Here is a 70,916-nt window from a genome sequence, read left to right as displayed (position 1 = left end):
CATTTTTAACAGCAGGAGATTTTGATCTGCTCTGTATTGTAAACAGAAACTCATCCTTCAGTCAGAAAGCCTGGAAAAACATGAATATAAAATACAATTCTTCTCAACACATTTTTGCTGTAGCTGGATAAAAACTACTATATTCAGTAATGTTAGTTGTCAATATCCATTCATCCATTTTCTATCTGCGGTTGGGTCATTTTCGTGCCAAAGCAAGGCGAGTCTCACGTGTTTGGGGCTGTGCTGCGTCTCTCTTTGCATTCCGGCCCACTACATTGCCTCACCCCCGACTTCATCTGAAAATTTGCGCTCAGCGTAAAAACGGGTGCGTCGTCATTTTCGTGCTGGGGTTTAGATCTCCCGTCGCCCTTACTCGTGATTAAGACTCCAATATACTTGAACTCCTCCACTTGGGGACCATGGTCTCAGATTTGGAGGTGCTGATTTTCACCCCAAACGTTTCACACTCGGCTGCAAACCACTCCAGTGAGGGTTGGCGCTCACGGCTTGAAGCAGAGATGCAATACTGAGATCACCAAACCGGACGCCCTCAACACCTCAGTGCGCCCAGAAACTTTGTCCATCAAAGGTGTGAATGGAATCGGTGACAAAGGGTAGCTTTGGCAGAGTCCAGGGGCTCTCCCTTAGAAATAGGGTGAGAAGCTCGGTCATCCGGGAGAGACTCGGAGTAGAGCCGCTGCTCCTCCACATTGAGAGGAGCCATATGAGGTGGCTCAGGCATCTCACCAGGATGCCTCCTGGACGCCTCGCGGGGGAGGTGTTCCGGGCATGTCCCACCGGCAGTAGGCCCCGTGGACGACCCAGGACGCGCTGGAGAGACTACGTCTCTCAGTTGGCCTGGGAACGTTTTGGGATCCCCTGGGATGAGCTGGACGAAGTGGTTCGGGAGAGGGAAGTCTGGGAGTCCCTCCTAAAGCTGCTGCCCCCGCAACCCGACCCCGGATATGCAGAAGAAGATGGATGGATATTTGGATCATTACTGAGTAGTAGAAATTGTAAGGGCACTGTCGGCAAAAAGTTGTTTTTCTCACTGATGGAAATGACTGTCTTAATTTGCCTAATGTCTTCCATCCACCCATTTAATCGGCTATAATGAACAGATGTTTCACATACACATGACATTATAGAGATATATTTCCTGCATGAATGAGTCGAACAGGGGTCAAGCGAATCAGCCCTATACAAGAAATGATGAGCACACATCTGCAACTGCATTCATTCTTGAATTGCACAAAAGTATTTGAAAATATAACACATGAAGACAGAGGACGGGCAAACACCACATGCCATGATGATTGCTATAAGATGAAGTACTTGAGGCCCTGGAGATAGAACAATACAACATTGTAAAAAAACAACAATAAAGAAAAAAACAACAACAACAACGAAAAAAACAAAGATGAAAAAGAAATCTGTCTAATTTTCTTCCATGCATGGCAAGGCACCCTTGCAATACTTCTCTTGCTGCTAAAACGAAAATGTCCAGCAGAGGGAAGTAGAGATTTTTTTTTTTTGAGTGTAGTACAATTAAAGTCAGCAATCACAGTCTCTTGTGTATGTGAGTGACTGGATGCAGGAAAAACAAGTCACGTGCATAGACTATTTTTTTCATAACTGCGACCAGTTAAAGCCGCCCCCTTCCAAAAAAAAAACCCACCTGTAATCACATTTATTAAAATGTGGATTAAAATGTGAATTATTTTTTACAAGTTGGGCAAACAACCTTTGTTTAGGTGGATAACTCAATGGACCCATATTGCTCATCACACATACATAGCTGAAAAGTTTTTGCAGGCCAACCAGCATTTAAATGGCACTGTCTGGATACCTATTGGTCCTAAAGCGGTCAGTTCAAAAAGTGAAATGGAATCTCACTTTGCAGACTCATTTCATAGAATTGGCTGGAAACGATATGGCTTCATTCTTTCAGGAATAACAAGAGACACATTCCAGTCGGCATTGCTGTGTGTGTATATATCATTGTGCGGTCTACGCAGTCCAAGGTTGACACACGTGTGATAGAAATCTAGTAACGTGTTTAATGAACATCCTGGCCAGATATGTTATTTTTTATTATTATTTAAATTTAAATAAAAAATAATGACGGTATTAATGACATACATATGTGAAATATCCTTTAAGGGTGGCATCTCACCCCACTCTCCCCCAAGTCATTGTCTGCAGCTGATGAGGGCAAGGTCAGTCTTGTTAGTCCCACAGTTTGCACTCATGCATGCATAGTCATTCTTCATCTATCTGTGATGTGAGGTAAGCGACTCCCTCTCTCTGGCCTCTGTCAAGACTGATCCATAGTCAACAGCCTCGAGGATTGCGGTCAGAGTTGAATAACAGATCACAGGGGCTCACAGGGGCTTGTTGTGGACCAACACATACAAACGCTGGACAACCCCTTTTCAGGCATCAGTAAGTCACGTCTTGTCAGTTAGTCGATAAAGCCTGTAAAACTCAAGTCTCCTGTGTTGTAGCGCCTTGCTGCCTTTGTTTGAAACCGTTGTCAGGGCAGAGGTATGTATGGCACGATGGGGTTGCCGCTAAAGGTTCCTGGAGCACATGAATGAGAGGATGGACGTGGGCAAGGGCAGAAAAGTAAAGGAAGTACACTCATCATTGCATTAAAGCAGGCAGGACACATGAGTTGAAGAAAAGGGGAGACTGAGGGAGGGTACTGGGCAGGGTGCTGTAATAGAGTCTTTGTTGTAGTTGGTGTGACTCACAAAGCCTTGGCTGGGGAAAAAGAGCTTAGTTACCGTTACCAAACACAGAGAGAGAGGAGGAAAATATTTGTGTGCACGGCAGGTGTTGCATTTGTCCAATCGTGATATTTCAACTTCAGCTTCACATTATGGCTCCTGAGGTTTGACATCTTCATCATTCATGATGAACAACCCCAAATATTTAACTTTTCAGACTTTGGATGTTTCATGTTATACTGTTATACTGCACACACTTGTGTACTTATACTTAGGCATCTTTGCTTTTTTTTTTCAAACAGTTTTGGGACATGCTACAAAGTAAAGTTATGAAATTGCAAGATAGCTGAATTACCTAAAATGGCTTTGTTGGTGTTGTAGGAGGTTTTATTCTTAAAATTATATCTAATCAATGGTGGGCCGTCAGAGCCAGCAAGGCCTTCTCTGCTGGCCTAACATAACCAGAAATCATGAACATAATGATAATGCTGCTCTTTGGAAGACTATAATCTAAAACACTGGATGTACAATTCTGCATGGAAGGGTGAACGAGTTTTGTGATGAAGCTGAGTGCGCCAAGGGCAGATTCAGTCAGATTTATGAAGAAACGCTGAGCATCTCAGGTGGTCCAAGCGTGTGCAGAGGCCAGGGCGCAGCGCAAGGCGACCTCTGCACACACCACCAACAATTCCACAACAACATTCTGGACAACATTCTTTGACAGATACGCAATCGACTTCAAGACCACGAAAAAATATTGTTTCTCTACCTTCTCGACCCTCAGCACTTCCAGATATACTGTTGTTGATTTTTAAAATGCGCCAAATAATAGCCCAATTGAGTGATGCTGTGCCTAGTAGTGCTTAAGTGTGTTTCTAACTACTCTCCAGTCCTGGTTTTATAAATGCTTGTAAAATGAATGGTACTTATTGACTAAGTTGGACATCACTGAAGGCCTAAGTCACGCATAAATGATCATTGAAACTATTACTGGGGTAAATGTGTCTAAAACAAGCATTTCTAAAATGTTAATTGTAAATGTATTTTACTTAAAGGGGTTGTTAGCCAAACAAGAAACCAACATGCCTGAGAAAAGACAACAAATCAAAGATGGACGGCTTGATTTACGTAAGCGGTCTCGATCATTTGTTGCACGCTTGCTGGCAAATTCAAAGCAGCCTTTGCTATTAACCTGTTACTTTGTTATCCAGGAGAAGCAACTTGTAGTGGTGTCAGTATGAATTCATAGTTGTTGTGAGGTCATAAGGTGTGCTCCAAATTAGTGTAACTGGTGGTGGAACACAAGCTTTTGGTTTGTGATATGAAACATCACCAATTATATTTTAATTACAGTGCATGACTCACCACACACTAAAGGCAACTCCAACAATGGAGATGTTAAACACCTGATGGTGTGTATTGTACTCCATTAGTCTGTGCTGCGCTTGTGTGTGCACGTGTGCGTGACTTCAGCTTATGCAGTAAGCAGGATATCCTGTCCTCCCTGCTGCTATTGTAGTTGGGCCAGACACTACCCCCAAAACCATTTCCCCTCAGTTAAATGTCCCTTTTTCTTTATCATACACTCATACCCACAACCCACACAGACATACATGGTAACTTGCACACACATGCACACAAACAGCCCCATGCCAGCCTTAACACAATGGGACCCAGTCCAGCACCACCCTATCAGCTGGCTAAAAATAACATTTTAGGTCAGTAATGACATGAAAATTGTGGAACAATGAGATTTCATAGGTTTGATCAGGATAATCACTACAAAACAGTACTATTCGTGAAAAAGACATTTTACAGCTTCTGCAATAGTTGGAGCATTTTCCAAAAAGTACACATGGTAACATGGTAACAAATACTAAATGTTGTTGTTGTTGGATGGCATGTTCTTAAACAGGGAAACACACATTTATACAATATGCACAATGACAAATTGTGACATTTTGACAAAACCCATCCTAATTAACTAACCCCCTCCAAATGACACATTCATTATTATTCTGCTTGTATGTCTAATTACGAGTTCAATGATAATGAAAAATATGCTGCATTTTATATGTACAATAGCACAATGGAACAAACCCACCGACAGAAAGCAGAGGCAGGGTAAGGATTTACCCCATGTTACACACCAGCAGTGTTGGGAAAGTTCATTTTCTTCACAAACTAGTTCAAAGTTCAGTTCACAAATTTTAAAATGAACTTGTTCAGTTTATAGTTCATAATTGACATTTTTTATCGTTCCAAAAATGAAACGTTCATAGTTTTTTTCCTCCCCCCCAATCAAAAACGAAGGTCACCACGAGCTGCTACCCTCTGGCATATGGGCATTTTCTCATTGTTTTCACCCATTCCATTCACACTAGTATCCAGGTGCTGTCGCAGTTTTAACTACAAGAGAAAAAAAAAATTCTCATTTATTCCTATGTAAAAAAATGTTGAAATGTGCTAATTGGCGCTTTCAAGTGAGCTTGCAAGATGTTTTTGCCTCCAGCTAAGCTGAGCCCCATAAATGATGTTTCCAAAACTTTGCAGGTGTCTATAGTCCACAGGGCAAACGCTGGATGGGTTCGCTTGCATGCTTCATCTTCTTGGGTGCTAATTGGAGAGATCATAGATATACAACAACTCGTATTTGTGTTTCGGTCGGTTCATTACAACCCATATAACTGGCGATTTTGACGTGGATTGGGTTGTTGGAACAGAATAGAATAGAGTAGAACAGAATAGAATAGAATAGAATACGATACAATACAACAGAATACTATATAATATTTAATAATCTATATAGTGCACTAAATCAAATCACAAGGTAATATACAGTACGAGAAATGTACATTTTGTATAAAGACACCAAGACAATAATAACAACAAAGTCAGTCTTATGTTAGGTCGACAGCCAAAAAATAAATATGCGTCTTCAACTGAGTTTTAAAAAGAAGAGATCATTCCAGAAGCAACAGAAAAAAGAATATCTGCGATTACTTGTGTGTGCTGAACCGCAGTATATGAGTCCACTGTAACTAGTCAACCCATTGAAGTACAGTAAGGCTGTATGTTGTGCTTTGTGATTTCACACCACTGCCAGTCGTGGGCAATAAAAGTGTTTGTGCGCACTTAAACAGCTTAGCAAGGAGCACCAACCCTCCCACTACGCTTCCTCCTCCTTCTCCCCCCTGCGGCCTGACCGAGGTGCTATTGTCTGGCTTCCTGTGGTGGCCGTGGAAGCTTGGCTCTGCTCGCGGGCACGCGCACGCGCACCAGGGGCGAGCAAGCGAGCGAGGCAATCACTGCAGACGCCACAATCAGAAAACACGCACGACTGAAAAGATCCCTGGAAAAGAAGCTCGCCTAGGTGTCAAACAAATACAAGAATTTCACCTCACACGGAAGGTCCAAACTCGTCAAGTGTTGGAGACTCGGCAAGTGCAGCGAGAAGACCGCAGTGTGGAGTTTAAATGTTGACAGCTGCTACACATTACATAGCTACGAGTGAGGAAAGCTGTCACCATCACTTCATCACAGTGAGTCTGCACTCGATTGTGTTTGTACTCGTATCACTGGGAGTGTGGTTCATGTTAACACTCCAGACCTCCTTTATTGTTGCGTCACTGCTGGAGCCCGTGATGATCGATTTGCTTCAGTCTTTGAAAAAAATACAATCGACTTAAAATCAGCATTTTAACTTTATTTCTCTCCACAATTATTATGAAGAATAGGTTCGTCGTTTATTTGCCACTCTTAAGTATTTGTCTGAGGATTTATAGGAATAAAGTTCATATATGTATATATCGGTGCTATCTAAATTGAAGTTGGAAATCCCAACATTTTATAAAATCATTGTTACAGTTGCAGCTGTTCCATTTATTCATCATTCATTTGCTTTGCACAGATATGTAAGTTGAGATGAATGAGTGTGAAAGGTTCTTTGTTTATATGTGACTTGCGATTTACTAAGGTGTACTCAGCCTCAATTGGGATAGGCTGCAGTTCACCTGCGACCCCAATGAGGACAAGCAAGTTAGCAAATGCCTGGAAGAGACTGCTTTCCAATCCATCACACTATCTCATAACAACCCCCGAACATCATGCAAGTATTCTTCCACAATGGACATGCTCTAAATTCTATATATCAGGCAACTTAAATGCTGGAGTGGAACGGGCAGTAATCTTTCATCAGTTCTACTGATCTTTGACAAGAAAAAATGCCATTTCAGATATGGACAAATTACGTGCAAAAATATGTGCTCTTCATTTATTTCCTTTCCCATGTATAAAAGTGGATCCACTGTCCTAACCCAACAAGTTAAAGTCCCAATGATCGTCACACACACATCTGGGTGTGGTGAAATTTGTCCTCTGCATTTAACCCATCCCCGTGTGAACAACAAACGTTTGAAGCAGACATAAGATAAGATATTCCTTTATACGCTTCCACATGGGGAAATTATTGCAATAGTTATTGCAGTTTTTATCACAGTAGATTAGTTTATTTACATTTCAAAAACCAGAAGCCATTCATTTACAAATGCGATTGCACTTTAGTTTAAATGTTTAAATGTTCAGATATTAAGATGTGATAGACAGTTTTTGCATGATTTGAATAAGGCAAAATAACATGCTTTTTCTCTCGAATATTTTGTTATAATCATTTGTTTCAGATGTACTGTAATTATTCTCTGTATAAAAATTTAATTTGATGTTCAAAAAGTTTTTTTTCAAACTTGAGTCTTGAAAAAGAGGGGGTCGTCTTATAATCAGGGTCATCTTATATTCGGGCCAATACGGTATCTATATGTATGTCAAATAGTAAAATATGATTTACGCCATTTTTTAACAGAGTGATGATCATCTTTTTCCATCATGGTCTTGCCTTGAGAAAAAAACGGAAGCATTTTGAACCATTGTTTTGGTGAAAAATGAAAACTAAAAAAAACCTCTCTCTGAATGAGCCACTGTAGACGAACGTTTTGGGACACAAAGCAATATTTGATTGTATTTTCAATCCTCGTCGTCGTGTATGTCCTAATGATTCCATTCTTTAGAAAATGACATGATTTTCCTGAGTTTGCATAGCAAGCTCTCCAGGCTGTTGTTAAAGTCAGTAGCGTTGATAACTGTCGGTGATTGAATACAAGAACTCTGGCTCCTCCTACCCATAAAAACTCCCTTTGGCTGAAATGCAAACCTGATTGGATTTAGATCCTAATTTAACAGATCTCAAGCAATTTCAGCCCTCCTATATTGATACCTCATGATTGTTATTTTTTTAACACTGCTCTCACATCATCATGAGACACAGACAAAAAGATTCTTCGATTTGGACTGGAATTTTCTATATCTCACAGGTCACTTAATACTCAAAACACATACACTGGGAATACTACAAGAATGCGCCGCAATGTCTGGTGCTTCCCAAATACCTGCCCAGCAGTCCTCTATTGGGATTTGTCACTGGTTAGCTCTTACAGTATGTCCATAACTTTTTTAATTGTGTTAATGTTAATTTTGTGAGAAAATTTTATGGTTAACAATACACATTTAAAGCAAACGTTTGTTGTGGTGTATTTATTCTTTATGTTGTCTCTAGCCTAGTAATTTAAAAGTTAAAAAAAAATGTTTGGTGAGGTACTCTGCTATAATTATAGAAGAAAACGTCAACCCTAACAATAAAATCGCCAGCAGGAATAGTAGTAAATCTCTTACTATATTATTGACTACTAACAGTCATTGAAATTTGCCTATCAATTCTTCTAAATTCATTTTAAACAGTGCTCTGCTCTACAGTAGTCTAAATTTTTTGTGGTGTTCAATTCATTTGAGCTTTAATTTTTTTTTTTAATATGTATCAACTGCAAGGTGTTTTTATATTACCGTCTGACTGGAGGCTAAAGTTTGAGTCCTGGATTCCCCCTGATTTAATTGGATATGCTCTTTTAAAACGATACAGTAGAGTAGACCAAAGTAGAACAAATTGAATAAAGCAAGCCTTTAATTGTCTCATGATCAAGAAATTAACTTTACAGAAGCGAGTGGATAGCAGCAAAACACCAAACCAAAAAACAATGTACCATAATGTCTGGACTATAAGTCTCTACTTTTTGCACAAGCTTTGAACTCTGCGTTTTATAGTTTGTTGTGGCTTATCTATGGATTTTTCATAATTTTTATGATACTGTAAAATGATTTGTTTGGTAATACATGTAATAAAAATAAGGACATTTCATTTAAAACACCTGTAGTCTAGTGCGGTTTATATATGAACAAAACTAAATTTTCCTCTAATTTTAGCTGGTGCTGTTTATATCGAGGTGCAGTTTATGATCCCAAAATTACGGTAAAACGTTGGGGAATATGATGTACTGTAAATAGTGGCCGTTTAGCGGCAGCTATAGATCACAGTGATAACTGTTGCAAAGTCGTTGTTCCCCAAGAAGACATTCTTGTATTAATCATTGTGTGCCAGTTCAAGCCAGCCATGAGAGTGAGGGAAGGCAACAGCTGGATGTTCAAGCTGAAGTCAAGCTCTAGAGATCAGCAGATCCCAGAGGCCTCTTTCTGTCACCATTACCGTCCAAGGGGCTCTGCTTGCAAGTGCAGCTGTTCGTGACCCTGTGCATGAAACCAAACACACATGGAGCCTGTAATCTTTTGGCCAACATAAGCCACAGCATGCTGAGCTATCCATCTGTAGCGCTCTCATGCGTAGCGGCCATCAAACCACCGCTGCCACGGTTCCTTGAGGACTGGTACATGTTAGTGTTTGCCTGCTTGAATGTAGGTTCTATGAGAGTGTATTTGGTTCAGATGGGTACAGGGTAGGCATTGTGAACATCAACTTTCTGAAAGGCGTGTCAAAACGCCGTAAATATGTCACTGCAGCTGGCACAAGGCACTGCCAATTAAGTGCGGTGTTTTCTTTGGGGGGTCTGTTCAGTGAGTCACATCCAAACTCACTTGAGTTTTCTACACGCAATAGATAGGCCTCTTTTCTGTCTCCTACTTAATGGTCTAAAATTGGTATTTATGTAATAGATCTGGACTTAGAGATATCTGCAGATATTGGATGGATGCAAAGCTCTTAAAACAGCACCTCCTTTAAAGCAGGAGAATGAAGCAGCCTTACAGTATCGTTTCTTAAAGCCTGGCCTGCCTGCCCGCAACTTTCAGATTATAGTCAAGTGTTTGTTTCTTATTTGTGTCATGTGCCTCTACTCGAAAACACCAAAGGAGCTGTGATGATATGTTGAGCAAGCGGCATTTCCTTTCTAAAGCACAAAGAGATTGTGTTAGGTAGGATTACAAGTAGATCTTCTATTTTGGGTTGAACCGAGTCACTAAATGATGATGATAGCATCAACTGTTCATTCTGAGGTTTTGTGTTGTTAGGGCAGAAGCAGCATTATGGTTTGTACGGTTTAGCTGGTGGTGAGGTTAGTGTGTTTAATAGGTGTGGGTAGTAGGTTTATTTTAACTGCATGAATTTAGTTAACTGAAACTAGATCCATCAAGTTAAGTCATGTGTGATTTTCCAAATTTCCAAACAGAATGATGGAAATACTTTTTAGTCCGGGACTATATGCTACTAGTTATTGAGGGGTTGGGGGATAAGGGTGGACATCCTGACATACCAGCGAGTACAGGTAGAACTTCAATAAGACTGTGTTAAACATGCAAAAAACCATGTTCACATGGTTGTGGTCTGAGCCTCTATTGTTTGAATTCGAAACCAGTAGAAGCTCAACTTTAAGCCTCTCTGCGTGTACTTGTATGGTTGTGAGTGGATTTAGATTGAGCAGAGTGTGCACATGAGTGGATGTAATAGTTTGAGTGTTTAACCTTTGTCCTCTCATAGCTGCTTCCCTTCTTCAATTCTGATGATAAAGAACGCACACGCACAAAGAGAAAGCAGGCACAAATGTAGCCGGGTAACTGCTCGGACGACATCTTCAGGTTTTACTTTGTGGTGAAAAGTCAGATGCTTCTTGGTGACAACTTCTTCCTCTTCTCTCCACAGGAGTACTGAGCATCCTCAGCACCTCCATTATTGTGTCCATGATGGCTTGGAGAAAACTTGACTGGGGAATATCCCGCTGACACCTGGACTCCACACATATTATCGCCCTTTCCTCCTTAAGACAATATTGTGGTGCGAGTTTGTTCCTCGGAGCCTTCTCCACCCTCACCATGGCGAGTTTGGTGCTCAATGAGACTGGGATGGAGGACTGCGGCATTGACGACTCCTTCAAGTACAACTTGTATTCGGTGGTCTACAGTGTGGTCTTTGTCTTGGGCCTCATCACCAACTGTGCTGCGCTCTTTGTCTTCTGCTTCCGCATGAAAATGCAGAATGAGACGACCATGTTTATGACTAATTTAGCATTATCTGATTTAGTATTTGTTTTTACGTTGCCATTTAAGGTCTTCTACAATGTTAACCGCCACTGGCCATTTGGAGACGGACTGTGTAAGGTTTCGGGAACAGCCTTCATCACTAACATCTATGGCAGCATGCTCTTCCTCACCTGCATCAGCGTTGACCGTTTTTTGGCAATCGTCTACCCTTTTCACTCCCGCTCCATCCGCACGCGCAAGAACGCCGCAATGGTGTGTGCAGCTGTGTGGCTGACCATTGTGGGAGGAGGAATATCAGTCACCTTCTTCTCTACCATCAACAGCACAAACAGAGCCACAACCTGTTTTGAAGGCTTCTCCAAGAGTACGTGGAGGACCTACCTTTCCAAAATCACCATCTTTATTGAGGTAGAGCTCTCACAGCAAACACTTAATGATTGAATACAGTGTGTTTAACTTCTTCGCGCCTAGACAAATTAGCACCTACTTGTAAATTAGAAAGGGAACAATACAGTTTTCAAAATTTTAGGCCGATTCAAATCTGAAAAATGTTGCGTGCATTTGTATTCAGTCCCCCTGCGTCAAGACTTTGCAGTAGGGCACGACCGCTAAGAAAGTTTTGAGGCCGATGCCAATGCTGATATTTGACAGAAAATGAAACTTTCAGATTAATCAGCCGATTAATTCTAAGAATACATAACGAATATATTAACCTATTTTATTATCACTTTAAAAACGTACTATGTATAACATTTGACTCTTACAATACTTTGCCCTCCAACATTTGTTTAATTCTCAAAGAGAAATTGAGGGACAAAAACCTGCAAAAAAAAAAAGCTAGACACTGAAGTTTTTTCCCGTTCTTTCCCAAAAAAGCTCAAGCTTAGTCACGTTGGATGGGGAGCGTCTGGGAACAGAAATTCTTAAGTCTTGCCACAGATGCTTCAATGGAATTTAGGTCTGGACTTTGTCTGGGCCATTGTAACACATAATCTAAACCATTCCATTGTCGGGCGGTATCCTAAAAATAACCTAATATGATAAAAACAAAATTTTTGGATAGCACGTATAAATGTGTAGTTGTGTTTTCAACTTTGTTACTACAACTATTTACAAGTAATAGTAGGCTGTAATGTTTTTGTTGTAATATAACTGCATGGAATAATCTTTTATTAGTCATGTGACAGCCCATGGCTATATATATTTTAAAGACACCCCGACACTATTGGGTCGGGGTGGGGCATCCACAGTGCCTGTGATCACACACAATAAATGTATTATGTGAACATTGATGTTCGGATTAATAATATTTTGAGGGGGCATTTTACTAGTTGAGAGGAGGTGTACACTTGACGGAAGGGTCCTAATAAGAACATTTCAGTTGTACCTTCTAATATTTAGCAAATTGGTGGCCCGGACCTTTAATACACATGCAGGTTATTCCTTGCTTAACTGAGATTTTGTAGTATGCTGAAACAACGCATGATGATGGTTTGAACTCAACACAAGTTTTGTGACTTGATGGAAACAATTTGGCCCAGATATTATTAGCAAATTGAATTCATTTCCTTTGTGGATGTTCACATTTTCAATTTGAGAGGTTCTGTTGTAATGTGACTTTTTTTGTTTCAGAGCTGTAGGCGTGTATCATCCACTATCATAGATATTTCAACAACACATCAATGTGGCCGTAAAATGTAAAGACCATAGAGAAAAAGGGTGAAGATACAAATATATTCCTACAGCCTGTAAACCACACACGTTTACTGCAGATTTTTACACAGTTATGGTCTAGATCAAACCCTAATATATGACCGGGCTGGAGAGTCGCGTGAAACAAAACCGTGGCCTCTTTCCCGAGAATGGTAAACATATTTATTTTTTTGGCTTACAGTCCACAATTTTATTTCTATGTTTCTAAGTGTGAAGACTTATTCCTGCCCTTTATGTACCTTCCAAAAACTAAACTACAAACAAACAAAAAAAGCACTCACATGCTTCTTGTCTTTCTAGATTGTGGGATTCCTACTTCCCCTCCTGGCCAACTTGGTTTGTTCCTCGCTAGTTCTAAGAACACTACGTCGTCCAGTGACGGTTGGCCATGGCTCTGACAGCAAGAGACGCGTCTTGAGGATGATTCTGGTCCATCTTGGGATTTTTATCTTCTGCTTTGTCCCATATAACTCTATTCTCTTTCTGTATGCTCTGGTGAGGACCCAGGCCTTAGCTAACTGTTCCGTGGAGCGTTTTGCACGAACTTTGTACCCCATCACTCTGTGTCTGGCCAGTCTCAATTGCTGCCTAGACCCTGTGGTCTACTACTTCACTTCTGAGAGTTTTCAAAAAAGTTTGACCTTGGGCAGCAAAGGATCCGGCTCTCGACCCGGGAGTATTCCCCGTAGCGACTCAGAGACACAGGACCCGGAAAACGCTCTCCCAAGAGACACGCACACTTTGACGAGGAATGGGAAAGACACTAAAGTATCAGAGAGTGAGTTTTGACAAGATAAAGAAAAGATAAACAAGGATAAGGTATGAGAGAACCTGGATTTCAAAAGTAAAGTATCGACTGTTTGGTCCTTGAAGTGGCAAATGCATAACTCGGCAGATTAGTTCTGCTGTAAATCCTAAACTATGGTCTGGGCTTTGCTGATTAATCCACCACTTGGGAGCAGAGGAATGTACTATGTGTTTATTACAAGTTAACATGAAGAAGAAGCGACACCAGGACAGCAGTTATAGTCCTTGGGATGACACAATGACACTTGAACCTCAAATAACTCAGACATTAACACACACACTATGCACTGGATTTTCAAATCTGATATTAATGACTTTTATAACTCACTGAGCCCATATCTTGTATTGTTTAAAATCTCGGATATCAGTGTTATGACCCAGTTTAGACAGTTTAGTTATTATTATACAGTTAATCTGGAGAGAGAAAAAAATGTGTCGAGTTAGGTTTGGGGCTATTAAATGAAAATAAATGTTTTGAATTGGTCTCATTGCTGCATTTATTTTTCCGGTCCCCTGCCTCTTAGTTTGTTAGTTTGGTCCACCCTAGTACGGACTGGACTCTAACAGCATGGTAAGATGTTTGAACTCACATAGCAGTTTGTCCGACTGTGTTTTCAGCATGCAGCCAGTGTGTTCTTGTCGTAGGTTCAAGAGGCGGTTTGGATCCATTTGAGGACTCTGGCCTGCATGTGTGCTGTGTCACAGGCCAAATGCTTATTATGGCCAAAGCAATGGTCCATTGTTCACTTCTGAATGAAGTCTCTCTGTCCTAATCTGGCCTGAGACTGTAGATCTGCTCAAAGTCTCACAGCAATGTGTACACACTCCAAAGTACGGCTAAACAGCGTTGACTAAATAATCACCTAAAAGCACAAGTAATAGGGTACAAAACGCATGAGTCAGCACATTTTGCAGATTGAGGGCTATTGCTGAAGCAGCACAGGTTGCAACAGGTAATGATCATACTAGGATTTTATACTTGTCTGTCCAAAATTAATTGAAGTGGCAAGCTTGCCAGTACACAGAGGTGTTAACCTCCTTGAGAGGGAGAAGAAGTGGTTGTTTTGAATGCTTTATTGAATGGCCAACTGTTGGCATAGTGACAGTTGGCAAGCCAACTTTCATTTTATTAGGAGATACACAGTCTTACAACATGTCACGTGTTTGAACAGATACTGGGGTCTGAAAGTGGTCAATATGTCACTGGCCTGAATCCAGCCAATGTCATACAACAGGGATTTCGAGCAAAGTGTCTCCCAAAAGAAAATCATCCTTGGGAAAAGTATCCAATTCAACTTCATTGGTTTTAAAATGACTTGAATTGTTTACTCCAAATAATGTTTGTATCACACCAGCAACTTCTAGTGATAGAAAGCACACAATCCATCCACTAGACAGCAAAGGGTACAATTAACCTGTGGACCTGTTGTCTTTAATCAAAAACAATAATAGCTTTGTGTTCAACTAATGACACCCAGACTCACGTTTGTGAGTAAATTGAAGCAACATTCTTATAATTATTTCATCTCTTATTTTTGTTTGGTATTGTATCACTGATATTTTTTAATGTAAAATAAGTGGCTTGGCTCATGAATGATTGGGGAGCTATACTTTAGGATGTGCACACAAGCTGCATGGTTCTGCTTTGAATTCTAGTGTGAGCAGGTTGATAATGATGATATTGCAAAGAACTACTGTGTTTTGGACAGCTGCATTTTGTCTGTTTCCCTTTCTATGCTTTTTTGTCATGAAAATCACTAGAGACGACTGGCTTGTTGGTATCCATAGCAGCTTTCATTGCTACTATTCCTATTGCATAATTCCCACCCAGACGACGGGAGCCCAAATTTATTGCTGCTACAGTTTGACTGCAATTGCCAGTGAGCCACTTATTTTGTTCTCGAAGGCAGCTGGGATTTGTATATTATCAGAAAACTACATTGTCTTACATGAGGACCTATAGCACCACCTATCCTGCTATAAGATGCCAATTTGCAACTGCAGTGGGACAGGTCCTGAAGGCAGGTTGATCAAATCCAGAGCTGCAGAGACACAGTTTTCACCAAGGGGGAAATCAAAATCAGGTCATTTTTGGCAAAATGATGCCTGTGACCACACGTTATGGTGCAAGATACGGATTTGTCTATTAGTTAGTGGCAGAAAACTCATATTAAATATCAACTAACAAACATTTATTGAGAGGCAGAATTGCCCCGCCCCTCCTCCAGTTCTTACCCACTGTGCTCTAATGCCAATAGTACTGTGTCAGTTGTAAGTGGCATTAAAGCATGAGCTAACCACTTCCCCTTCTTGTATCACAATCAAGAGAGCAAATGTTCACCACAGAATGGCAAACATTGAAACAAACTGTATGGCCACGTGACAGGTTTTTACAGCTGCAAGAAGATTGAAATCTATACAATACCACCGTCTGTCAGTCTACTGTTTGCGTGTGAAGCCATAACTACTGTATGGAGCACATGTTGGCGTTGGCGGTCACACCTTGGTTTGATTTGCTTTTTTTACACACATAGAGAGACAAGACAATGCACCAGGTACTGTTGCTGTGTTGTTGCTGTTTTTTTTCCATTTCTTTCTTCCAGGTATTTTACACTACTGCACATTTGAGGTCATGTATACTGGCCACTGTATAGTGATCACAACTGCTTAGTTATCATAATACTGTTGGACTTTAATAACAATTCATTGTATTATTTCCTATTGATATTTGATGTGCGATTGTTGACATACAGACAAAACTGTGATGACTTGTAAGTCAATTCAATCGTTTCAGTGCAATATTAGCCAGGTAGTTTTAAGCAAGCTTGACTGGGAAACTGTATAAAATGGGTATATGACAGTGGAGCAGTATACATTAAAATAAAATCACCATCTTTCATCAATTGCAAACTTCCTCCTTGGGTGTAAAGCGGAAGGGAGGTGTCTCCGATCGATGACAGGAGGAAGGGTGACACTGACTTGGTGTTTCCTGCTTTAATGATTGTTATTAAAGCGTATGATTTATCACATTTTATATTAGTGTTCTTGGTATCAAATATGATTGCTGGATAAATTTGACAATTTCAAGGGCATGCTAATTGTGCTCCGCAGCATAAGACTGTATTTATTCAATGCGTGTTTGTTTCTTCTTTGATTTAGGAAGAATGGCACACCTGAGACAAAAATCAAACTTATACAGGATGTTCTCAGTCTGAATCCAATTCTTGTTGAATAGCTCTGTTGGTCCGGAAAGGTACAATACAGCGCTGAGCTTTTTGTTTGACAATGGCCAAGAGCAGAATCAGGATGCAGAAAAGTAGCAAAAAAGTCCTTCACGTTGATTATATTCGGTCACACGCAAAGGTGGGGGCCAGTTTGTTTTCCATAATCATTCCTTGGCGTCTCGTCCCTGTTCCTTAGTGTCTCATCCCGTCCTTGACAACCCATGTGGTTGTCCTTTCACCTCGTTCTTCTCTCTGTTCCTTGGTTTGTTTTCGCCAGATGACACCAGTCCCTGCAGATATGATACTCACACCCTTTCCCCATTGGTTCTTCCCAACATCAGCTCTTTTTATCATTTTGTACCAGTTCTGGCGGACTATTATATTTTGTCACGAATGTTCTTGCTATCCTTATCATCTTTCATGCCTAAGTTCCTTTTCTCTTTTTTTTTTTTGCAAACTTAGTTATTTTCTCTCCCCAGCTTGAAAATGCCGCATGTCATTCATTGTTAATTGTACAAAAACTCAGGCAGTACAAAAACATTAACTACGTAGTTCAAGATAACATCAGGCAGTGGTTATAACATCAATCGAAGCTATTGAGCCATATGTATTGTTTACGAATGTTTAGAAGTTATTCAAATACATTCCCAAAAAATGTCTAATTGGAGAAGTTGTCCAAGTGATTTCTATATTAGAATATATACTTGTGCATTTCAATCAGTGTGTGTGTGTGAATGTAACCTATTTTCCACAGGGTTTAACCTCCGATTTAAGGCAAGAAGTGTCAAATTAAGATTTTATTTATTTATGTGACAGTGGAGATGACGCTGATTACATCCCAATCAGGGCACGGGTCCCTAGGAAAGGCATCATGTGGCGACAACATGACTGAATGGGAAGAGCTCATGGACAAGCTGTACACATATTTCTACCTGTTGCTCTTCATCCCAGGGCTGCTGCTAAACACCACGGCTCTGTGGGTCCTCTGCAGACACATTCGGTACACACAAGCACACGTTCACACACAAAGTACAAGTTGGAAAATACACTTCTCTTGAGTTTGTTATTTGCATGACAGGAAGAAGACCAAGACTGTCATCTTCATGATAAATCTGGCCTTGGCAGATTTGATTCACATCCTCTCTCTGCCCCTAAGGATTTATTATTATTTAACACACACGTGGCCCTTTGGACACAGTATTTGCCTGTTCTGCTTTTACCTTAAGTATCTCAACATGTATGCAGCCATCGGATTCTTGGTAAGTAGCAACTGTGTTGTACGTACTCAGTGTCTACCCGCCCCGCATTGTTACATAACTGTGACACAAGTAGAGAACGACTTGCTCACAAACAGTTTTAGAAATAAGCAAATAACTTTCGAGATTTACAGTAATTTCTAGAGTAATGTTAATCAACTGCTGATAGCCTTTCAAAAGCTTTTTATTTTGTACTCATGAATACTACGCTCTCCTGATTTGCTAATTCAGGGGTGTCAAACTAATTTTTTTCACGGGCCGCATTGAAGTCATAGCTTCTTTCGGAGGGCCATTATGACTGTCAACCCAAATAAATGTATGAGCACCTCATATTATATACAGTAAAAGCTAGTAATGACCCGAATTTGATGCACAATTTGTCTTCGCGGGCCACATAAAATGATGTGGCGGGCCGTATGTGACCCCCGGGCCTTGAGTTTGACACCTGTGTGCTAATTGATTGATACCTACTACTCTGCAGGGTTGGGAAAAAATAATAAAACTCGGTTAAGTCGGCTACAGGTCAAGGCAGAAGCTCTGCCTTGATATTCCTGACATATTCTTGCATGGCTGTTATCCGCATCCAACTGTGAACTATATTCCCCATGAATGCGTCAGTCTATTAGCACTCTCTACTGGTGTAAAGTTGTTACGGCAGCCAAACTGGGGACAGGAGGGTGGGGTTAATCACCGTCACGTTACAATGCGGTATTTATAATCTCCGCTCATAAACTCAAGATTCATCCGAATGATCATTTGTATTTTATTCGCTTTTTCAAAGAAAGGTTAAAGTTCTCTGAATTACGGTAATGCGGAAATACCTACCTTGCGCTGAAGCAGGTTACTTTGTCAGTATAGTCTCCCTTCCAAGCACTCTCACCCGCACGCATCGCATACATATCTGGTTTATATCCACATACAAAAGAGATCAATTTATTTGAGAGTATTAATATGTAACGCAAAAAAAACAAAACTAACATTCATCTTTCAATACATAATCACTACAACACAACACAGCACAACAACTACAAACCTTTACGGTACGTATAATAATAATGTTTCCGGGGCATTTCTTAAATCAAGATAGAACCTTAAATTAATTCCACCGTACTCACCACATATGCTATTTCTGCCTGTCTATGGATGCTACCTTGTCCCTTCATACTGTATTATCATACTCTGAAAGCGCTCCCTCCCCCCCAGAAGAACCATCAATTTCAATAGTATGAGTGTCACAATGCTTGTACTTGAGGTTCTGAAGGCATTGTACAGAATAAAATGATCTTGGCAACACAAAAACTGAAATCTGATTGGACAAAAATAATCCCACTGTCACGGTCGGAGTGTGGAAATGGAGCAGGGCGACCAAGTGCAGCTTGGACCAGGGTTTATTGGAGGAACTCAAACTAACAGACTCGGTAAACTGACATGACATACTAACAAACTAACAACAGGACTGACCGAACAAGACGTGGAACAAAAAGACAGGGTGACATTACCGTGACCGCAACAAACATTAATGCTCCGACAGGGAGTAACACACAGACAGGACTGAAATACGCGACAGGTAACAAGAGGCAGGTGAACATGATCACACCAATCATGGGCACACAGGAAGGGAGGGGCGAGCACACAGACACACGGACATGAGCACACCGATATGATCGGGGATGAGTCGTGAAACCCACAACCGACAAGAAGCTGAGCAGCTAAATCACACGCTGTGAAAAGAAAAGAAAAGACTGTGTACCCTTAAAAAAAACTCAGTCAAATGTCAAATTTATGTTCCCCTTTAAAGCTGCCTTCTTTTAGTAGTTTCTGTGTCTCTTTTTTCTCAGGTGTGCATCAGTGTACAGAGGTGCTTCTTCCTGCTTGACCCCTTCTCTACTCGAAGGTGGAGGAGCCGCTATGACCTTGTGATCAGTATATTGGTGTGGGTGCTTGTTGCTGTGGCCTGCTCCCCATTCATCCTCATGCGCACCAATAGCAGCAGCACATCTCCCTCAACTCTCTCATTAAACAAGACCTCATTTGTGAATGTCACCTTCAGTCAGCAGTCCAAAACTTACACAGGGCTCAACGTGACATCTTTGAGCGCCGGCCTCGGTGGGTTCAAGAATGTGACTCAGATCGGCTGTTTTAAAGACTTGCCCATACGCGATGTGTCCCTCTCTCTGGCTGTCACCTTAATGGTGTTGGCTGAGGTGTTTGGTTTCATGATTCCTCTATCTTGCATCAGCTATAGCTCCATCCGCATCAGCCGCTCTCTCTATCAGAAAAAGAACGACGTTTCGAGCAACTCGACTCCTGGTCCCTCGATGCGGAGTCGACTCTGCGTGTTCACCTGCGCAGATAGGAACCATGAGAAGCCGCAGGCCAATGGGGAGAAGCGGCGTGCCCTGCGAATGGTGCTGATTTGCTCCTTTGTCTTCTTGCTGTGCTTTGCCCCGTACCACATCAACTTTTTGCTTTATCTGATGGTGCAGCAGGACTTAGTGTCTGCGTGTGCCACCAGGGTGGCCGTGCTCCAGTTCCACCCTGTGTCCCTATGCATCGCCAACCTGAGCTGCTGCCTTAACCCGCTGCTCTACTACTTCCTAACAGCTGAATTCAGGTTGCATCTCAGTAAGCGTACCTCCTCTTTCGCTTCCTCTTCGGTCAACTCTCAGCATCCTGTGGTGCACAGATTGTTGAGCTCTGGGAGTGGCTCTTCCAAATGAGAGTAAAACTAAAACATCTTTTGAGGGTTAGCAAATACACAGTACTTTATTCTATATGGATATAGACAGGATATCGATTCTGTTGAATTGACAAAAATCACCATCAAGTCGAACTGACCCAAACATTCTCCGACCTTATTTCCAGAGAACGTTCTCCCAGCCAAAGAATTACAAGACATGATTACACATTACAAGCAGATGTTTGAGATGTTTTATCCGTTTATCAGTCATTACCTGAATGGAAATGTATAGCACATACAGTAAGTAGTAATGTCTTTTTTTGATCTGCAAATAAAAGCTCTTGCTTACCTACAATTTCAGGACAAAACATGGTTACATAATCCAATGATTGTGTGTGTGTGTGTGTGTGTGTGTGTGTGTGTGTGTGTGTGTGTGTGTGTGTGTGTGTGTGTGTGTGTGTGTGTGTGTGTGTGTGTGTGTGTGTGTGTGTGTGTGTGTGTGTGTGTGTGTGTGTGTGTGTGTGTGTGTGTGTGTGTGTGTGTGTGTGTGTGTGTGTGTGTGTGTGTGTGTGTGTGTGTGTGTGTGTTGGGCATTGGCCCCTCACCGGTTTAATAGTTTACCGTGGTTTTAAAAAGTTAAGGTTTCAATTATGTTCAAACTGTTAGTGCAGTTCAGTGGGATCTAAATGAGCAGTCTCTATGAAGTTGATGGATTTTTTGGGGGGCCATAGATATTTTGACACTGCACAGACCACTTTTATATCATTTGAAACAAAAAAGTCATTTATGGTGGTTAAAATATTCGAAACTGTTCTTGCTCGGTTGCTGGGATCACTGCACACTGCAAGCATAATGATGTTCAATAATATCACTCTTAGTAAACGTTCATTTTTTGATGCTGCTCTTAACGTGAATCTCATTTCATTTTCCAGGTGGCCATAATGCTGTGTGCCGTCAGTATACAGTACTGGATTGTATCGTCCGATTGATCTAAATCTTACTTCCTGTCAAGTTGGAGACAGTTGGCAGCAGCTGTTCAAAACCATAAACCACTTCTTTTTTTTTTTTATCAAACAGCCTTTCAGTACTCACAATCTGATACAAGGTGGGACAAATTGTGCATGTATTTCTGACTTCACCAGAAATGGCCTCCTCTGCAACTTAAATTTCAGCAAGTTAGATGGTTTCTCCATCCATCCATCCATCTTCTTCCGCTTATCCGGGGTCGGGTCGCGGGGGCAGCAGCTTCAGGAGGGACTCCCAGACTTCCCTCTCCCCAGCCACTTCATCTAGCTCATCCCGGGGGATCCCAAGGCGTTCCCAGGCCAGCCGAGAGACATAGTCTCTCCAGCGCGTCCTGGGTCGTCCCCGGGGTCTCCTACCGGTGGGACATGCCCGGAACACCTCCCCAGGGAGGCGTCCAGGAGGCATCCTGATGAGATGCCCGAGCCACCTCATCTGGCTCCTCTCAACGTGGAGGAGTAGCGACTCTACTCCGAGTCTCTCCCGGATGACCGAACTTCTCACCCTATCTCTAAGGGAGAGCCCGGACATCCTGCGGAGAAAACTCATTTCGGCCGCTTGTATCCGGGATCTCGTTCTTTCGGTCACGACCCATAGCTCGTGACCATAGGTGAGGGTAGGAGCGTAAATCGACCGGTAAATTGAGAGCTTTGCCTTTTGGCTCAGCTCTCTCTTTACCACGACGGACCGGTACAGAGTCCGCATTACTGCCGAAGCTGCACCGATCCGCCTGTCGATCTCGCGCTCCATCCTCCCCTCACTCGTGAACAAGACCCCAAGATACTTAAACTCCTCCACTTGGGGCAGGATCTCATCCCCGATCCGGAGAGGGCATTCCACCTTTTTCCGATCGAGGACCATGGACTCGGATTTGGAGGTGCTGACCCTCATCCCGACCGCTTCACACTCGGCTGCGAACCGCTCCAGTGAGAGCTGGAGATCACGGCCTGAAGAAGCCAACAGCACAACGTCGTCTGCAAAAAGCAGAGACGCGATGCTGAGGTCCCCAAACCGGACACCCTCAACGCCTCGGCTGCGCCTAGAAATTCTGTCCATAAAAATTATGAACAGAATCGGTGACAAAGGGCAGCCTTGGCGGAGTCCAACCCTCACCGGGAACGAATCCGACTTACTGCCGGAAATGCGGACCAAACTCTGGCAACGGTGATACAGGGACCGAACCGCCCTTATCAGTTGGCTCGGTACCCCGTACTCCCGAAGCACCCCCCACAGAACCTCCCGAGGGACACGGTCGAACGCCTTCTCCAAGTCCACAAAACACATGTGGACTGGTTGGGCGAACTCCCATGCACCCTCGAGGATCCTGCTGAGGGTGAAGAGCTGGTCCACTGTTCCACGGCCAGGACGAAAGCCACACTGTTCCTCCTGAATCCGAGGTTCGACCTCCCGACGGACCCTCCTCTCCAGCACCCCTGAATAGACCTTCCCAGGGAGGCTGAGGAGTGTAATTCCCCTGTAATTGGAACACACCCTCCGGTCCCCCTTCTTAAAGAGGGGAACCACCACCCCAGTCTGCCAATCCAGAGGCACTGTCCCCGATGTCCACGCGATGCTGTAGAGACGTGTCAGCCATGACAGCCCCACAACATCCAGAGCCCTTAAGAAATCCGGGCGGATCTCATCCACCCCCGGGGCCTTGCCACCGAGGAGTTTTTTAACTACCTCAGTGACTTCAACCCCAGAGATTGGAGAGTCCGCCTCAGAGTCCCCAGGCCCTGCTTCCACAATGGAAGGCGTGTCGGTGGAATTGAGGAGGTCTTCGAAGTATTCTCCCCACCGACACACGACGTCCCGAGTCGAGGTCAGCAGCACGCCATCTCCACTGTAAACAGTGTTGACGTTGCACTGCTTTCCCCTCCTGAGACGCCGGATGGTGGACCAGAATTTCCTCGAAGCCGTCCGGAAGTCATTCTCCATGGCCTCGCCAAACTCCTCCCACGCCCGGGTTTTTGCCTCAGCAACCGCCGAAGCCGCGTTCCGCTTGGCCACCCGGTACCTGTCAGCTGCCTCCGGAGTCCCGCAGGCCAAAACGGCCCGATAGGACTCCTTCTTCAGCTTGACGGCATCCCTTACCGCCGGTGTCCACCAGCGGGTTCGGGGATTGCCGCCACGACAGGCACCAATGACCTTACGGCCACAGCTCCGGTCGGCCGCCTCAACAATGGAGGCGCGGAACAAGGTCCACTCGGACTCAATGTCCCCCGCCTCCCCCGGGACGTGGGAAAAGCTCTGCCGGAGGTGGGAGTTGAAGCTCTTCCTGACAGGGGATTCCGCCAGACGTTCCCAGCAGACCCGCACAGAACGTTTGGGTCTGCCAGGTCGGACCGGCATCTTCCCCCACCATCGGAGCCAACCCACCACCAGGTGGTGATCAGTTGACAGCTCCGCCCCTCTCTTCGCCCGAGTGTCCAAAACATGCGGCCGCAAATCCGATGACACGACTACAAAGTCGATCATCGAACTGCGGCCTAGGGTGTCCTGGTGCCAAGTGCACACATGGACACCCTTATGTTTGAACATGGTGTTCATTATAGAAAATCCGTGTCGAGCACAGAAGTCCAATAATAGAACACCGCTCGGGTTCAGATCGGGGGGGGCCGTTCCTCCCAATCACGCCCTTCCAGGTCTCACTGTCATTGCCCACGTGAGCATTGAAGTCACCCAGTAGAACGATGGAGTCCCCAGAAGGAGCGCTCTCCAGCACTTCCTCCAGGGACTCCAAAAAGGGTGGGTACTCTGAGCTGCCGTTTGGTGCATAGACACAAACAACAGTCAGGACCCGTCCCCCCACCCGAAGGCGGAGGGAGGCTACCCTCTCGTTCACCGGGGTGAACCCCAATGTGCAGGCGCCCAGCCGGGGGGCAATAAGTATACCCACACCTGCTCGACGCCTCTCACCGTGGGCAACTCCAGAGTGGAAGAGAGTCCAGCCCCTCTCGAGAGGGCTTGTACCGGAACCCAAACTGTGCGTGGAGGCAAGTCCGACTATATCTAGTCGGAACTTTTCTGCCTCGCACACCAGCTCGGGCTCCTTTCCAGCCAGAGAGGTGACATTCCATGTCCCAAGAGCCAGCTTCTGCAGCCGGGGATCAGACCGCCAAGGTCCCTGCCTTTGGCCGCCGCCCAGCTTGCAATGCACCCGACCCCTTTGGCCCCTCCCACAGGTGGTGAGCCCATGGGAAGGGGGACCCACGTTTCCTTTTCGGGCTGAGCCCGGCCGGGCCCCATGGGCGAAGGCCCGGCCACCAGACGCTCGCCTTCGAGCCCCGCCTCCAGGCCTGGCTCCAGAGGGGGGCCCCGGTGACCCGCGTCCGGGCGAGGGAAAACGTGATCCATTAATTTTTTTCTTCATAAGGGGCTGATGAGCCGTGCTTTGTCTGGCCCCTCACCTAGGACCCGTTTGCCATGGGTGACCCTACCAGGGGCATAAAGCCCCAGACAACATGGCTCCTAGGATCATAGGGGCACGCAAACCCCTCCACCACGATAAGGTGACGACTCACGGAGGGGTAGATGGTTTCTATTTAAAAAAAAAAAAAGAAACATGTAAAAAAACAATCATGCAATTGTGACCATAATGTCAGCTCACCTTCAATTTCCATTTCCCCAGGTTTTACAATTGAAAATATACTGTATTTTGAAAAATGTGACCTTGAACAGTCAATGCGTTATACATTTTTGTAAACCACATCCCCCTTACGCGCAGGAAGCTCTGTGTGGGCCAAAAGCCTCTGAGGGGACAGACAAAGGCAGAGACACATAAAGAGAACATTGTTAGACCATAGCAACAGGAATTCGTGATACCTGAACAAAAACAAGTTTCGGAACAAAGTACCAAAATAGACTCAAACATCGAAAGTGAATTACAGCATGAAGAAAGGAGGGGACGACTGATGATTTGACCTGTTTCCTCTCTTTGTGATGTAACATACGGCTTCAAGACAGAGGTGAGTTATTGTAAATGGTTTAATCTGAAGACGACTACTGAAGAAAAAGTGTGACAGCTGCAAGGATGCGAGGCGTGTGACGCAGTCCGTCATAGGGAATGCTTTGTTATTCCAACGTGAGGAATGTGAGTTATGTGGAGTGGCTGTGCATGTGTGTGTGTGTGTGTGTGCGTGTGCGTGTGTGTGTGAGAGAGAGTGTGTGTGTGTGTGTGTGTGTGTGTGTGTGTGTGTGTGTGTGTGTGTGTGTGTGTGTGTGTGTGTGTGTGTGTGTGTGTGTGTGTGTGTGAGAGAGTGTGTGAGTGTATGCCACTCTTGCTGTCGGTGTTGTAATAGTCATCGAAGACAGTGTCTCTACTTGACTCTACGTGACTGATACGTTAGGACAAATGGATGCCGTGTACATTTATTCTACCGACAGAAAAATGATTGACTATTTGCCAGGTTGGACTCAGTATTGTATGTAGTTCTAATATCAAGATCTTGGTATCCACTTGGTTAGATAGCTTTTGGCTTCACACTTATAAAGATTTTGGCAGGTGTTTATTTGTTTTGACCTGGTATTCAAAATCTTTGAGGTACAGAATTTATGTAACTGCAGAATGTTGATCAGAAGACCGAAAGCATCGAACCTAAAGCAAAAGCAGAGGGTGAGGGTCCCGTGGGAAACAGTTAATCTCTTAATGGAGAATATGTAAGTCAGCTTTTCCTTACAAGAAGTTTGTATGCAAAGTAAAGCGCTGTAAATAGTGACAATTGGGCATATTAACCGAGTTACCAAAAATTAACCAATTGAAATCACAGGAAAAAATGTAAAGTTACTATTACAAAGAAATAAATAGAACATTTCCGTGTCTTCGACTTAAATGTGGTCTGTGTTTTGCTGGAAACCACGTTCTTTTTTCCGAAGAGCATCACTCTGGGAATTACCCCATATTCAAATAACTTGGGCAGGTGCTGTGACATTTGGGTTGCTGAATAATACTCCAGTTAGAATGAGAACATCCCCAACATTGCAGTAGGCCAACATCACATCACAGACAAAGAGAAAGGAGGAAAGAAGGACAAAAATGGAGAAAAGAGACATCGCAGCAGGTAGCCAGCCGCTCACGGCAGCGCCATAATAAAAAAAATCGGACTTTCTAAATATAGCTGTTTGTTTGTTTATTGGAATATACGTATGAACAAAAATATTCCAATAGGAAATGCAACATGTTCATGTGTCCTTGGAGTCTTTACCAAGTTACAATAATTAAAAGTACCAACGATCAACTCATGTGCCTCTGAGCAGGTATAGCTTGTAGTTTAAGATTACAAATGTATCTTTTTGTGACCCCAGTCCGAGGGCCTTCCTGACAAGCCCCAATACTTACCTTACGTGCAGGTTTTTGATGCAAAGTCTTACTCGTGACAGGCTAGTCAGTCAACCACACATCTGAATATGTTTGCCTACTCTACTAGTTTCACGAATGCTTTTGACTGAGACGTTTGTCACAGGCTTGTGTGTGAACATGCAACTTGTGCAGCATCAACGTCCCTGTGGCTTTGCAGATGTTGTAAATAACCACCGCAGTGTCTGTTATCTGATATGTTTTGCACATAGACTGGGACAGGGGTGAATGCGCCTGTGTGTTTTCTGTGAACAAGTAAGTTTCGCGTTCTCATCAACAGGCTGTCTTCGGTGCAACACGAGTATTAGAGGCTGGCGGACTGACGCATACTGCAAGCTTTAAAGCTATTATATGTGCGGTAAGTACAAATACAAATGCTGATGTACATGTTTTGCTTCAACAATGTGGGAGGTAGAAATGGCGCGATCATAGTTAAACCCAAGTGAAGCTGATTCACTTTTCTCTTACCTATCGGGATTGCCCTGCGTTGCATTTAGAACTCTGACATTTAGTTAAAATAAGAAACGTGTTTTTGTTTTTTGTCTGGGGTACTTCTGAAGACCTGATGGCTACAAGTATGAGCTCGTCCTGACCATGGCATCCATGGACACCCCCATCAGTGGACAATGGCCTCATGCCTGATACAAGCTCAGAACTGATCCACAGTGCAAACGTGTCTGGTATAAAAAAAATGATAATAATGAATGGCAGTTGCCAAAACTCAGGGGAGTTGCGGATGTATCAGCACCATCTTTATGCAGTGGTGTATAGTGTCATCCTTGTGCCGGGGTTGCTCGGGAACATCCTGGCATTATGGGTGTTCAGGCTCTACATCCGAGAAACTAAAAAGGCGGTGGTGTTCATGATGAATCTGGCTGTGGCTGACCTGATGCAGGTAAAGTCCTTTTAATTGTTTCTCTATGTTTGAGCCCACGTCTACCTCACAGTTAGGAGGGTACGGGTTCGATTCCACCTCCGGCCCTCCCTGTGTGGAGTTTGCATGTTCTCCCTGTGCCCGCGTGGGTTTTCTCGGGGCACTCCGGTTTCCTCCCACATCCCAAAAACATGATTGGTAGGCCGATTGAGCACTCCAAATTGCCCGTAGGTGTGAGTGCGAATGATTGTTTGTCTCTGTGTGCCCTGCGATCGTAAAATTGTCTATAATTACCTGTGGAAATCTTCAAAAAATGCTTATGCGCACCAGGATTTGTCATGCATAACAGAGCACATATTTCAAAACTTCATCAGTTCTCCCAAAAGTATAACTACAAACAATAACACCTTTTTGAGCTTCACCCATCAATCGTCTACCCATTTTCTATCTCTTGCATATGAGACATGATCATTCTAATGTCTGCTACCTCTTTTGTCAGGTTCTTTCCCTGCCTCTGAGGATCTACTATTACCTCAACGACAACTGGCCATTTGGTCGTACGCTCTGTATGATCTGTTTCTATCTGAAGTACGTCAACATGTACGCTTCCATATACTTTCTGGTGTGTGTGAGCATGCGCCGCTGTGAACTCATTATGCGGCCGCTAAGGTACAACACCTCCAGGCAAAAGGTGGACCTGGTCGTATGCATCCTGGGGTGGCTCTTGGTTTGCCTGTGCTGTCTGCCCTTCCTTCTGCTGAGAAACCCTGATGATGGCCTTGTGACCTCAGGCATGGTGTGTTTCTCAGAGCTGCCCATGCATATGGTCAGCACCTCAGCAGCCTGGGTTATCTTGATAATAGGCGAACTTCTCGGTTTCATCATCCCTTTCACCGTGGTCCTCACCTGCACCTGCCTGACTGCAGGGAGCCTTCGGATGAGGACTACCGGGACCATTCCTGACCAGGGTGAGAAGCGGAGAGCTTTGAGGATGGTGCTAAGCTGCACCATTGTCTTCTTAGTGTGCTTTGCGCCTTATCACATCACTATGCCCTTGGACTTCTTGGCAAAGGCCAACTCATTGAGCAGTTGCACCCTGAAGGACCTGATCCTGATATGTCACCCTGTCACACTTTGCTTGGCTAGCCTAAACTGCAGCCTGGATCCCATCATGTATTACTTCACAACAAAGGAATTCTGGAGGCGACTGAGCAAGCCAGATATACCAGAGCGAGGGATTTTAAGCAGGTGAATGTCCCAAGTGGAGGACTTGGTGTTAATGACTTTTTTTGAAGGACCAGTAATTGAAACCACTAATCCTCATGATGTTTGCACTTTGAGATGAAAATAGAGCTGTAAATTACAAACCAAGTGCGTATTCTGACCCTATTTCATGCATATTTTCCAACTCCATGCTGTATAAGCTTGACTGCTTACTCAATACAAGCATATCAAGTGATGTGTATTTGTGATATGAGGGATGGTGAGGCCTCAGCAGATCAATACCTGATATCAGTGTGCATAATTATTAGGCAGCTTGTTTTCCTCAGGCAAAATGGGGCAAAAAAAACATTTACTAAGTGACTGAAAAGTCTGTAAAAGTTTTTTCAGAGGTATGCAGTATTCTTGAAATTGCTAAGATATTGGGGTGTGACCATAGAACCATCAAATGTTTTATTGCAAATAGTCAACAATGTTGCAAGAAACGTGTTAAGGAAAAAAATGATGCAAATTAACTGCCAAAGAGTTAATAAGACTGAAATGTGAAGCTATCCAGGAACCCATTATCCTTCAGTGCTACCATATTCCGGAAATTCACTCTACCTGGAGTGCTCAGAGGTACCAAGCGTTTAGTGCTCAGAGACAGGGCCAAGGTACGGAAGGCTGTCCACCACTGAACAAGACACACATGTTGAAATGTAAGGAAATATCAGAAGACAGACTTTTCAAAGATCTTATAATGAGACGAGAGTGACTCTTAACGGACCAGCTGGACACATGGCTGGATCAGTAACGGCCACAGAGCTCCACAAAATGTGGACTTGAAATTAACATAAATTAAAGTAAAACAAAAAAGAATTCAAAATAACCAACTGCTAGTTTTTAGAAGACACTATCTTCAAGCAGTGGTACAGTAAAAAATGTGCATGTTTCAAGAAGATTTTTATGCAGGAAAATAACAGCTTGATGATTGTTGAGGCACAAAACGTTAATCGTCAACAGATCAAGAAGCTGACAGACTCCATGGATGGAAGTCTTATATCTGTTATTAAAAAGAGTGGCTAGACCGGTCACTGTTTTATTTATTTTTTTAAATGTTAATTTGTAAATTTTGAGTTGTTTATTATTCTCACTTTAACAAATGAAAGTGAGTTGGGAAATTTTCTATTTTTACTTTAATTGCGTAATAATTCTGCACATTAATAGTTGCCTAATAATTGGCACACTGACATTTTACCAAGAAAGCCAGAATCTCACTTTTACTGTATGCATATTAAAGTTTAAAGTTAATTAACATTTTGGTTGACCGAGCAGTAGTTGTACAAAAACAAAATGAATCCTCAAAAGTACAATTTGCCCAATAATTCTGCACACAGTGTATAACTAATGATTGTTAAGAGGGCAATGAAATGGTTAGTCACTTTCCAAAACGCTTCTTTTATTTGGAAAATGATGACGAGAAAACACATGAAACGAAAGTTAAATTCAGCTTTAATCACCAAACAAAGTGAGATCTGTTAAATGGCTGTACACGTGGCTCAATAATCATATATTGTTTGGGGGGGAAAAAAAAAAAAAAAAAAAAAAAAAAGGCCAAACATTTCAAATACCCTTCACGTTTGAGTGTCTTTCTGGACAGACATCCTGTAAGATTGCCATTAGTAGTCGGGGACCACTAGGGCACTTATAAAAAAGCACATTTATATCTTCAAGAAATTCAAAATAAATGTGATTTTTGAAAAACTGGACCATACCCAAGGATTTCTTTCCATAATTTTACAACATAAATGAGATTATAATTCAGATTATTACCAGAACAAAATATATGTTGTGACATTGGGGTCTTTAAAACACAAATGAGGTTAAACACACAGGTCATGTATGAACCTACACTGTTCTCAGGTATGTTATCATGAAATAAACATTCTACGACAGCAGTCCAGCAGAGACATCAGGGACGTGCCTTCTGGATTTGTGCTTCTATGTAAAGACACTGGAACATGTCCAAGGTAATGTGTGCTATCATACTACTACATGACAAAACCCACAATGGTATACTTTACATCTCATAAGTATACGAGTAGCTTTACAATTGTGTGCGACAGTAGGCTAATTAACACATACAGGTCTCCTGTAATACAGATGTTGAAATACAGAAGAATAACAACAAGGAGTTTGAAGGCAGCTACAGAAACTAAAAACAGGAAACAAATAGTTTGTAAATCCTCAGTTAACTGGAGGACGCAGGTCTGTTGTTTTTTTTTTTTTTTTTGCACAAGACGGTGGGTTAATAGTTGAAATCTAAGACCATTAAAGGTTTAAGGGAATGTAGCAGAGGAGACTAAAACACATCACTGAGGGTTAAAGCAAAGAACGCAAACCAATTCTGGAGATGCACTTAAATACAACTGTTAACGTTTCAGCTGAAGCCTGTTCCCTTTGTCACCTCCTCCCACCATCTCTCTGCCTCCGTCGCTCAGGTTATCACTATCACACTCGGACAACGCTCCCATCAAGCCTTGCAGATCCGAGTCTCAGTTACGAACCTGTTTTCAAAATGATGAAAGGTGAAGCACTCCTCTGCTGAGCGCTTCTGGATGCCTCCACCTGGAAGACATGACCAAGTTAATGCCTTTTTATTTCTCGTGTCACCTCCAGACGAAGTTTAGCCATGCTAACATACAGTAGATCTTCCTTCACAGAGCTGGTACCCTACAGAACTTTGTTTCCCTAACAATTCGTACAAATTTCCGTATACATTACATTATTGTCAAAAATATTACCATGGGTGACGCTTAGATAGTTGTAAACAATTTAATCCACTCACAAGATATTCCAACTTCCTTGCTCCTAATTCTCCAAGTTTGCTGCTCATTTTCTTTTGTCTTGATCCTGTTTGCTAAAATAACCTAACTGTGCTGTACACCTCCCACACTGTTTTTATTTCACCACACGGTGTGTGTGTGCGTGTGTGCCTATAGCCTCTTTCATGCTGCATGGCAAAAAAATGAAAGCCGTTTGCCCCAAGAGAGAACACCTCGTCACGTTTAGGATGCTGCTTATGACCGTTGGATATTATTTAATACAATTCCTCAATAATGGACAATACTATTATGACTCTTCTACAATCAGCAAAAGAGCATGAATAAATATAAAACTGCTGAAAGTAGAAGCAACCTTGTCAAAAAAACAAACATGCTTTCTTAACGCTGAAGAAAAAAAAGATTACGTTCAGACCTGGGAGGCTGGCACGACGCTCCATTTTGTAGGTTTCTTTGCCAGCGCACAGTCTGCGGATGTAGGAGCCCAGAGGCTTGATGTCCTCAATGCGCTCGGTCACCACTAGGTCCTCTTGCACCAGGTAGCTACGGTACGAGCCGGACTGGGACAGAATCACAGGAATTTGGTTTAATTGCATCCCACACGATTTAATTAACAGCATTACACCACTTTTCTTTTAAATAAAACTACAAATGCCCTTACAGTAACTGAAGGCAAACAAATTGGCACTACGAGTGGACAAATTATTAAATTGTAATTTTTTTCAAGTCTCAGATATAATTTTGAATTGAACAAATCTATTTTTGGTACCGTTTGAAATGTGCAATACATGTTACAAGTAAATATTTGTCCAATATGTAGCTTACTAGAGAAGAACTATTAATCAGAGAAATTATCCTTAGAAGATATTTTTATTCTTGTTTGTAAAAAAATAAACAAAAAACAATAATTCAATAACATTAAAAACAAATACAACTTACACACACGATTTGACTTTTTTGAATATACTACACAATTATTATTCTAAATCCCTGGATTAGCCCAGGATTTTTTTTTATTATTATGGGGCAGTCAATGGAGTTTACTACCATTTTGTGTTTCCCATCAAACTCACCATCAGCTGTGAGAAGAGGTCAATGAGATCTTGAGGAGGCAGCACCACCGAAGTGTTTAGGGGAATCACAAAGCAAGTCTTCAGAGTCAAGTCCAGATATGCTGTAAGCTTCTGCTCGCACAAAAGCACAGGCATGTATCAGATGGATATCAAAATCCAGCTCAGGCACCTTCCCTGCATGACTTGTATCCCTCGCTCACCCTGTTGAAGTCATGGAGGATGTAAGCGGGGTCTCCGGGCCTGAAACGGGGAGGTGGGACGCTGATGACAGCCATGCTGTCAGTAATCTCCACTTCTTCCTCCACCCGGGGGAGATAGTAAGGCTGCCCCTCTGCATCGCCAACGGTTGACATGTCGCTGAACTGCATGGCGCCATGATACAGCCTCTAAACGACACAGGCAAGAGCAAACTTCATCTCTAAAGGGAAGAAATGGGCTGCAGCAGGATTTTGACTTGACTTTTAAGCCCACATTATCCAAGTGGAAGAGCAGCAGGGAATTGTTTTGCTGCACATTAAAAACATGATTGCAAAAACCCGCTCCTGTGACGAGCACAGAAGCAGGACAGGTTTCCCGTTTGGCTAGGTTGTACGAGCATTACCCGGCTGTACACGTTTACGTATGTTTATAGCGTTTTCACACAAAATGCTTTACAGAACATACGACAGAAAATAATAGGCAGTTTGAGTTTTATCCACACTTAAATTGATCCTCATCTTTTTTTCCATGCTGCACACATTTGAGCATCAAGTTAAATCCTTTTATAAGTAATAACTGGAACAATATATAAAGCCCAGAAATAGTTAAATAAACATTAAATACAGACGGTGGAAAGACATAAAACTGTAAATAAAGTAACAACACAGAAGTAATATTGTCTTTAAGGCTTAAATAATACTGACTGAAGACCATAAATAGGAAATATTCATTAATTTGAAACGTCATACTATATCATAAATATACAGGTCCACTGGTGGTTTAGGCAGGCTCGCTCCATCGTTGCACAGGCCACCAACCAAAAAGGCTCGTAAATAAATAAAACTTTATTTTTGAGATGTCACGATTTTAATCTAGAAAATGTACTACTTTACTCTCAAATATGTAAAACTTTTTTTTAGTAAAATTGTCTCTTAACTGCCTTCATAATAAGCAACCAGGGGGAGCCAAAACACAATTAACTGAGCAGAGGCTTTTTATGCAAGTCTGTTTCTTATCCTTTAATGAGCCAAGGCACACAATTTACATTGGCAAATAACATTACATTGTACACTAAACAAAAACAACAATAAAAATAAATGCACTAAAATAATAAACGGGTGGATGCCTGCGAATTTAAGTGTAAATTATGAAGATAGATAGATAGATAGATAGATAGATAGATAGATAGATAGATAGATAGATAGATAGATAGATAGATAGATTTACCTTAGGAGTGAAATAGCGATATAGGCATGCACCCCCGACGATGAGTCCACTGAGGATAAAGGCAATGCCCAGCAGAGTGACCAAACAACGACCTGTGGAGCCAGCGATGCCCACCGGAGCAGTAGCGAGCTCGGGGTCCTACACACACGAAAACACACGCACACACACACACACACACACACACACGTACACACAAAAACGTACACACGCACGCACACACACACACACAAACGGAAAAGATGCACGTAGGTTATTCATCGTACACGCACACGTGAATCAGAAAACACTGCCCTCTATTCGTCATAGAATTCGGCGTCATCTTCACGGAACGGGTGCAAATGTGTTTGCAACCAACTACTGTTTGCACAGGGTGGAAATGCAACGGAGCGAGTACGTACAGGCCTGCTAACAGTTACTTCTACGCACATACTGTCGCTCACCTTCACAACGGGCTCCTTGACGAGAGCTTTCTGCGCCAGAGCCGGGTTGAAAGCGATCTTCACCATCGCGCCACAAACACGTTGTATTCCAAAAAGAAGAAGTAAATATGCGTTGCTATCGGTGCCGGACTGTTGGGCTGGAGTGTTAATTCTCGCAAGCTCAGTTCTGTGACGCACTTTGCAGCCTCAGCCTAATATGCAGCACTTCCGGTGGCCGTGGGAGGCTCGCTGGGATTAAAAATGGCAGCTTCTGATTCTCTTTCATTTCACAATGAATAATGAACGTACATACGAGCACTCTGCTGCTAATTAGAACAATATTCGTCATACTGATAGCTGAACAACAAAGTGTTACCAGTCGCCACGCCCGTTGCGTTTTATGTATATTAATATGATTTTTTTATGTTTTTGTTGTATTTGGCGCCTCCTCGTGGTTTCCAGTGAAAACGTTTAACCCACAAAATGACAACAATGTACAAGACACTCGCAGTGTTTCTCAATTGACATAAGACGCAGATTTTTCATTAGAAGACTCGCGCGTCGAAAGGAATAATTACAGAGAACAGCAGAAAGCTTGTCTGCAATGCATGTGAAGCTCCTGGATGTTTACGTGGATATGTCATTGAGCAAAATATTTCTTTCAATCAATTTGTTCAACCAAGTTGTGTTTATAACTTAACCGAAACTTCAGTTACTCTGCTGTTAGCCAAAGTCATGTCATTTGCATCGATGTTCATCAGTTAATAATTAAATGTGTCTATGTATCATGGAGAGCACAGGTGTGAAACTCAAGGCTCGGGTGCCAGATACGGCCCGCCACATCATTTTATGTGGCCTGCGAAGACAAATTGTGCATCAAATTCATTACTAGAATTGCAAATCGTCTTCACTTTTAATAATATCTTCTTTTTTTTTAATATTTGACCAGTTTTTACTCGTCTGATTTGAAAACGAGTTATTTGTCAGTTTGTTTTGTAGCTTTTACTGTATATAATATGAGGTTCTCTTACATTTATTTGGGTTGACAGTTATAATGGCCCTCCGAAAGAAGCCATGACTACAATGCGGCCCGCGAAAAAAATGAGTTTGACACTCCTGTATGTCGAGAGAGGGAGAGGGACACAATGCCCCCTGTTTGCATACACTTCTGTGTACATATTTTGGAGTTTTTCTTTCGTGGTTAATGTTGTGGAAATACCTGTGTATGTGTAACATATTAAAAACAGTTAAAATAATTTATTATGTATTGTATTGGTGAAAAAGCTGTTTGCTTAATGTGAAATATGTAAGAAAAAAAATTCAATGCATAAATGTAAAATATTCTACTCAGCTACACTATAAATAACTTCCAATTTCATTCTAAATTCATTTTCAACATTAAAATGGCAGAAATTATGCCAGTATTTTATTCTTATTTTATAATGCACCCAGGATATCAGTATATTATGGAAAGATAACAGTGGGTGGTGTGGGAATTCTACATGGCCTCTACTGTTATTTATTTTAACAGTAACCTACTGTATTCGGGATTGCAATACGTGCCAGTAGAATAACTGTCAATCTGCTATTAAAAATTAGGATTAATAATAATAATGATGATGATGAGATATATATGACGCCCACTTTTCTTTAACACTCTCAAAGTGCCCACAAAGAATACATCCGGCCACCATCAAACATTCACATCCAGCCATAGTAAAACCATTTGAATTGTACTGGAGGCAAGATGGGTGAAGAGGACACAATGACATATGACTCGGCAGAGTAGATCAGAATTTTCCGTTACTGGACAATCTGCTGACTGGCGACTAGGCCACGATGTTCTTGAAAATGGGTGCACAAAGTATTAATTATTATAATATTAAATAAAAAAAAACGTGATAATCGTATTGACAATTTTCTGCTTCATTTGTTCTACTGCCAGTCTGCATTAATTTCTACGCATTCATAAAATGTATGATAAAAGTATCAAGATGCTGATAAAACAAAAACTTATCAAATTGATTTTTCTGCTTCATTGTGTCTTTCCTTTTCATAACAGAGGATAGTTGCTCGACTGTGATTGGAGTTTTTTTCCCTCTGAGCATGCATTTTTACTTTTAATCCCACTATTTCTTGTTGCAGCCACTAAAACAAACAAACAAAGAAAAAAAAAAAGAAAAAAACAAACAAACAATCACACAAATATTCTTCTTATATAGAATAAAATATAAAACTGAAATTCATACTGTAAATACACATACATCCATTTAGGGTGACACAGTATCCATACATTGTGTTGTTTACTACTTTCTACAACTACGATTTATCCATTCTGTTTAAATAAAGCAGCAATGTACGCAACAGCAACAAACAAAAAAAGAGTTAATTGTGCACTTTAATGAATTTAAACAACTACTTCGTGAGCATAATACTCCCTATTCATCTCTGGGACTACGCCACTCTGTAAACTGACCTGGCAAAAGTGCTGTCTCCTGACCACGACTTGTCAGTATTCTTGCTGCCCAAAGAAACAGCTTTCACTGCACTGTGTGGAACCACTGGCTCGAGTCATGGCACTACAGTATGTATATGTCTGACACATACTCAATTCCCTAGTCTGTGGTGGTCCTCTGCTTACACTCTCTGGGCTTAGTTAGGCTTGTACGTATGAATAAATAAACACTTATTGCTCCACCGACGCTCTAATTCCTTGCAAAAGTGTGGCATCTCTCCAGTTCTTATATAAAATGCAACCATCAGAATCTCCCACAAACACACGCACTCCACCAGGCTATGATATTTCCTCTGTTAAACAGACAGATTGGACCGGTAATCACCACTGAAAGGTACATAAACAGACCAGCTGATTTCTGTACCCAAGTCCTTCTCCTCTTAGCCCTTACCACTTTCGCCAATAATCCTAAATGGTCCCGAAGCCTTGTTTATGGGCTCGTCTTACGCTGTGTTTGATCTGAGAACTTGCCCACACATGTATTCATGGACACACTCGCACGCACTCACACACACACACACACACACACACACACACACACACACACACACACACACACACACACACACACACACACACACACACACACACACCGCAAGACAAAGCTCCAACATTAACCGTAATAGTAAAACATAAAAAAAACGTTAAAAAAATTAAAATGGCCTACAAGGTAATCTGTGTTTTGTGTTCTGATTAATGTTTCGTTTGTGGAATACGAATTAAACAGGCAAACGCCACCTGTATTTATCCATCTCAATTATCGGCCTTTTTGCCACTTGCTGTCGATTGAAAAGGAAATCGCAGTTGCCAGTCTCAGGTCACAACCAATCATGGCTCACCGGTTTTCTGAGCTGATGATGTCATTTTCAGCCGACAGCAAGCGAGGTATAAAAATGTGTGAGTTTTGCTCCTCAATTTATATTCCACAAATGCAATATTAATCAGAATGCCGTGATTAGATTAGTGAGGGCACATACAACATATTATTGGAGAGACAATTTGTGGGTTGATGTCCACTTTAAGTTTGTGGGCGGTACCAAAGATTTCACTGCTATGGTTTCCATGATTAAGATGTTTAAAATATATACGTGTACGTACACAAGGGTTAAATTAGTTCCCTCAAAATCACGGAGTCCATGGTTGAGATGTCCTTGTTATTGACCTCAACTAACAGGATATTTGAATTGATAGATTTTTAACATTAACAATTATCGGCCAACCCGTTTCTCAAGCAGCTTGGGTGGGGTCAAATCGCTCAATAGATCAAATCAAATTTGTTTATTTTGGTGAGAGCAGAGAGGGATTGAAATCAAAATCAGACCAACTATCTTTATGCATGTGTCCTCTTACAATTTAATTAAAATCAGACCGACTATCTTTCTGTGTGTATCCTCTTACAATTTAATCCTGATGGCTTGTCAGCACCCCACACAACAGAGGAAGGCAAGAGGAAAAGGTGCTTGAATTGATGAGAAAATGGAAGAAGGATGGAAGGGAGTGACACAGAGAAGTGACAAGACCAGACATTGACTGGTGCTTGAAGAAGTTGTGGCTAATTAACAACAGATTACACTCCCCATCAATCTAACCTGACATTTTAGGTAGATTTTTATCCTCTTCAGACCAAACCCAAAACATTTACATTTTTGTGCACACAATGCAGTGGACATCATAATTGTGTACAGAATGCTAACATTTCCCTGCGACATATAGGAAATGTCCACTAAAAACAATCAAATGCACATCATACAGACATCTGGTTTTGCATGTGTATGCAGCAGCACACACAAAAGCTCCATGCATGCTTGGTCAGCAAACCACAAAACTCTGCTGCTGTGTGTGAAAAAAGATTATATTGCCCATGACATCACTCACCACCCAAACAAACACACGCACGCTCACACACACACATCCAGCATCTGTTTTATTATTAGACGTGAGCCTGAATGTGTCAGATGAAAACACGAGAACATACTAAAAGATTAGCATGGGCCAAATTGTTCAGTACTGCTTTCTGCTTAATAAAATGGCTGACATTTCTTCATGTGGAACCACTATAAGGTCCATGTGTTTTTTTGGAGGAGATGCTGTGGTTGCTGAGAGCAGGAGACTCGGAGGGGGAACGGATCTTTGTCCACATGTGGTGCCGAATAGTGATGCTCCTTCAAAGACAAACCTCCCTGTATCACACTTACATGATCCATACCGCACATACGGAGTCTGGGTTGTCACATATGGCTCTCAGACAAGGGTGACAAATGAGTCTTTCCTGTAAGGATCGGCTTCTAAAGCTACCTTCACTCTTGAATAGCCCTGCATGTCTTCTACTTTAAGTTTTATCCTCAATGCTTGACACCCCTCAGGGAAACGTAATAGTCCCACATTGAAGGAGTACTGGTGCTGGTGGTCGGGAGGGCAGGATGTCAGCACGCAGATCAGGATTCAGTTACAGCGGCTTTCTGGATGTTTGTGTGAAGTCGTTCCTAAATTAGTCTCAAATGAGTGAATAGCCAGCACACGTGGCGCATCACAAAAAGTCAAGATACGGCTATGAGCTAGTTGAGACTCAGGAAATGAGCAAATCCGTAAAGGAAACATGTTGACCTGTCCAGTTTAATGCAATCAAGTAAGGGAAGAGTCGAACTTCTAAAAATTTGCCATGTCACATGGCGACAAATGAGTTAATTACATGATAATACAGTACATGTAAAGAAGATTTAATTGTTTGTTGGCTATGTATGTATGTATGTATGTATTGACTGGGTGGATGGATGGATGGATGGATGGATGGATGGATGGATGGATGGATGGATGGATGGATGGATGGATGGATGGATGGATGGTGGACGGACGGACGGACATACGTATGTCTGTATGTATATAATAATAATATAAATAATAATAATATAAAAATAATAGTATAATAGAATAATAATAATTATTAAGTTGACCACTATCAGCAATCAGTGGTTGTATTAGTATTGTTTCAAATATTACTATTAAAAGACCACACAACATATACTATCACATGACACACGTGGCCGAAAACAACTTCAAAAAGAATTTCCTTGATAAAGCATTCCAATGCATGTGTGACTACATTTATGTGACATCTTTACCACCACAGTTATTTCTCACCAGGTCAAAATTCACTATTTTACAAAAAAGGACAAATATGATGCGATGAAAGAAAGTGATAGCCTGCTTGTGCATGCAGTATGTGTACACATGTGCTTGCTTGATTGTCTGTGAGGACTTTCCTGCCTTTCAGAAGTCTAAGACCTGGTCAGGATGTAGTTATGGAGCGCTAATTTGCAAGCAGTTTGATTACAGACCTTCTATGGACCCCCACAGACACACCGACACACAGTCAACAGTCACACGGACAGACACACACTCACTCTCTCGTTCTCTCTCTCTCTCTCTCTCTCTCTCTCTCTCTCTCTCTCTCTCTCTCTCTCTCTCTCTCTCTCTCTCTCTCTCTCTCTCTCTCTCTCTCTCTCTCTCGCTCTCTCTCTCTCCAGTCATTAATCTATCAGGTGCCATTAGTGGTCGGAGGATGGCCTGATTGGATCCAGAAGGAGACAAAATGATGTCACATAAACGCAGTTTACTGCCAGAGTGCTCATGTGTCGCTCTTTTCATTCCCATCTTCAATTCTTCGATTCCTCATTTTCATCTGCAGACAGGCAAAATTTTATGAAATGTGATTAATGGAGGGGCCTAAGCCTCAACAGAAAGGTTTACCAGTTTATTTCATGTCTTTACTCCAAAATAACAGAACATAAACACGACCAGCCTTCTTTGCAGGATATGTTATTGTTTAGCATGACAGTAATCCATTATTGTGAGCAGTGTTTCCAGACTGACAGTGACTCTCTTTATTAACACTGAAAGAGAGGTTCATTATCTAAATAAAGGCGGGAGCCACTAATACATAAATCATTTTTTAAAGTCCTGATAGAGTGAAAACCACAAGGCATTCAGTCATCATGGATACAAACCACATGTGGGCAGGCAAGCTGTATATGCGCATGCATGCCTGTGTGTGTGTGTGTGTGTGCGTGTGTGTGCGTGTGTGTGTGTGTGTGTGTGCGTGTGTGTGTGTGTCAGAGTATTAAAGAGTTTCTATTCCACTGTGCTTTGGCAAAAAGGGCAACAACTGTGCTTTTGATTGAAATAGCATGCTTTTGTTCAAATTTACGTTTCTTTAATCTTTAATTTAAAGTTTCTCCTCAAGGGCTATCGAGAATCAGAAGTACTTTAAGCTATATGCGACGAGAATGTGGACACAAATAAATTCAAATGTATCTCCTTGTCTGCTGAAGGCCTGCGCTCTGGAGCTGGGTGACCCGCTACAGCGCATCTTCAACCTGAGTCTGAAAATGGGTGTGGAAGACATTGTGCATTGTCCGTGTCACAAAGAAACCACGACCCCAGAGCTGAATGACTTCATGCCAGTTGCGCTGACTGTGATGAAGACTTTGGAGCGATTGCTATTTCACCACCTCAGGCCTCAGGTACGACTTGCTCTCGACCCTCTACAATTTGCGTATCAGGAGAAGGTGGGGGTGGACGATGCTGTTGCCTACATGCTGCATCGCTCTCTTGCTCACCTGGACAAGGGCTAAGGTACTGTAAGGATTACGTTCCTGGAATTCTCCAGCACCTTTAACACCATTCAGTCTAATATACGTCAATAAATAGATACTTTATTGATCCCGGGGGGAAATTCAGGAGCCAGCAGTTAGATACAGAAGCACACAGATTGAGATCGATCGATCAATCGGTCGGTCGTTCCGTCCGTCCGTCTGTCTCAGAGACTCCAAAAAAAGCTGTCATCGAACCCCACACACTGCGTAGAAGTTCAATTGGTTTATTCCGTATCCCTCGACGTGCAGGTTTCTCAGACTGCTCATTTTATTTATCTCGCTGAAATCTATGCATACTGTAATGATCTATTTGAATGTTCGATTTACATCATTTTACCCTTAATAAGGCACTCATCAAAATACCTTTGAATGAAAAAAATCTTAGAGAAGACCTTTTAAATTCTTTTAAAATATAATAACAATTTTACTGATTGAATGCAAAAAAAAATCACTTTTCTATTGCCATAATTTTAAGTCACCAGATATGGTTCCTTGAAAACTGATACTGCTCGCTCAAAAACTCTTTGAAAATTCTTTCTATATGGTTGGTATTTCCCAATTCCCTTTCTATGCTTAGTCCACACCATCTAAATTGTAACCCAGACTTTCCACTTTTTGACAGTTCAACCTTTCGTTAGGGGTCACTCTTACTTGCACAACACCCATTCCAGCTCAGACTCAGCTCAGAGTGTCCCAGTATCAAACAAATCATACCCTATAATCCCATTTTAGAGAGACCCAGCAATGAAAGTTTTGATTAGGGCCTGCTGGAAGTATTCAGAGGGCAGCCCCTGCCCCTCCCAGCCCTTCACCTCAGACAGTGGCCCCTTCTAAGCAGCTCATCTCACCTCGGGTCTGCTTTGCTCCCAGCTATGATTGACATGAGAATTACAGTGTATGGTGATGATGATAATAAGTGTGCTAACCGGGGCCAGGCCTGCGTCTTGCTGCCAAAAGCCAATCCAAGCAGTCCAGGCCTGAAAGACAACCGCTGTGACCATTTGAAGAGTCAAATAAAAATGACAAGCTAACTGTCGAAGAACTGCTGATTTTTCACATGTTGTTTTGAAAGAGTTTGTGGCTCCGCTGGCTTTCTATTCTCCTAAATTTTCACTTCTCCACCCAGCCACATGGAGATATATGAAACCCATCATTTATCAGAGCAATCTAAAAATAATTTCCCTCCACTGCGGTGATGCTACAATAAAAAAAAGTGTGCCGAATTATTGCCCTCAGTGGTAGAAAAACATACCAAGACGTATGTGACAGTACGTTCGACAACAACTTCCTACCACACACAAAAACAATGGATTTCCTCCTAAATTATCACTATGTCTGCGAAGCGTGCATGAAAAATAGCTCTTCCAAATCCTGCTTCAGTCTGCTAACAGTGTGTTTACATTACGGTGGCAGCCTTGTTGGGAATTACTACTTCACCCAAACATCATAGATTGTACTACCTTTACATTATGATATTAGAAAATTACACTCTAACACTGTGAATTGCTTTTCCACCCACTCACTTTCATCTGGAAGGAAGTCCTGCTAGTTACACACATTCCCAGGGATCTATTCCTAACTTGCCAAAGCCGTGTGGATCCTTGTGCCCTTTTGCATTAGAGTCCGGGTTGACAAAACAGACCGTCTTAGCCTTCACCAGCGGGAGCCGAAAACAAGGAGCCTCTCGAGTGAGATGCCGAGTCTGACTTTCATTACCAATTACGTTTGTTTTCATTTCTTTGAACCACAATCGTTTACCACATAGTTAGTGCCATGCAGTCAGAAAGGGGAAAAGAGAGAGAAAAGCCATTTTCTTCAAAAATAATTAGCAATCCAAACAAAAGAGAAAAACATGCAGCCAGGATTAGGATGAGAAACTGTTGCGGACGGACGCTGATCTCCATGTGTCTAAATAGGGTGAGGGGAGGGTGAGCAAGGCCAAAGAAAAGGCTTAGGAAAAAGAGACAAAAGAGGGTTATGATAATTCACAACACACTTGCGGTGAGAGAAGCGCCTGCGCCTTGGCAAAGAGGTTCTTCTCCTCTTTTCCTCTTACCCTCGTCACTCCTTATTCCTTCAGCCAAGGAGAGGCAGACACACACAACCAGTAAAAGGCTGGTTGCCCTGGCATATGAGCCATTAAATCTCCCCAAAGTGTGGGAAAGGGAAAGGTAGTACAAGGCTAGCCGAACGCTGCCAGCCCACAGGCCTGTTGTTGGAGCACAGAGGTTGTACATTAAAGTATACATCACAAGCTCAGTCTCTAGAGAGGATGACTACTGCAATTCTTGGTCATTCTCCCAAAATTAAACTAAACCATAAATCTGAAGAGTCTTCAAAGAGCTCAAAAGTAAAAACAGTGTAGTCCTATTAAAAGACTATGGCAGGCATTTAATATTTCCATTTGGTTGAAAGACTAAAAAAAAGTGATTGCTCAATTGAAGTAACGGAAACCTTGTGATTTTTTTTCATGGCTCACTGGATATTGAATGATACGCTATGCTGCGGTTCTAAAACATTTGTCATGTTGACAAGAACTCATATTTATTGCCAAAGATCCAGCAACAATAAAATTATGAAAACACTGGGATGCACACCACTTACATTAATCAGCTAAAACAAATAATACATTGTTTTTTTAGGCAAGCACATGTCAAAGCAGGTGCGACTCTAACTGGAAGGCCAGTTTAGCCAATCAAAAAACAGAATACAATAATTTCCCGAGACAATGGGGAATCAAGGAAAAGAAAAAAACTGCAATTGTAATGCATGCAACATTTTAATATAAAGTATGCAAACTATCAAACACTTTGGAGTCATGTGGTTACTTGCGTCCAGATTCCCTCACTTCAGGATGCATGGGCCAACATTTTCACCAACACACTCCGAAATATACGAAAACGTCAACAAAGCAGGACGTTTTTTATATTTAGTGCCTGCTGATTTCTTTATAATTACGCAGCAGTCAAGAAGATTTTTCTTCAAGTAAGAGGTTAATAGGCCTGAGCATTTGACAATTTTTCACAGAAAATCAAGGGTCAATGAACCACTGTGTGCACCAAATGACAACAGCTTACACTAACTCCCCCATTACTGTAGTACTGCTGCATTGTGTCAAGAAATTGTGCAGACAGCTGGATCAGCAAGGAAGGGATAGGAGGGAGCTTATGAGTTACAGATGGGACATTACACACATGCATGCAACTGATGAAATGCCAAGGTCAGAAGAATTTGTCACCCTAATCAGTCATGTAGCAAGCTTTTACTGCATGCATTCTCCTCTTGATTTCATCATTCTTCCAAATCTACTCTGGAGGTTTTGGCATACTGTCTCAAAATGACCGAGTGCCAGAGTGAATAACAAACACTGAATATGTTGGCTGAAAGAACAGCTGTTGAAAACAATGAGAACAGCATATTAAGTGTGCACCAGATGAGTTCGAAGTGATGAATTGATTGATTGCATCTGAACGCATAAACATACGCATGCACACACGCACACGCACATGCACACAGACACACACACGTATATATATATATATATATATATATAATTATTATATCTATATATTATGTTTTTTTTTTTTACTTGGGCATAGTTCACGTGTTCAAAAAGGAGTAGGAGAAAATCAGAAACTTTATGTTCAACACAGACACATGTGTCATTATTGCCACAATATACTAAGTGTACATGCACACTCAAACACTCTGCATATTTCACAGCTGACGGCTGCTGGAAGTTTGACATTTGGCAACGAGCGGGCATCCGCTCCGGCAGCCCATGCCCAGAATAACCCTCACACTCGCCGACACACAAACACATACTAACAGCTCAGCATCAGGACCTAAGTTAAAACAAACCATCAGGAGGTCCCGTCACATCCACTCAGCACTTAGCAACAGACAGACACGCCTGTTTATACACTCACATTCACGCTTTATTTTGGTGTGCATGTGCTCGCTAAAAGTGGAGAAAGATGCCTGCTGTGGGTGCCAGTTTGCTTGTGATTACTGCTGGGCACCAGCTCACAAGCAGAGACACGCAAGTGCATTATAGCCAAGTGAATCAAGTAAATTCATTCTCGTAACAACACTTATTTATTGACTGTGTTTGCATAAATGTCAAAGCAAACCGTATAGACAAAAAAGACACCCGCAATTTTGTGACAAATTTAACTTTTGATACTTTTTTACACCTTTATAGTTGGATCTTATCCTGAACTGACTCTTCAGAACAGCCCATTGAGACTGCTAAAATATGAATGTTGAGAGCTCACTGGAAATGGAATAATCTACAAACTGGAAATAAAACCAATTGTATTAAACCACTTTGGGTGGTCAACCAGTTAGTACGTCCACCTCACTGTGTAGAGGTCATGAATCATGGTAGGTCGATTGACCACTCCAAATTGTCCGTCGGTGTGATTCTGAGAATGAATGGTTGTTCATCTATGTGTGCCCTGTGATTGGCTGGCAACCAGTTCAGGATGGATGGATGGATGGATGGATGGATGGATGGATGGATGGATGGATGGATGGATGGATGGATGGATGGATGGATGGATGGATGGATGGATGGATGGATGGGTCGGATGGATGGATGGGTCGGATGGATAGATGGGTCGGATGGATGGATGGATGGATCTGACTCACATTCAGCTGTCCTTCTATGGTGTGCACAAAACTAACAGAGTTTGGGTTGCATGGGCGAACGTGAGCGCCCTGACCTCAAACCATTCAAAGACCAGCGATCTTTCCAACATCAATGACGTTTGACTCCACAATTGTGGTTGTTCAGGGAAAACTGAAAATTCCCAAAGACATACCCTAAAACAGTGGTCCCCAACCTTTTTAGCACCACGGACCGGATTGCTGTCAGACAATATTTTGACGGATCGGTGTTTGATGACGTCACAATTTTTGCAGAGAAGAATTCTCAAAACGATTCTAGAAAATCTGAATCAAATGTCGAAAGCATCAATAAATCTAATAATCACAGACTGCACATTGTTTCTTTGCAAAAATCGTCCGTGTCTGAACTACAATCCTATTTCCGCAAAACAACAATCACAACCACAATCCTAAACGTCATCGTACTGTCTTTCCAGCAAATCATATAGCAGAAGAACAACAGAAGTGCGTTACCACAAACGCCACCATCCCAACACACCCGTTCCATAGGGAAATTCTGTATGCAAACACTACAGTATAATATAATAATAAACGCAACTCCACTGTGTATTTTATGCGACTTTACTTGCAGCATCCTCATAACATCGTGCCAACAACATAACATGAGTAACATATTGTACACATCACCGAGGTGTAAAATAATGCAAGTTATTTATTCTTTCTTGATCCGGTACCGGTCCGTAGCCCGGCGGTTGAGGGACCACTGCCCTAAAATATTGCAAATCACAGCAAAGCATCAAGAAGTCACTAAACACCACTTACGAGGTAGAAATAATTCATTTGCTCATGACATAAAATTCAATGTAATAAATTACTTGTGTAACTCCTTTAATTTATATCAGGGCACACGTGTTTAACACACTAACCATTCTGGCATATTGATTTACACAGTGTGTAAAACTGATGAGTTACTACTCATCGGTTTGACGATGCAAAACAAATAGTGAGCCGATTGCTCTTTAAGTCACTTCAGCAGTAATGGCAATCTGAGGCCCGTGTTAAATTAGATTTGAGTCTCATGCTTCCCCACTTTGTTGTGCTTAATAAGAGGAAACATGTGCCCCCAAGCATCCCTGAATGCGACAAATTCAGATTGGTGCTGAATCGAGAATCATAAAAAACCCACAATAATCTTCCTGTCTGTGATAAATGCCTGCCATCATTCAACTGACACTACATAATCTCACAATGGCCCATTTAGATGACAATATCTCCCCAAAATATGAGCTACAGGCAATTTGTCGTATAGGCTCTTTGTTCATGAAGGGCATGTGCAAAGTTATTTCTACTTGCACGTTTCCCGTATAGACCGCAGGTTTATTGGGATGCACTTTGAAAGCAAATGACAAAGTTGAGAGAATAAACATAAATCCAAGCTGCGGTCCGAAACAGGGTTATGATGACAGAGAACATGTGATTTCTGTTGGTCATAGTTCTCCATTTCCCGGCTGTTGTCAGAGATTTCCATCACTAACCAAACCAACCGTGCTGTAAACACAGCGCTCATTTGTTTTCTCCTCAGAGCAATTATATCTTGTGATTTAAAACATTTTAAATAGTGCCCGCGCCGACTTTTATTTGTGTAAAGCGGATCTATTTCATGTCGAGCAGTAATGTAATAATCCCGAGCTGTCATTACGGCCCAGTTTCCCTAGTGCGCCAAACTTCATCTGATCTCCGCATTTATGAGAACCAGACTGGCGCACAAAATCACCGGTCGCCGCCAAAGAGGGGGAAAAAATGAATCCGAACTTTACACGACAAAAACGAGCACAAGAGACGACTTGGAAGAAAGTTTTCAAATTAATATATAGGAAATGTTTGCTTCAAAAGAAATGGGCGGGGATATTTCACCTTCCAGATGTTCTGAATAAACAGACGAAAATATTTGTACCTCTAATTAACCATTAGTGCACCGAAATGGTTTCTTTATTTATGCATATGCGCCTTAAAAGCAACGGGAAAACATTAAATATGATTTGGCAAAATAAAATACATCGGGAAAATTAATTCAATGAAACGCACTCATGACTGCGGCGTCTGCGCACGCCTTTACAGAAGAGAATAACTGGTTTGATTTGAAGCGATGTATATAGAATTTAAATTCGCCTTCAATTACAGTATTATTCAAGAAAAAAAAAACACTTATTCAACGTGAGAATAAATTAAACATTAGCCCATTTGGTGATTGTTGGACTTTGGAAAAATTTCCCAAATGTAATCGCATGATAATATTCATATGATGCCTATGATTCGTGATTTTCCATTTATCTTAATTGAGAAGACTGAATAATCATTTGAAACGCAGTAGGAGGAACGCGCGCTGGATCTCCCCTCCCTCTCTCCTCTGTGACGCACGAAGGGAGAGGAAAAGGATACCTCTGAAACGAATGAAGTGGTGAAGGGGATAATGTAGTGAGCAAGGGGAGGCGTGTCAACAATCAGGGACTCACTCGGATGCAGGGGAACATCTTGACGAACACATGGAAAGGAATCGGATTAATTACCAAGCGCCAAGGAACCGAAGCAAAAGGGGACAGCAGCTCCTTGCGGTGCCAAGGTTCTGCTCTATGGCTCCTGAATGAATCGGGATACGAAAAGTCGCTGGGTGCAAAGTCAAGGTTTGGACAAACCTCGACGGATGTCGTCCGCTAAAATGCAAGGTCTCAGCTCCAAAGCGCACGCCTTTTCCGTCGAAGCGCTGGTTGGGAAACCCTGCAAGAGATTGAAAGTGTCGGAGGAACACGTCTCAAGTTCACGTGGACACACCGACACTGACGCGAGCATCTTCTCTGGTGAGGAACATACCATATTTAGAATGGATTTTTCTAAAATGATTTACCTAAAATTGAAATAGGATTATTTCTTCAAAAAGGTAAAACTTTTAAATAAACTTTCAAATATCCTAATTGTTTATGGCATTACGAAAATATGTGTCAAGTCGCCTAAACAGTAAAACGCGTGGTAAAGGAAAAAATGGTTTCGCTTGCAGGATCGACTGAGTGCCCGCTCACCCAGACCCATGAAGAGGATTTTCAGGTCACGGAGGCCGAATCGGCCGAATTATCGAGCAAGCCCAAAGAGAATAAATGCACTCCGCAGAGAGAGGTGCGGGTTGAGCTGCAGAGCTCAGAACTCTGGAAGAGATTCTTTGAGATCGGCACCGAAATGATCATCACCAAAGCTGGAAGGTAATCAGCTTTTGATAAATAAAAAGTCATTGGCCTATAAGAAAGCGCGTGCACAAACCTACACTATTTGCCATAATTGATATGTCATTATGTTAAAGACATGAACCCAAAAACAATTATAATACAATATGTAACAATTTCTCTGGTAATATATTGATATATATATTGGTAATTGTCTGCTTAAAAATAAAAAGGGAAGGGGGGGGGGGGGGGTAATTGACAAGTCACACTAAATGGCGTCAAGTGATCACAAGAAATATTTTGCAGGTTTAATGCGTAATTCTATCGCGTTTGAAACAGAATTTAAAGAGCATAACGATTATAGAGCCTATATAAATTGATGGCGCAAGTCGTTAAGTAAACCACAGCTGTCTTTGGAAAATGTATAAGGCCTATGGGTTGAGGTCATATTAAATTTAATTTCAGGTCATATTGAATTTAATTTCAAATTCACTCACTTTTAATTATTTTCTTCATTTATTATTTTATTTTTTCAAATGCATCTTCGAACTATAGTCTATTTAGTCTACAATACGAACGTCATCTATACAGTTCTCCATACTTTTATTTCCGCTGAAATGAGTTAAAGCTTTACCTAACTGAAACCTGGGTTCCGTTAATTTAATTACCGAGAAAACAGGTCATAAATCTGGGGAGTGCTGATGTCCCACACAGGGCCCCCGACCTGAACGTTTGATCTGGATTTTGGTCGTAACACCCAGAGCGAAAAGAAGAAAAGTGTGTATGTATGTGTGTGTGTGTATATGTATATATATGTATAATTGCATATTGCATTTTTCCCTCACACCAGGAGAATGTTTCCATCCGTTCGCGTCAAAGTGCGGAATTTGGACCCATGCCAGCAGTATTACATCGCAATGGACATCATGCCCGTAGACTCAAAACGTTATAGGTGTGTTTGTTTATATTTGACGATATATTATTAACTGTTCAATTGCGAGTGGGTATCTTTGTGCGCGCGTGTGTGTGTGTGTGCGTGCGTGTGAGAAAAAAGTATGTTCATTTTTTTCATATATAAATGCATGTAAGTACATTAAAGAAATCGATATGTTATTTTAGAGACAGTCACTCCAGAGAAAAATTTATCTCTCGCAACAATTCAATACTTCGACATGGCAACCTTAAATGTGTTTCTATAGAAACAGATATAAATATAAAATGATGGTACACACCCCCTAGGTATGTTTACCACAGCTCGCAGTGGATGGTGGCTGGAAACACAGACCATTCTTGCATCTCACCAAGGCTCTATGTGCACGCGGACTCACCGTGCGCGGGCGAGACGTGGATGCGTCAGGTGATCAGCTTTGACCGAGTAAAACTCACCAACAACGAGATGGACGACAAAGGACATGTAAGTAAACTGTGAACCAAACAACACAGAGATCTTGGAAACAACCGGAAACTGGCTCTTATAAAAATGAGTCTAAGTCTGGTTTCTTTTTTCGTGTACTTTATGGGCAGAGACTAAAATTTGGGATTCTTAAACACCCTCTAATATTTGAAGTCAAAACAGCAAAATAAATATTTTTTTTCAGATGATCTTAATTAGCCAATTCTTACTGAATTAATCTAAAAAAAAAAACAGTCAGGAAGATATATTAGTTGTAGATGTCATTGCAACCCTTCTTTTGAAAAAAAAAAAAGCTCCAAAATATTTCATTTCACTAGTATTGAGATTTTATGTTGACTAATTCAATATGATGATTTTTCTGTTGACGGCCACAATGGCCAGAGGACAATTCCTTATATTTTCTTAATAAAGAACAACTTTGGTCTCTCATTTTTTTAATGGGTGGCTCCTTAATGTAGGATTAAAAAAAAAAAAATGCAGATTCATTGATTTTGAATTCTAATACAAAATTACATCTCAAGATAACAATAAATGAGCAAAGAAAGAATTAGGCAACTGGTAGGATTTCAAAATTATACAACAATCAAATGCAATTTGTGGAAATTTCCGTATGTGTAATGATTCAACTTAGAGATTTGTTACAGTGGAAGTTAGATGTTTCATTTTCAATTAGAAATGTAATTAATAAATTTATTATTTATTGGTTTTTAGATTTTTAATTTAACTTTTAAATTTTCAAACTCGAAATCATAAACACAACATTGTTCTTAATTTTAAAACTACTGTCCTAAAACGATCAGAGCCCTGAATAAGCTCCAAATTTATTATTTTCTTTGGTAGGACTGCAGTCTGGGAATTTGACCAACTTAAATGGCCAACAAAATAGTCAAATTTATATATTCTCAGAGGATTTTTAACTTACATATGAATTTATTATTTGCAGCAGATGTGTGTTGACAATCAACAATACTTGTCTAAGCAAATGACAATTGTTGTACTCTTTAACAGAGTTGAATGTTGATGAATGATTTTGCTTTTTCTGTTATGAAAAAGCAAGTGGTCTGTCTTCCTTTACTTTTCTATTTGCCTCATTCCCGTTTCTAAAACGACATAATTTTAACTTTTCAGAAAGGAGGGGTATTTTTTCCGCTATTTTTTGAAACATTGTTATACCATAAGTATACTATAAGATCTGCATGTTCTCATTTCCGTGTTGTGTTTTAAGTTACAGAAATCAGAGCTACTGTATGATAGCACCTTCTTTTGATCCAGATAATTCTACAGTCCATGCATAAGTACAAGCCACGCGTGCACATCATCCAGCATGACCCGAGGATGGATTTGTCCCAGATCCAGTCGTTGCCGGCCGAGGGAGTGTTCACCTTCTCCTTCCCAGAAACCGAGTTCACCACCGTCACAGCCTATCAAAATCAACAGGTAACACTCGCTGAAACAGCTAAATTCAATTGTGTGCTCAAATGGTCCGCAGAGTAATTAAATAGAAAAGTTATATGCAACCCAGTTTGACTAACAATTTGAAAAAAAAAATCCCCGTCCGACCCGTGCCAAATATATTCCAAAAGCAGATGTCCAGTGATTATAGTGCTGATTCAGTCAGCAGCTCTGGTTTATTTGACCTTACCAAGTTTTAATCTGCACATCTTGAAGGTCATGAGGCCCACGTCCATGTCGTAACATCGTAAAATGTCCTGGATTTCAGTGGCGCCGTTTGCTCATCGGGGAGTGTGTGTGTTTGGGTGTGTGTCCCTGTGCAGTGTAGTCGATCCTAATGTTGGTTATTTTACTTCAGTAACAAACGTCCGCCACCAGGATTCACTTTTACGATCGGTTTGATATTATTACAGAAACTAAAGAGCGGGGTGGCATGTTAGGGTCCAGAGCCTATTAAGACGGTGAAAAAAAATATCCTTGAGAACCATATATGAAACGGCAGATCCCTCTGGGGGTTGGTGGGAGATGTTGTCCATCAGTTGGCGTACTCTGCCACTTAGTATCTTGCTGTAATACTGATCTTGTTGCTTAACCACAATTTATTCAAACTAACACATCTTCTCTTCATGTCTGGGCAAGATCACAAAACTGAAGATTGACAGGAACCCGTTTGCCAAGGGCTTCAGGGATCCAGGAAGAAATAGGTACAGAAAGCCTCACATAACATCAACACGTGTTATAGCTGCAGAAAAGACTCCACTACTGGGCCCAAGAGAGGCGTTAAGTTGAAGCGCCGAAACGTGACACTACATAAAACCCTTAAATAAAGTTGGCATCGGCACTGCAGAATCTCACACCTCCCAAAGCCAACATTTAAATACCTGGTATTAGGATTTCCCCTATTTCTATAGCTTTTATGTGTTTGTCTTTGTGTGGATAGGGGAGTGTTGGATGGTTTACTGGAGTCTTACCCTTGGAGGTCCCCACTCAGCTTGGACTTCAAGCCATTTGCCATTCAGCTACAAGGTACCCATGACTGCAGCTTAAATGATTTCTTCTGGTCTGTCCTTCAAGGCTGTTTTTATTCATGTTGTTTGGCACCTGTCAACAGGGAGCTTGGGGTCCCCAACCGGCACTGCTTCCCCGCTGAAGAGTCTCCTGCCCCTCTCATCTTCATCATCTCTTCTTTCACTCTCCTACCAGGACACTGCTCTTCACACTCTTGCATTGCCTTACTACGGAAAAACTTCGACCAGCCCCTCATTGGCCAGCAGAGCCTTCTCCGCCATGGGAGCAGACAGATTCAGATGCCTGCCGCCAGTGTCTCCACTAAAAGACCCCCCACTCTTCTCTATGCTGCAGGGAAAGAAACTTCCCAACTGTCGAGATCCAGATCTCTCTCGATCAAGCCCCCCATGCTTGATACCCTTCCCCAGCCCTCTCAGCCCTCAAAGAGCCGCTTCTTCTTTAATGCCTCATCTGTCAGAAAGTGTTGGCCCATATTGTGTTTACCGTTATAGCTTCCCGTTGAACCCTCAACTCGCAACTATGTCCCAACACACCAAACTAGCCGAAGACAACACAGAGGCCCTTCTGCAGCAACCTTCTTGGCATCTGGCCGCCAACCACCGTCTTTGACCGTCTCCAGCTCAAGGAGAGTAACAAGCCAAAGCAAAGTGTGGGACACCAAAGACCGAACATCAGAAGGAGTCAAGACAGAGCTGTCACTGAAAGGATTATTTTTATTCAAAAAGAAGATTGAACACTATAACTGTGATGCCCACAACAAAAACAAACGAACAACCAAACAAACGGACAAACATAAAGCAACGAAAAACCAAACCTTAAAGAAATCTCTCCTCACTGTATGAATTCAAAAACAAAACTTTACACCTGTTACCTCTAACTAACCAGAGAAATGATCTGACCGACACATTAGCAGTCTATGCTATACTAATTACATACGCTACATATGTATACCATTAGATTTATATAGAACCACTGCACCACCATTCAAAAATGTAAATTTTAAGCATTTTTTTAAGGATTTTCTACTTCAGTGAATTCCTGAAAAATCCAGTTCTGGACTTATTTTAATATGTTACACCAAAGACTGATTAACTACAGTCTTGTTCATTCAAGAAAATCACGTAAATTGCACAAAAAGCTACAATAAAATATTATATATATAAAGAAATGCTATCAGTCTAGAAAGGGTGACAAAGACATTCTTAAAACTTTTGACAAAGTCACAAAAACTTCCAATTCACAAACCATGGTGAGAACCACGACCCACAAATTGAAATAGCATGGACCTAAGCACACAGCAATAACTCACCCAGGAGGTCACAAAGGAACTCAGGACAACATCAAATGAACTACTGGCCTCCCTCACATCCCTCAATGAGGAAGAGACGGGCAAAATCTCTGTTTGAAGAGAACTTAAAACAGGAGTGTCAACTCATTTTTGTTGGGGGCCAAATTGCTGTTTTGAATGAAACCATAGAAATGTTTAATCACCTCCTCATATATACATATACAATACACAACACACTGATGGATAATGAGTTTTGAAATCAGAAGCAGATGGCAATTTGGAATTTTGATAGACCTACCGTAATTTTCGGACTATAAGTCGCGTTTTTTTTTCATAGTTTGGGTGGGGGGGCGACTTATACTCAGGAGCGATTTATATACATATATATGGTTTTTTTTCACTTTTTTGGGCATTTTATGGCTGGTGCGACTTATACTCCGGTGCGACTTATAGTCCGAAAATTACGGTACATATTATAGCAAGCTTCACGAAGGTTGACATGCTTGTTTCGCTTTCGTGGGCCACATAAAATGATGTGGTGGGCCGGATCTTGCTCCCTCCCGGGTGTTGAGTTTGACACTCGTGACTTGAAACAGTTATTTTTAACCAGTGTACCAGGGCACATTTGTGTGCCGTGAGAACTCTTTCAGTGAACCAGTAGAAACAAGCAAATTATTGGGCAAAAAACTAATTTATTCATAACAATGTGTTTGTTTGATTATCTTTGACACAGGCAGACAGAACAAATTAATGATCTTATAATAAATGGCAGAAAGTACATAATTGAAATGCGTATGCCTTTATTTGTGACATTTATTGGTGTGCTGTGACATTTTTTAAACTTCAATTTGTTTGATGATCTTAAACATCAAAGTGGGGGAACATTTTGGAGAAGAGGGCAAAAAACATTTTCATGGCACTGTACATGGGCATCTTGCGGAAAAATAGTCCAATTAGAACAAAACCCTGAACTAATTACAGGAGAAATCAGAAAAGCTAGGAAATGACATACGGTACTCTAAATTTAGAAGACTATTTAAACAAGCACTGGCTCCTCTATAACAGCTGTGTTGTCATTCTTGTAGTTATTACTATGGCGATTCCATAATGGCCAGTGAAGTAATTCTTCTGACACTTTTCAGAGCAAGATATGGAGAAAGTCTGAGATGTCCAGATTGGTTTTAAGGCACACACCCCTCCCTCGAGGGCATCTCGATTTGGCTAAAGCAGGGGAAATGACCTGTTTCCCGACAAATGCTCATAGCCAAACAGCAATTACCTTGTCAAGGCTGAGCATGACGGTGAGCTAATGCTTTCTGGACGTGGAAATAGCAGGAAGAAGTTAATTGAAGAATTCAGGCAGGGGATTGCCCGTGTTTGAGCGAGTGGTCAGGTGCGTTGCTATCAAACAGCCTTCCCTTTGTCTGCAGTCACATGTAATCTGGGCTGCTATTTGATACTGTCAGCCATTTCCATGTTTGCCTACGCTGGACAATCAGTTTCAACTCCCAACTAATTCTTGATTTTTCAATTAGACAAATTGCTTTCATACTGGGAGAGCAGAACTTTGCACCTGCCTCCAAAACATGCAGTAATAACACATGTGCACACATGTGCACGCCTGCACACACACACACGCACACACATATACACACACACTGTAAGCACCTGCTTAGGCTTCAGTATTGACGGTCATATTTGGACATTTTTCTTTCACAACTATAATTCCGTAATGTTTTGACACCGAAATGATGTTTAAACATTAAGATAATACAGTATGGTGAGTAATATAGCCAAAGACTGTCTCTTGTGTGATTTAATGAATTCTGTCAATAAAAGGACTTAATGGGAACATGGTATCTTGGGAATTTAAGATGTTTCTTTGTTTACTCTCCATTTTCTTTTTAAGATAGGTAATTGTTCACATCAATTGTGCATTCTGGCATTGATTTTCTTTCATTTCAACACTCTGCAACAAATAAACAGCATTTGAATCAACCTGTTTGGTTAATTTGTTTACTATCATGTCAACATAATATTCTTGAAGGTGGTGCCTAAAACAATGAGAAAACTACTGATTCACCTTTATAACAACAAACGGTCTAGTCTGATTGACAAGGAGTGAAGGGAGAGAAATTTGACCCAGAAGTCATTTGCTTCCAATCATGTGAAATGGCATCCTGAAAGGGGAGATGCCAGTGGGGAAGTGTAAATATACTCTGCCTTCATTAGATTAACATACACTTGGCTGACACACGCCACATGCATGCAAGTTATCTTCTAATAATAGCTGCTGTTTAGTGTCTGGCAAGCACATGGATTTACGCATGCCCTTCAGCCTGCCTTGTATTTGGCTCTATGAGCCTTGTTTACACTGGATGCTATTTTCTCTACAAACTTAATAAAAGCTTGTTATTTATTGGGTCAAATTATTGAAGGTGACTGAGCTCAGCTGTAAAGTTTCGAGTGAAAACAGCTGTGGCTGAAATTGAATTACTCTAAGTGAGTAATGTGAAAAGCAAGGGCAGTTTAACAGTTATTAAGAGCTCTTCGAGACACCAATCAAATAGATGTAAGATACTGAGACTCTCTTGCTTCTGCTCCGCTTACCATGGAGGGCCCTGTCTTTTGAGTGGTTATATTGTGCAGCTGGTGTACGCTCATCACGGACTCGGACAGCTTCACCAGTGCTCTTAGCGGACGCTCAACGTAGCAATGGCAGGAGTAGAACTCTGCATGTTGAAGGAGCAGGGTGTGCGCCTGCTCCGAGTGGAATGTCCGCAAGTATGCTGCGTGTGTGTGCGTGTGTGTGTGTGTGTGTGTTTGTGTGTGTGTGTGGGTGTGTAAAGAGAAGTGCATTGGCATGTGCCCCCTGACGGGCCGCTGTCTTACAGGAGCAGAGGTTAAATGATTCTAGGACAAGCACTTTAAACACGTGTCCCCGCACCTGGCTTGCACGTGTGTGTGTCCACATGCGCTTGAGAAAGTGAATTTTATTTTGTGACCAACATGAAAACCATGCACGAGTGGAAAACAAGCAATTGTGAAGTTGAGGTCGATGGAAAATCAATCAGATGCCATGAAAGAAAAGTCAATATGTTTGGAATGTCTTGAAAAAAAGAGCCACTGGCATACTAAGCAACAGATAAAAATAAATAAAAAAGCAGCATGCCAAAAACATTTGGGGAGCTACAGAGAAAGACCATAATGCTTAGTGTCATCAGCAACAAGCTTCAGGTGGAAGGAGTAACGGTATCATAATCTCCTGTTTACAGAAGACTTGCGAACAAATGAGGATGTGAATGTGTTCTGCACATTATTCAATGTGCAGAACACATATTCAATGTTCTGCACATTGAACATTGTATTGCACATGTTATTAACGTGTCATATAGGACTACATGTATTTACATTTTAAGTAGTGCATATGGAATAAATGGCTTTTAGCAAGTTGGGTGTACAAGGTAAGGTGCAGAATGGATGGTAACAGAGGTGCGTCGGTAGTGGTTATTTTGGGTTTATTTGTTTTAGCTGTTGTTCAACGTGCCTATGGCTCTGGGGAAGTAGCTGTCCTTGAGTTTTGTGCGGGTTTTGTAAGCGCTATAGCATCATCCTGAAGTGCTGTGTTGTTGAAACAAGTGACCAGGTTATCAGTAAAGTTTTGCTGAGAAATAATACTAATTTTAACCCAACATTTGCTGGCAAAAATCAACATTCCCCTGCCAGAGGTCACCACTTGAAGTCACTTGCAAGCTATGTTTGACACAATTGAAAAATAAATACATTACATATACATTGCTATCTGCTCCAGTGCTTTTAATAGATGATGATTTTTGTTTCATAATATTTTTTTTTCAACTGATCTTGTAAGTCATGTATCAAATCCAGATGCAAATACGGTATCTGGAAACAAAAAGTAAAACTTGATTTATTGTCAGGCATTTGTCTTGACATGTCAAACACAAATGTTTTCAGTTTACATTTGTCAAAAGAATGAATATGATCATTCAAACTCATTAATTGAAATAAAGATGGCACAGTGGATAACCCATCTGCTTCCCAGTTCAGAGGTTGTGGATCTGAATCTGTTGTGTGTTCTTCCAATGTCTGTCACATCGTTCTTACACACTGTGAGACAGGAGCGTTTATGTGTGACGTGGTCAAGAGTATTTATGTGTGAAACAGAAAGATGGACACCCTCTCCAGGATGACTTTCATTGAATTCAAACCCCGTAAATCAAGTTTTGTAGGAGACCAAAGATATTCCTTTAGCCTATCATGGATAAATCATCAGGCCCTCTTTTGGCTTCCTGAGTATGACAGATTATCACTCCGGGAACTGAAAGGAACAGGGTTCAGATTGAACAAGAATGGTTCTTTCTGTGTGACATATCAAATGGCAGGTTAGAGGATGGGGTAAAGTATATGTGGTGGCAAGGAAAGCATGATTTAATGTTGGCAGGACACCTCTCCTTTTTCCACTGTCCTGGCTCTTTCATGTAAGTCCAGGGTCCAACTCCCTTCTACCGCAGATGGTGCTGTCTGTCTGCGCTGCCCTCTACAGGATGTGCCCAACACCCCCCCATGACTATAGACACCCACTAATTGATTTCAGGGAAAAGGTCTCTCTCTCTCTCTCTCTCTCTCTCTCTCTCTCTCTCTCTCTCTCTCTCTCTCTCTCTCTCTCTCTCTCTCTCTCTCTCTCTCTCCTCTCTATCTTCTGTTTCACACTAAGACAGACAGCCTGCCAACAGCTAGTAACACACACTCACACACTCACACACACGCCCGATGCTGTTGTCAACGCTAATTCAATTTGAGAAGCGGGAGTGTGACTAACAGCCGACCTGCTGAGTGCTTTACCATATGCATCACACCAACACACACACACACTCCACGACACCTTTCCACTGATGGTAGAATGCTATTCATGTCAACATGTCAATTCAGTGTGAGTGTATCTAATCTGATTTAAGCAACCAACTATACATCTAGTCCAAACTGATGATTAGCAGGTGAAATGCGAATTATGGGAATCCAAAAGTAGTAACACAGTTGTGAAAAAAACTGAAAATAAGAGAGAGATGTTCCCACGGGGGTATATATGTGTATTGAATTTATATATGTATATATATATATATATATATATATATATATATATATATATATATATATATATATATATATATATAAACGAATTTAGCATGCGTCTGTACTGAATTTAGAACTCCACCACAATGAGTCATTTGTTTTATTCAGCTTGAGGCCACCGCAGTTGTTTGAGTAAACCTATGATAATACAATACAGATTAAGAAAATGTGCAGAAAATGCAATTATGCTCATTCTGACATGAAGACTCAAGGTTCACAAGGGCTGTTTTCTTGGCAAGAGGTAACCGAGCAGGTGAAGGGGTGAGGTGACGGTCAAGTGAGGGGTTAGAAGGGTGAAGGAATGGAATGGGTGGCAGGATGATCAGGAGTATGTGTGTGGCAGTGTCCAAGGTTGCGAGCAGAAGTTGTTGAGTCTTAATGAAGCATGAGCTGGGGAACAACGACGGATGGGGCCAGATATCCTGGCGCGTGTGTGAGTGTGCACAAGACAGTAAAATTAATTAAAAGCAGACTTAACACTCCTGACAGGAAGCAGTGGTCAAGAGGTGACTGGAAACGGGAAACCCTTGAGCTGAAACGATTAGACACACTCTTATATGCAGCGGCGATAGCAGCCGATTTGTCTCACATGCCCATCAATACCTGAGTCGAACCAATCAGGTCAGCTTCCTGCGTTTGACCTGACCCTTTACATATAATTGGATATTTCAAATTGGAGGCTGAACTGACAATAGGTGACAAGGAAAGGACAAAATAAGAGCCTGTTCTACCTTCATGCTGGAAAGGTGTATCATAAACTACATAAAGCTAACACAGTGCGGTGTTTCCCAATCTTTACTGAGCCAAGGCACATGTGAAATTAAGTTAAAAAACAATCTCAGGGCAAAGCACCAAAAAAGGTTTTCACCAAAAGTGGTCACACGTGTCAATTATAAACTTTCTGCAATCTATTTAAAATATTATTACTTGTTCTGTTTGCCATTATGAGATGCTGGCAAAGCTAGACGGACAATGATGAATTATTTATCACAAATAAATAATTTTCTGACCAATTAAGTGAGACAGAGAGAGATCTTCTTATGTGTCGTGCGTTTCAAGTATAGGAAAAATAATTGTATCACTCCGTTAATGGACTCTTTTTTTTTTAATGTATATGTCCATTTCAGAGAGCTCATACGAGACGGCAATAGGGCACAACATATGTTCTTCTATTATTCTCATGCAAAAACTGCCCATCAATGTGATGGTAATTAAATTAGGTCAGACACACCAATAACAATGAACAAATCCTCCTCGATTCTAAATGCAATCGGGTCCATAGTAATAACATTGGTGGTCAAAAGAAAAGCTTTATCGTCATGAAGATGTGAACAATTTACCTGAACCGAAGTAATTCATTTTCAGTGCCCACACATACAAACATTCCATTCTGACATTCTCCTGCAAAGTGTTTCACCCAGGAGGTGGTGGCAACACGAGACATGACCTATTTGACGAGACCCTTACATCTGGTCTGGATAGGGTAGCATCTCTCTGTGCATGAACGTTGCCTTCATTTGAACATTTTGACACCTGGCTGGTTTCCCAAACGTGTCAACATAGACAAGCTTTAATCATCAAATGGCTGTTGAGATGTTGAGTAGTCTTGCAGAGTCTTTGGGACACCTTCAAAATGGCATGACAGCAAAACAGAAGAATATGGACATAAAACTATTGACTTTAGATTTGCAAGTCCATTTCCTGTCGGGATTCATGGCCAAATAAGTAAACCCGAGAGGTTTATGCAACTGATTACGCATAATCCTTTCTCATACACAACAGTATCATCAGCCCCTGATTTCTGACAGAGGATTGCAAACAACCTGCAGAAGAAGTCTCCCTGTTGGCCAAATAATAATTTTAAAAATAGATTACCATTCTAAATGTTCTATTACATGAAAATAATTGTATGTGGCATGCTACAGGATTCAGCATCATGCCATTCAAACTACAGCCTTTTTTATTCAAAATAAAAAATCATCAAATAGCATAATGCCGGAGTTTTGCCTACCTTCAGGAAGTTTGATTCCGTCCTGCAAAGCAAAAAGGAAAATAATGCAGAAGAATATTCTCGCGAGTCTAACCAGTCAACTTTGGTCATTCCCCAAGGGTGTGGTTACAATTTCAAATAGACACTAATCAGGGTTGAAATAGGTGACACCTTGTTTTAACAACGTTACATCTTAGATTATTTTAAATGTTATCTTACAGTATTACTAAATGGTGCTAATGCAATACCGCCATTCTGCTCTCAACACCATCCCTGATCATTTAACACTATATTTTCAGTGTAGTTTCCAGGATCAGGTTATCTGCTGTATATTTGCAATATTTATAATTACCTATAATTATTAACTTCGGTGGGACTTTTACAGTAGTAACAGCACGTCACAAATATACTTTAGTCACAGAGGCCAGTACAATGTTTGAAGAGAAGCTGCCTCCGGCACAAATTAATTTTGAACTAAAACACAAATGATTTATTTATTTATTTTTATCAGAAAAGGTAACTCCAATCCACTCCCCACCCCAAAAAAAATGATTGACAGCTCCTGTAATACGTCGGTCCCTGGAAAATAGGCATAACTCTTGAGGATTAAAAGAATCGTGTGTGCGTGTGTGTGTGTGTGAGTGTGTGTGTGTGTGTGTGTGTGTGTGTGTGTGTGTGTGCGTGCGTGTGTGTGTGTGTGTGTGTGTGTGTGTGTGTGCGTGTGTGTGTGTGTGTGCGTGTGTGCGTGTGTGCAAATTCACCACAGTCACCTGACGCATCAAAGTGCCTCAATGGCAAAATGGAGATTTGTTTCAGTTTGGGGCCACTGATGATGATTGTGGATGCAGTTAAGTGTGAGCTGATGATAATTAGGAAGGACAAAAAAAGGGTCAAAGGTGGCTGAGTGTCACTCCAGAGGACTCGCATCAACCACGGGGCAGCGAGTGTGTTCATGTATAGATATTTGTGCCTGCTTTGATAGCACCTGTAATGGCTCCCATCTGAGTCTCGCCTCCCCCCTGAGATGTGGTGAATTACGTATGTGTGTAATAAGGCAATGGCATGCGAGCAGCAGAAGGCCGCTTCCTCTACAGGTGACACCTTTGACCTCTCATCTGTTCCCTGTTGGCAGAGTAGAGGAGGAGGGGTACAATGGAAAAAGGAAGACTCGTGTCCATTTGCATTCTTTAAAAATACAGCTGTAGAATGAGTGCTAAGAAAGACCTTTCCAAAGACGTTGGCTAATGTTAATCATTGGTAATGCATTAGGAAGTCATGATAAACATTTATGAGCTCATGTTGAATTAAGAATTGGTACATTTTAAAAGAATAGGATGACATAGTTTAAAATTTGTTACTTAATAGTTTGTGAATGCATTAGCAAAACATGAAGTTGTGATGGAAAATTAACTCATAATGAATTATTAATTTGCAACTATTGAAGAATTAGGAATGAATAACTTGCACATACCAACTAATGATTAACTCATGACAAGGAAATATCTATTGCTAATCATAAGAATGCATGACCAAAAGATGTGATTTCTCATACCTGGTTTGTCCCGCCATTGCAAAACGCACTAACATGAACGCTGTAAAGACCTTTGAGGGGCTAGCATATGTTTCTGAGCATTCAAGGTCATCATAGCTCAGTTCTTCAAAAGAGCCTTATTAGTGGGTAATTAATTTGTGATATTTAATACAACCCTTTTTTCAGATCCACTCTCAAGTTGATATGCCAATAAATGTAAACTGTATTAGCATTTACAATTTATATTTCCATGCGTACAACGCAACTGTATTCAGTATTCATACTGTTGCATCCCCTTTTCTAAAGTGACAAACTTTTACCACAACTTGATGACCATGTTGTCTGTTACAATCACTAAAGCGGAAGTCAACCCAAGGTGTCAAAACTTCACATGGTTTAAATTTAAGGCTACTACATATTTATTCTAATGACATTTAGGCGGCACAGTGTAACACTGGTTAGCACATCTGCCTCATAGTTAAGAGGTGCAGGGTTCGATTCCAGATTTGGCCTTCTTGTGTGGAGTATACATGTTCTCCCCCATGCTACTACTGAGACAAGCCTCAAAATGGGAGCAATTGACTCAAACTTGGCTTTGCCAAGAAAGTTTGTGACCCATTTCATCATGGAGTTTTTTTAACACTGTAATATTGTGTTTTTTGGGAAGCAACGGGTGTTTTCTCTTCAATGTTTTCCTATACCACACTCTACGCTCTTTGATATCCAACTCTTTAATAATACATGTGACCTGCCAACTGTGGTTTTGGAGTTATGGTCTTCTAGCTGCAATTTTGTACTGAATTAAAAGTCCAACTTTAGGGTCAATCTTCTGGTCATGCTTTATTTGTTCCGTAGTGAGTGGGATGATGGTTCCGTCGATAGTTAATTATTCGTTGTTTGCTGAGAGACACTTAAACCAATTTTCCATTCTTTGCATTACTGCCCCAATCACGTCATATGACAATTCTTCTGAACACTCTGCCATGAATGTTTCTACATCAGCGATCTGAATGGAATACCAGCGTTACTATTTTCCTTGCCAGGATGATATTAAAACGATGAGAACAAAATTACGTGTAGCTGTTTGTTCAATGGTTCCTGATGGTATAGTAAACCTGATCATATGACATGGTCACACAGTTTTTGCAAATGATCAACTCCTGATTGTCAATTCGTTACAAATTTCGTAACACAAATTCATAATTGTTCATCATGACTTCATCTTTTGCAATACAAACATTAGTTAAGGATATTCCTTAGTCAAGTTTGAGTCAATTACTATTTACCATTTGCAAATTATTAATCCATAACCATTCAGTAATTAATTATTAATTAATTCAATGACCTAATAATTGTTCATTGAGCTTAATCTTTTGCTAATTCATTATAAAGTTGACTAGTAATGGATATTTCTTAAACAAAATTTGAATCATAAGTTAATCATAAATTATTAAGTATTTGCAAATTAATAATTTATAATTCTTCAATAGTTGCAAATTATGAATTCATCATGAGTTCATACTTCATCAGGAAAAATTGTCAATTTATAATGTGTAAATTAGTTATTCTAATCTTTCAAATATTTATTAATTCAACCTAAATTCATAATTGCTCATCATGACTTCCTCTTTAACGAATGCATTACAAACGAGCTGTACTTATTTTTATGCTAAACGTCGTTACATTCCGCCTGGACTGATTCATAGCGGAGTAGTACAATGCAAAAGTGGAGTTTCCTCCCACACTCCAATTATATGTAGAAGGATGAAAATAAATCGATTCCCGGATGACGATGGAAAAGCAAAGGTTATTTCCACATTGGTCCACTGGGTGTCACTTTTTACCTTGTCTTTCTTTCTTGGCTTGTATTTATTAGGTTTCAAAATTATGGGCATTGCTTCTTAATGAGATTTTAAAAGGCGAAGTCTGCTTCTGCCTCTAACCTCCATCATGTATTTTTCTATATACTGCAATTAGCATACTTAATCATGATAAATGTACTGAACGTTACCTGACAAAAGCTACGAATGAGGCTACGTAGTGTTGACCCTAATATTATGCTCCTCTCTACGGAAAACAATCTATGAGTCTGAGCTGGTGTACTTTGAGTAACAGTGATTAAATACAATGATTGTGATGGTGATTAAATATCCGTCCCCTTTTTCTAAATTTTACTTTGGATCTTTTTACAAGCGAGGGAGCAACTTAAATTGAAGACGATACTGCTGCCTTACCCCTTTTTTTTCCTGAAAATGTTTAATGCAGTTTAAAATGGAACAAAAAACGATACACAGTGCAGAGTTGCACTCATACAATTCAACTATATCTAAAGATAAAAAAGAGAAATGCTTGAAATACACTGTGCTAAAGAAAATTAAATGTTCTTCTTAATGTTGTTTTTATTTAAAGTATCCAAAACATGTTTTACTTCACTAGAATGCACAAGTTAAACGTAGTCATTCGATCAACACAATCAAACTGTAGAATGCACCCAACATAAATACATAAAACATGAGGAGAAACCTTGTTTATTTTGCAATATAAAGTAGTACTGCAACAAACTAGGTAATGTGTTTTATTATTGTGTTGCCATTAAGGGGTTATTTGTGAAAATGTCATGACGCGAGTGCGCTCATCCTCATCCTGTGTGTGCGTGTGCTAATGTTAGCTTAAACACGACTATCCGTATGTGGAATGAAATGAAATCAGGCATCAGCTACAACGTGCTTCTTTTTTAGATGCTCGTATATCACTACTCTGTTGTCACGGAAGGAGGTTTTGCATTGTATTTAGTATTTTGTGTAAATGCACCCGAACTTTTGGACTCTTAAGCCATGAACTGCTTCTGTTTACATCACGGATGATGTATTTATTCATTTTACACAATCATCAGTACTTATTTGTGTTTAGGCGTTAACGCTTTTGCCACCTGTGCCCACAACGCACGTTAGTCTGTAGTTACATTGGATAACCAATGGTGACTAGACTGGCACTGGCTGCTAGCTCCTGGGAAAACGATCAAATGAAAACTACCATGATAACCCATCATTTGCATCAAAGTGAAGAGAACGCTTGTTTTCTGCACTGGCAAACAGAGTCCAAATAACGCTATATAACACTGGGACGAGGGAGGAACCTTCCCGAAACGGCTTCATCTTCGTAGACAAGCTGCTCTCGGTATGCCTCTGGCTCCCTCCCCTCGTCGTCAAATGGTCACGATTTTGCATCGCGTGACCGCGCCTCCTACGTCACGACTGCTCTCAAAGTAGACAGGCGCGCGTGTCCGAAGCAAACAAGTTCGGTGCAGGCTAAAAATAGTTTGTACGAGGAATCGCTAGGTTGTGAGGCACTCTAGTGACGTAATTTATACCCTCTGCTCATGTGAAGAAGTAATTTGACATTTTCCACAAATGTCCGCACCATTTATCTCAATGTTTATGTGGTTTTTTTTCACGTGTTTGTGACGCAATCAGGATTAAACGTTTTCCCCACGGTTTGCTGACACACTTTCTTTTATTACACACAGGAAAACGCCAAGAGGGCATTGTGTGCTTTTGGCCAATGTCATACTGTCATAAAAGGAGAATAACGATTTAAAAACGAAGAACAATTTGTGACTGAGAAAGGTCCGTGTACAGACTGCACTGGCTGAGTTGGATGGGATTAACGGATGGGTCAAGGAAGGGAGCGCGGATGACTCATAGCTGTAAACTCAGCGTGGACACCGGATATCATTCTGTCTGTGGGCGAGGGGGTAAATGTTTTCTAAATCACGAGTTCATCTGCCCTTTCTGTTCGAAAACATTGAGCCACAAACTCAGTGACGGCATAAACTGTGATTGTACTGCTTTTTCCAATAATGATAATATGCTTAAAAAAAACACTTGTATATTTACTTCGACATCCCATTCCTTCTAAATAAAATTCAGTTCAGACATGTTTGGTGGCGCCTGTCAATGTTGTGACCTCCGTTCAATGCGTGTAACTCTTTCTGCTCCAGCGCGCGTGAGCACAGACACACGCACGCGCGCGCGCACGCACACACGTCTACTCCCCAGCCATAAGTGAATGACGGCAGGTCGCCATGGAAACTGCGTTACGCTCCGGGCACCCGGAGAAGAAAACAAGAGCGCAAGGACTGAGTGGAGTCTTCATTTCAGCACCAAGCGCCTCGTGGACAGCGCCTGGGTGAAGTGGAGTCTGGTCAGCGACAGAGCCTCATGCAGACGCAGAGACAGCAGCAGCAGCAGCACCAGCAGCAGCAGCGGCGAGCCTCACTAACAGTGGTCAAGACTCCGAAATAAAACAAGACATCCTCAGACTATCTAGACGTGAATCGCAGTGGTTCCAGGAGGTTTCATCCCCACTGTGAGAACAGGAGCCAGTCGCTCTGCCTCAGCAACAGGTAAGACCAGTCAGCACTATGAGATTGTTTCATTTACCTCTGCTAAATAAAATATTGATGTGAAGTTAACCTGAACCCCCAAAGTGACAGAGCTCCTTATCCTGACATTTCCTTAATTACTTATCCCTGGCATCTCACTTTTAACTAGTAGTAAAGCTGACGTGATCAAATTGAACCAAGCAGAACTCTAGCTCACTTTTAGCGCTAGGTAGTAATTGGACTATAAAACGTGCATAATTGTGTTAATTCATGAGTAACCGCCTGTACTATGGTTCCCAAAAAATAAGGAAGGCAAGAAAATACTTTAGCCATATTGTAATTATCAACTGCAATCGGTGCTTTGAGCTTCAGTAAAGATAAGTGGAGAGGACACTATTCCTCAGTGTTTTATTTTAAATTGAGTTCTGTGTGTACCAAACCCGAGCATTATGTGTGAGCTGAGCTGTTACGCCTGGATGAGTCACTCGGGTTGCAAGTTTGCAGAAGAGTGTGAAAGGGGAGAGAGAGAGACAACAGAGCCAGCTGTATATCCTGAGATCTTTGCTTTCCAAATATGTCGCGTTATTGTTTTTATGGTCAGTGTCAACATCAAGGTCCATGTTTATTACCTCTGTTGGTGTCATTCACCCGACAGAAGGTTTTTGTATTTTGTTTTTACACTTAGAGAATGAAGTATGTGTTTTCTACTCAATGAAATTGGTTATTCATGTTTACTGAAAACTGCAAGATGGTTTACAAGACTTGTAAAGACTGTCTACTGTATTTGTGGTTGTTACAGACTCTGAAGTCTGACAAAGGACTGTCAGAGCGCAACCCATTATTGTTCATTGTTATCCCAGTGTTTGCCTTTCAAGTATTGGCAAATCACAGCAATCAGCCGCATTCAGCTCTAGCAATAACTGACAAGTGTCGGTGAAAGCAAACAGTAGATCATAATAGGCTGCAACATATCACATTTTCACAGTCAAAGTCATGCACTTGTTCCCAGAAACACTTGACATGTGCACACAAGAACACATCGCATCAAATGACACAGATGTAGACAAATGTAATTTCAGTTATTTAAAAATGTGGGTAATTTGCCACAACGGACCAACATTGTAAGTGCATTTGTTGAGGTTTGCATGTATTACCAAACAAGGAGCAATCTGATCTCAAACCCTCAACTAATTTGCTCCATTTCCAAAGGGATAACAGGATAGCTTGGTTGTCCTGTAGGAATTATTATTAGTAAAATATGCAAACGTGACTGCTGCGTGCACACAGACATGAAAACAGATGTGTGTCCTTAATTTGTGACGTCGGTGTGATTAATGAAGTCGGCTGGCGGTGACTCATTGGGCTTAACCCTTGCGCTGCTCGTGGAAACAATCAAATGGTAAATACTTCAGCTGTCAGAACCAATGCACATGATTAGTTTTTATGTTGGCTAATATTAACATGCTAAGTAGAGATATCAAATAAATGCTTTATTCATATAATGTTTCTGCCTAAGAAGGAATTTTAATGAAGTCCAAGTTTTATTGGATGCCAGCACAGTACATTATGCATTCCAGATTCAATTATGCCAGTGAAGCACTTCTTCTTAATTTGTTGCGATCGGGTTGCAGCAGACAGAGAGGCATATTTATGCAAGGAGAAGCTTTGTGAATGGCCACGTGTCAGTTTGTCAACACAGCAGCTACATTGGCGTCGTGGAAAAGCTGTCAGCCAAGCTGTGACTTGCAGACAGCAGACTGGCAGGGAGGCTCTCTCTCACTTTCTCTATCTGTGTGGGAGAGAGAGTGAAACATTTGTTGGTTTAAATATGAATACGCTCTCACCATGGTTATCTTTCCCTCTTTTAAGGCAGCAGCATGTCTGAAGTCAAACCCAGCCAGAGGTTCCACAGCCTGAAGCCTGAGCAAGTGGCAGTTCTCCATCAGGTTTTGTCAGACATTGTTCCCATCCACGGCCGTGGGAACTTTCCAACTCTGGAGCTCCGCCCTCGAGACATCATCATTGCTGTGCGGGCAAGTCTGCGGAAGCAAGGCATCATAGTCAGAGACGTGCGCCTAAATGGCTCCACGGCAAGCCATGTTCTGGTCCAAGACAACAGAATGAGCTACAAAGACCTGGATATTATTTTTGGGGTGGAGCTGCCCAGTCAAGAGGAGTTCCAGGTATGTCTCCACATAAAAGAAACAGCCAGTCAAATAACGTGTACTATTATTTCCATTTAGCACAGTTACTCTGTCAGACTGTAGTATTGATTCTTTTGCTTTTCATTTTGACAGAAACAATTTAAATCTAAACGAATTCCATCACAATTTATCTCACCAACAAATGTGAATTGGTTTTAATATTTGTAAGTGAATTACACCCGAAGACAAAGCCTAATATGGCAAACAATATTGCAGTCATTATTTCTACTCCTTGTCAACGTGTTTCAATGTTACCACAGGTGATCAAAGAGTCAGTGCTTGGTTGCTTGCTGGACTGCCTGCCGGCAGGGGTCAACCGAGAGAGGATCAGCAGTGCAACAATGAAAGAGGCCTACGTCCAGAAGATGGTCAAAGTCTTTAATGAGCAGGACCGCTGGAGCCTCATCTCATTGTCAAACAACAGCGGCAAAAACCTGGAGCTCAAATTTGTTAGTATGCTCAGG

The 70,916-nt window shown here is 41.4% G+C and overlaps 6 protein-coding genes across 9 annotated transcripts in view; 5 read left to right on the top strand and 1 right to left on the bottom strand.

Moving 5' to 3' along the window:
• Positions 1-5,955: 5,955 nt before the first annotated feature.
• lpar4 (lysophosphatidic acid receptor 4) lies at positions 5,956-14,108 on the top strand. The gene is made up of 3 exons (XM_037262211.1): positions 5,956-6,274; positions 10,768-11,513; positions 13,119-14,108. Exons 2-3 carry the CDS (start codon positions 10,938-10,940, stop codon positions 13,605-13,607), a joined length of 1,065 nt encoding a protein of 354 aa, XP_037118106.1. The 5' UTR covers positions 5,956-6,274; positions 10,768-10,937; the 3' UTR covers positions 13,608-14,108.
• A 1,802-nt stretch (positions 14,109-15,910) lies between these two features.
• LOC119129137 (putative P2Y purinoceptor 10) lies at positions 15,911-21,206 on the top strand. Of its 3 annotated transcripts, XM_037262209.1 has the most exons (5): positions 15,911-16,180; positions 17,666-17,849; positions 17,928-18,108; positions 19,944-20,513; positions 20,592-21,206. In XM_037262209.1, the coding sequence occupies exons 2-5, from the start codon at positions 17,671-17,673 to the stop codon at positions 20,823-20,825; spliced, it is 1,164 nt and encodes a 387-aa protein (XP_037118104.1). In that variant the 5' UTR covers positions 15,911-16,180; positions 17,666-17,670; the 3' UTR covers positions 20,826-21,206. The 3 variants fall into 3 exon arrangements, with proteins under 3 accessions (XP_037118104.1, XP_037118103.1, XP_037118102.1); XM_037262208.1 differs by having other exon boundaries at positions 17,696-17,849; positions 19,944-21,206; XM_037262207.1 differs by having other exon boundaries at positions 19,944-21,206.
• A 4,339-nt stretch (positions 21,207-25,545) lies between these two features.
• Positions 25,546-30,106, top strand: gpr174 (G protein-coupled receptor 174). 2 transcript variants are annotated; one of them, XM_037261698.1, is made up of 4 exons: positions 25,546-25,776; positions 27,445-27,522; positions 27,725-28,059; positions 28,538-30,106. In XM_037261698.1, exons 3-4 carry the CDS (start codon positions 27,799-27,801, stop codon positions 29,288-29,290), a joined length of 1,014 nt encoding a protein of 337 aa, XP_037117593.1. In that variant the 5' UTR covers positions 25,546-25,776; positions 27,445-27,522; positions 27,725-27,798; the 3' UTR covers positions 29,291-30,106. The 2 variants fall into 2 exon arrangements, with proteins under 2 accessions (XP_037117593.1, XP_037117594.1); XM_037261699.1 differs by lacking the exon at positions 25,546-25,776 and adding an exon at positions 25,815-25,901.
• A 627-nt stretch (positions 30,107-30,733) lies between these two features.
• LOC119128857 (integral membrane protein 2A-like) lies at positions 30,734-35,368 on the bottom strand. Its single transcript, XM_037261700.1, has 6 exons — positions 35,020-35,368; positions 34,580-34,717; positions 33,355-33,540; positions 33,155-33,265; positions 32,497-32,641; positions 30,734-31,866 (listed from the first exon to the last, which is right to left on the bottom strand). The coding sequence occupies exons 1-6, from the start codon at positions 35,083-35,085 to the stop codon at positions 31,772-31,774; spliced, it is 741 nt and encodes a 246-aa protein (XP_037117595.1). The 5' UTR covers positions 35,086-35,368; the 3' UTR covers positions 30,734-31,771.
• Positions 35,369-49,264: 13,896 nt separating this feature from the next.
• tbx22 (T-box transcription factor 22) lies at positions 49,265-55,329 on the top strand. The gene is made up of 8 exons (XM_037262535.1): positions 49,265-49,652; positions 49,850-50,048; positions 50,860-50,961; positions 51,249-51,423; positions 52,696-52,860; positions 53,515-53,579; positions 53,816-53,901; positions 53,987-55,329. Exons 1-8 carry the CDS (start codon positions 49,439-49,441, stop codon positions 54,511-54,513), a joined length of 1,533 nt encoding a protein of 510 aa, XP_037118430.1. The 5' UTR covers positions 49,265-49,438; the 3' UTR covers positions 54,514-55,329.
• Positions 55,330-67,929: 12,600 nt separating this feature from the next.
• The window catches only part of LOC119129316 (cyclin-dependent kinase 12), a 6,066-nt gene continuing 3,079 nt past the window's right edge, over positions 67,930-70,916 (top strand). Inside the window, exons 1-3 of the mRNA XM_037262475.1 lie at positions 67,930-68,269; positions 70,118-70,431; positions 70,713-70,916. The exon at positions 70,713-70,916 is cut by the window's right edge and continues 3,079 nt beyond it. Coding sequence (XP_037118370.1) covers positions 70,126-70,431; positions 70,713-70,916 — 510 coding nt within the window. The 5' untranslated portion in view covers positions 67,930-68,269; positions 70,118-70,125. The remainder of the gene's footprint in view (positions 68,270-70,117; positions 70,432-70,712) is intronic.

The sequence above is a fragment of the Syngnathus acus genome, chromosome 10, assembly GCF_901709675.1.
Source record: "Syngnathus acus chromosome 10, fSynAcu1.2, whole genome shotgun sequence".
Classification (NCBI taxonomy): domain Eukaryota; kingdom Metazoa; phylum Chordata; class Actinopteri; order Syngnathiformes; family Syngnathidae; genus Syngnathus; species Syngnathus acus.
The sequence above is the reverse complement of the archived record's forward strand: the minus strand, read 5'-3'. Positions and strand labels throughout refer to the sequence as shown.

What these genes read in the sequence shown, in the direction of transcription:
- lpar4 (XM_037262211.1), top strand. Translation starts at nt 10,938, where the DNA reads ATGGCGAGTTTGGTGCTCAATGAGACTGGGATGGAGGACTGCGGCATT. An exon ending in AAATCACCATCTTTATTGAG is followed by an intron (nt 11,514 to 13,118) that starts GTAGAGCTCTCA and finishes TTGTCTTTCTAG; the next exon opens with ATTGTGGGATTCCTACTTCC.
- tbx22 (XM_037262535.1), top strand. Translation starts at nt 49,439, where the DNA reads ATGAATCGGGATACGAAAAGTCGCTGGGTGCAAAGTCAAGGTTTGGAC. An exon ending in AGGGATCCAGGAAGAAATAG is followed by an intron (nt 53,580 to 53,815) that starts GTACAGAAAGCC and finishes TTGTGTGGATAG; the next exon opens with GGGAGTGTTGGATGGTTTAC. An exon ending in ATTTGCCATTCAGCTACAAG is followed by an intron (nt 53,902 to 53,986) that starts GTACCCATGACT and finishes ACCTGTCAACAG; the next exon opens with GGAGCTTGGGGTCCCCAACC.
- LOC119128857 (XM_037261700.1), bottom strand. Translation starts at nt 35,085, where the DNA reads ATGGTGAAGATCGCTTTCAACCCGGCTCTGGCGCAGAAAGCTCTCGTC. An exon ending in ATCGCTATTTCACTCCTAAG is followed by an intron (nt 33,541 to 34,579) that starts GTAAATCTATCT and finishes TGTGTCGTTTAG; the next exon opens with AGGCTGTATCATGGCGCCAT. An exon ending in ACCTCTTCTCACAGCTGATG is followed by an intron (nt 32,642 to 33,154) that starts GTGAGTTTGATG and finishes ATTCTGTCCCAG; the next exon opens with TCCGGCTCGTACCGTAGCTA.
- LOC119129137 (XM_037262207.1), top strand. Translation starts at nt 17,671, where the DNA reads ATGACGCTGATTACATCCCAATCAGGGCACGGGTCCCTAGGAAAGGCA. An exon ending in GTCCTCTGCAGACACATTCG is followed by an intron (nt 17,850 to 17,927) that starts GTACACACAAGC and finishes TTTGCATGACAG; the next exon opens with GAAGAAGACCAAGACTGTCA. An exon ending in ATGCAGCCATCGGATTCTTG is followed by an intron (nt 18,109 to 19,943) that starts GTAAGTAGCAAC and finishes CTTTTTTCTCAG; the next exon opens with GTGTGCATCAGTGTACAGAG.
- gpr174 (XM_037261698.1), top strand. Translation starts at nt 27,799, where the DNA reads ATGCCTGATACAAGCTCAGAACTGATCCACAGTGCAAACGTGTCTGGT. An exon ending in CTGTGGCTGACCTGATGCAG is followed by an intron (nt 28,060 to 28,537) that starts GTAAAGTCCTTT and finishes CTCTTTTGTCAG; the next exon opens with GTTCTTTCCCTGCCTCTGAG.